The sequence below is a fragment of the Gallinula chloropus genome, assembly GCF_964237585.1.
Source record: "Gallinula chloropus genome assembly, chromosome: 24".
NCBI lineage: Eukaryota > Metazoa > Chordata > Aves > Gruiformes > Rallidae > Gallinula > Gallinula chloropus.
The window spans coordinates 5,452,571-5,523,783 of NC_140109.1; the positions used below are offsets into that span (position 1 = coordinate 5,452,571).

At 47.4% G+C, this 71,213-nt stretch overlaps 1 protein-coding gene across 1 annotated transcript; it reads left to right on the forward strand.

Moving 5' to 3' along the window:
- Positions 1–4,206: 4,206 nt before the first annotated feature.
- On the forward strand, positions 4,207–26,551 carry KCNJ5 (potassium inwardly rectifying channel subfamily J member 5; the record flags this gene model as incomplete). The annotated part of the gene is made up of 3 exons (XM_084275079.1): positions 4,207–4,246; positions 12,650–13,596; positions 26,202–26,551. The coding sequence occupies exons 2-3, from the start codon at positions 12,657–12,659 to the stop codon at positions 26,549–26,551; spliced, it is 1,290 nt and encodes a 429-aa protein (XP_084131205.1). The 5' UTR covers positions 4,207–4,246; positions 12,650–12,656.
- Positions 26,552–71,213: the final 44,662 nt, after the last annotated feature.

Below are 71,213 nucleotides of genomic sequence, written 5' to 3' on the forward strand. Positions count from 1 at the left end.
CTTCGCAGAGGCGGAGGAGTTTGGGTTTATTGCAGAAACTTTTCCTTTCCTTGTCTGCCTCTGCTCCTACTTCCCAAGTTTCCCAAGTCTGGGGTTTGAACAAGCCCCAAAACACAAAAGGAAGTCGAGACAGAGTGGGTGACTGTCACAGCTAGATTGTCCAAGCTTTACTTGAAAGCTCAGCTCCCGTTCAATTGAGTGCACCAAGGAGGAGTGGAGGTGGATGAGACGATCTTAGAAGCTGTTTCCAGCACTGGCTCTTACAACTCTGTTTCCTTTGAGTGGGATGGTAGGTTAATGCTTGACAAACAGGAAGAGACATCTCTTGTTCCAGAGATCACATTGCACAACAAATTAAAACGCTCCCTGAAGGCACTGATGCTCCCTCTGCTCGATACATGTCAAGCCCATGACAGCCTCCACCAATTTCAGAGCAAACTATGGATTCTGTCACTGATGTGCAGATTGAAGGGTGTCCCTTTGGGGAATGAACATCACAGGGTGGTCTGTGCTCATCTATGGGGATGGCTCATTTAGATGTGGTGGAACCTCAAGGAAAGGGGGGTTCTTCCACATTTGGCACATGATAGCTCAAAAACTGGACTGCCCCACTGCATTCACAGAGTCCCAGAATATTAGGAGTTGGAAGGGAATTTGAAAGATCATCTAGTCCAACCCCCATGCCAGAGCAGGATCACCTAGACTAAATCACACAGGAATGCATCCAGGCAGGTTTGAAGGAAAGAGACAGGACAAGGGGTGATGGCTTCAAGATGACAGAGGGCAGGGTTATATTAGACATTGGGAAGAAATTCTTCACTCTGAGGATGGTGAGGCCCTGGCACAGGGTGCCCAGAGAGGCTGTGGAAGCCCCATCCCTGGAGGTGTTCAAGGCCAGGTTGGATGGGGCTTTGGGTAACCTGGTCTAGTGAGGGTGTCCCTGTCCATGGCAGGGGGGGTGGCACTAGGTGATCTTTGAGGTCCCTCCCAACCCAAAGCCTTCTGTGATTTTGCAGGTGCCCTCTTCTCTGCAGGCTTTGTTGTGCTTTGTAACATGTCTTGTGCATCAGGTCCCGTGACACACAGATGCACTTGTGGTGTGTGCTGGGCAGCATCTGCAGGTGAGTGCTGCCATCCCACACCCCCCTCCAAGCTGACATCTGGGCAGGGGTGAGAGTGCAGCACCACGAGGCATCAGCAGAGCCATAGCAGAGTGAGGAGAGTGTCACAATTAGATGCCTGCTCGTGAACTCACAACTCTCCTTGGGGAGAGGGCTCTTTTATTCCCTCCTGAGCAATACCTGCGAGATGCTGGAGGAGGAACAGGGCTTTCTGCAGCCTCACAGGTGAGCAGGGGCTGTGGGGGACCTCACGGCACCCCAATTTTTGCCCGTTTGCAGGGAGCTGGGTGGAAAGCCGCGATGCCAGCAGATGGCACTGCCTGTTAGCGGAGTTTCCTCGGCCAGAAGACATGGGGGGGCTGCTCAAACGCCTTTATTTGAGCGGCACGAAACGGGGTGCTCCTTCTCCTATGTGAGCCATGCCATGGTGGGCCAGCGGCCGCCGTGCTGTGAGCCCGCTCCTCTGTGACACCCTTGTCTGCTCCGAGGATGTCCGATGGGTCCAGAGTTGTGCCTGTGGGAGGTGGGAAGGGAGGCTCATCCTCACCTCAACCGTGTCACAGTAGCTTTGCAGGCTTGCAGAGACTCTGTCTCTAGGGCTGCTGGCTGGGCAGCTTCTCCTAGCATAAAAAATTCATTCTAAATCTTATTAAAGGAGATTAAATAAAAGAAGAAGCAGGGCTGATGTCTTTATGAAGGTGACAATGTCCTTAGTGCTGGTGAAGCAGCATCCGGGGACCTGCTCTGAAAGGCAGTGTTATGATTTTTGGGGTGGGGGGACTGCCTCTCATGCTGTATGAATTACCATGTAGTACTTCCTAAGTATGCTTGAATCCTTATTAAAAACCAAACCAAAACCCTTAAAGTACTCCCCAAACAGCACTTTAATGAGGATGCTTCGTGTATCTTAGACATACTCCTAAAAAGTAAAATAAATATTGCTGAAAAGAACACTCCTAACAGTTATGTGCAGGCAGAAGATTAATGTGATTCTGTAGGGTTTAAGCAACAGTTCATTCCTTTGCCTTTTCCTTTCACTGAAGATAGTTTCACTGACGATTTGAATTCAATCCTCTGTGCTGTTTGCAATGGAGATTGGGGGTAGCACTGTTCTAATGCATGCAAAACAGGAGCCAAGCTGGCTAGTCTGATCTCATCGCCCTTACTGTGGTGAAGAGGGAAATATAAACTAACAACAAGTGGAAAAGCAAAATCACATTTGCAAAACTCGTTTTTTTTAATGGCCTAAGTGCTTGGTCTGGCTCCAGATTCCTATCCCAGTGGGCCACATCCAACCTGCATGTACAGATCAATGAGAACACTGGGAAAAAGTGGTATGCATGCAGGGAGATGCTTTCTTAACCCAGTCCCCTGTGCAATATGACTATTAATAATATTAAATTCTGTAGTTATTTCCTTCTCTTCAGCGTGGTTGTCTCTTCAGTGAAGGGTGAGGGCTTGGAGCATCCTCTGCTCCAGGAGCTTGAGGATACCTAGGGATAATTGTTTTTCCAGTCTAGCTTCTGTAACAAAGTGATACACATCCAAGATTTAAGATGGTTTAGGAATCCCATTTTCTGATCTTACAGCAAGTTCTACTAGTTCCTTCCCCCTCCCTCCCCCAGTTCCAAAACAAAAATGCAACTAAAAAATTGCAAAACATCCATATAGGAAAATAAAAATGTCATTCCTCTGCTGACTTTTTTATTTAGTGATGGTTTAACTTTAAAAAAAAAAAAAGAAATTAAAAACTGGAAGTCACTCAAAGCAGAACGTGGGAAAAAAAATTGCTTTCAGATCCCAGCAGTACTGACACATTCCTGTACAGTGCTTTGGCTTTGACGAGTTCTTCTTTTCCTGATCATAAAATCTTCTGTGGAAGTATTTCTGAAAGGGCTGCAATGTGTGTGTGGTCCTGGAATAATGAGATGGGGAGAACAGAGGGACCTGATTAGGGGAACAGGGTGACATAAGCCTGAAGGTAGCCTGTAGTCACTAGGCAGATCTTTTGTATCTATGTGGCTGGCCTGACATTTGTGGTTGAGAAGAGGAAATATTTAGCTATCTAGGGAGATAGTGTGGTATTATCAACGCTGAAAAAAACAAAAAAAGAAAGAGAAATATGAGGAATACATCAACCCACTGAAGGGCTTTGGGAGCGTTTCCACGGGTCACAGACAAACGCCACAGCTCAGCCAGCAAACACCATTTCAGCAGCTCGATGGTGGACAGGCAAGGGAAGAGCACCAGAGGAATTACTCTCTCCCTCCTCCTCCTCACTTTTCCCAAATTCCTTGGTCCAGCCTGGAAGAGCTCGGTGCCGATGAGCCCATATGCTCCCTGGTAAATACACACTTGCACTCCCTATATATTTTTTGGGGGGAGGGGAGAGGTTAGGAACTGTTTTCCGTTTGTCAGCCCCCCTTTTCCCCCCCAACCCACAATCCCCCCCCAACCCCCCTCCATCCCACGCAGCACCCCAGAAAGGAGCACCCAGGCAAAGGGAAGAGCTGCGGCGCTCGGGCAGCCGGCGAGGGGGGCGAAGAGCAAAGCGGTGCCAGTGCCTTCGGTTTTCCTAAAACCAGGAATCCGGCTCTCTTTCCCTCCTCCCCGGGCAGCCCTTTCCGTGCACAGCAGCGCCTTAAACCCCTCCCCTCCTCGTTTTCCCTCCCGCCACCTTCTCGGTGCTGCTCATTCAGAAAGGATGATGCTCCCCGGCACACGCAGCCCTCTCCTCTCCCTCCCCTCTGCCCCGGCCCTTTAAAAAGAGCTTGCCACCGCCAAGAATCCAGCCGTAGGGGAGAGAGAGCAGGGAAGAGGGGAAGCGAGCGTTTGACGGGCCAGCAGCGGAGGGGTGAGGGCTTGGAGCATCCTCTGAGCTCGGGGATACACCTAGGGACAGGGGCGTGTGCGCTGCAATCCTCGGTGCCACGTAAATGTTTTCTAACAACAGGCGGAGGGGAGAAGGAAGGAGACGACAGCCCGGGCGTCAGGAGGCGAGCCCAGCTCCCTGGTGATGGCATGGATCGGATGCTCCCCCAGCAGCTGCCTTACCTACCTCTCCGCCCCGTCCGGCGTCCCCGAAGTGCCGAGGCACAAGCCTGATGCACAGCCGCTCTTAGCAAGTAAGTTACCTGATGGTTTTTAATCGCTTCTCCCGCTTCGCTGCTTTCCTTTCTCTAGTCGCATCTCCGGGAGCCCAGAAGGCAGGAGGACAAGCGGTTGAAAGGGGGGTGAGGTCAGAGTAACACCAGGTTTCTATCCCCAAACCTGCCAGGGTGGCAGCTAGAGATGTGCTGCTGTCTAACCCTAGGGAGGGAGCTGCTCTCTCACCCTAGGGAGGGAACTCTCTGCGAAGCCGGGGATTAGATGTTGACCCAGGGTAAAAGCGCCGTCGGATCGAGTAAAGGTGTTAACGGAGGGGAAGACCTCAAAAACGCTGAACTCCGATCCCAGGTTAGTGGAGATCACTGGGATACACTGGGCAGGGGGGGACTGAGCAGTGAGCAGCCCTAAAATGCGTGGAGTGACTCCGCAATCCTCACCTAGAGACAGCGATTAAATTCCTTTATGATTAGGTTATTCACTAGTCAGTTTGGGGTTTAAGGAGCCCTTGCAGGGTTATAGTCTCCGTGTTCAGCCCTCGGAGGGGGACAAGTACTTTAATGCACCGGGAATCCCTCGGGGTGTTTATTTTTTGGGGGAAGTCGAAGTGTGACTCATTTATTTTTACCACTGTCCCACTGCATCAGTCAAAACAGGCACCCCAAGCCCCCCTCCTTGTGTTAGCACATGCTAGTGGGGAGTGATGTGCCAACTTTTATACAGCCTGTGTCTCAGTTGGGTTTGACCTGAGAGTTTCAGGAACCAATAGAGAATTGGCAGGTACTGTCCCTGTCCCAAAAAACTCACCCTCTGACTTTCTGGGATTTCCTAGTCCTCCTGCACCCTTTGAAGTTGGTATAACTACCTTAGATTTACAGGGGAGTAGCTCAGAAGGAAACAGAACTGGTGTCTCCCACAAGTTCTCTGACCAGTCCAAGGAAACAGCATCTTCTATAGGATGTGGGAAGTGTGTCTGGATCGGGGGAGTTACTTCACTTCTGGGGTTCAGTTCTTTACCCCACTGTTTCTACTCAGTGGGAGATGCAGGATAAGGATCATTTCTGGTTCCCAGGAGAGAAAATTCTCCGTGTCTGGAAAGTTCTATCCTGATTATTTACAGACCCAGAAAAAGGCAAACAGGCTTTTGGAGCCACGTTCTGACCCAAATCTCTGGGCTCTTTTGTAGAAGTCACCCACTTCCTATTCAGTTTGAGGTCAGGGAGAGCCACTTGGACATTTGGGGTGAGCACTGGCACCTAACTGGCAGTTTGGGATTAGGTAAATCACTTTGCCTCTCCCCTGACTCATCTTCTCTTGTCTGCACAGTGGGTACAGTAACACTTGGAACCTTTCTGGGTGAGCCTGTGTTTGGTCAGTTGAGCTTTGAACTGGTTGGATGCAAGTTACTGGAGAAGTGTGAAGTGGTACTGACATCCTTCAAATAGTCTTCCTTTATTTTTGTAAGCTGGCTGTGGGTCTGCATAGTGATTCCCAGTTGCTATAATGGTGAGATATCCAAACAATGGAGAACAGGAACCTGGTGCTCTCAGGGCAGGAATTTTCTTCATTGTGTGCTGTGTGTTAAAACCCAGTAGCAGGAGAAACAAGAGTATCTTCTCCGAACAAAAGTACCTCTCTTCCTTTGTTCCCTGGTGTTGGTTGAAAGGTAACAGTCAGGTTTTCAAATGACGCCATAAAGTCCCCCTAAAAATAGAGTCTGGGGTAAAAGGACAGAGACAGAGAGGCTGCAGAGTGCCTCAGGGCAGAGTCACTTCCTTGGCGCTGCAAGGATCAAACTGGTTTCTTTTCAGGCTTTTCTTTGCTGGCAAAGAAAATACCATTTTGATTGTTCAAAATGAAGAAAAAACACCTAAGAGCATAATTCTGTGACTGCATCCTTTGCACACAGACTTCTCCTGCTCAGCTTCTTTAATTCAATGAAGTATAAGGCAGTTGACTGAAAATTACGTGGATTGTATCCTCCCACCCACCCTATGGATTTGGACTGTGGTGTCTCAGGTGATAGATACCCCTCAGTCCTTGCTCTATAACAAGTTGTCACAGCCTGCACACTGGGGTCATTATGCTATGGCATTTTCTAATTTTTATCCTTTTTCTTTTCCTGGAAAAAAAATGAAACAAACCAACCCAACAGCAACAAAAAACCCCAAAAACCTCCCCACCCACCCCAAAAAAACCCCTCAACTAAACCCCAATCAAAAACTAAACCACCCCAAGTCTCTATTCACATTACAGTTTAGTTTCTGAGGTCAATATATTTAATGCAACTGCAAACTTGTGTTAGGTGTGGGATTGTTTTCTAGTTTAATCCACAGTTGGGAGGAACAAATCTGTTTGAAACCTGTACCTAGTTAGAACAGCAGCATTATTTCTTGGTGTTAGAAATAGCCTGGCTGGGTTATTCATGCTGTATGCTTTCAGAATAACCTATGGACACAGCTGAAATGGATAGGGACTGGTGGAAGGTAAGAACAGTGGCACAGTGATTACAGACACTCGTTTGGTTATTTCAGAAACTCTGTGATGAATTCCCTGCCGTGCCACAGACTCCCAGGGTGAGTGTGGAAGAAGCAAGTGCCTCTGTGACTCACTTCCCCATCCTGAGATAGGGGAAACAGAGGAAGCACCAGTTCCACAGATCTTAATAAATACCTCAAATTGCAAAGTGCCTGATAATAGTGTTGAACACCATGACACATGAACCTGGGAATGGGGGACCACATCCCTACCTCACATCTGACAATGCAGTGGCTCAGGGATGTTAGAACTGTGACCGTCCAGCACTGCTGGGGAGAAGGATAGGCTGGGATAACAGGGGAACACAAACATCCATAAGTTCTGTGCTTCTTTGTATCATTATCTTCCTACCCAGGGAGAGTTTTTTACAAGGTATCATCTTTTGAAAGACTGAACATCTTCTGTTTCAGTATTTCTGAGCCTAACAAACTCTAAGCAGGCAGGCGCTGTCGTCAGCCCAAGCACCAAGTCATCCCGCTTCCTTAGGAGCTGCCTAAGTAATCATCAGTCACCCAGATTGTGTTCTGGTGGGTGGGTGTCTCCTCTAGGCTCAGAGGAACTCCCTTGTAAAATCATGCCTGTCAGCATCCTGGAAAAAGCAGAGCTGCCACTTAGAGACATCTTCCTACTGCAGTGCTGAGTGAGGTTCCACTTGGGGAAGCAACGGTGTGGATGAGGGAGCTTTTGAGCCACGTGTTTATTAAGTGAAATGCCCCAGGTCTCCTTCCTTGGGCAGCTGCTTTAAAATGGTTTGCCCTGGTTTTGAAGAGCGGAACACTCCTGCAACTCTCTTGCCTCCTTCCCTCCACCCATGCAGCTCCACACGCTGTCCGAGGAGGCAGCCACCACGATCCCTACTCACAAGTCACAACATGACACGATCTGCACAACATCTACCCACCTTTCTTCTTCTCCCCTGCATGCACTTGCCTCCAAAGGTACTCTTGTGTGGGCATTGTTGACTGCTCTTTGGCAGTAAGTGAAAGGATGGTGGGAAAGATGCTTTTCTCAGGGAAATCAAAGCCTGTCTAATAGCCATCTAGCTCCAGATTGCCAAAGGCCATCTTTTCCTAATGCTTCTCCTTCCTCCATCTTTCCACTAGCACTCAGTGCTTCAGCCACCAATGCTTTACCTTGCTACTACTTTAGTTTGTTCTATTTTGGGGAGGGGGGGGGCAGGTTTACTAAAGAACAGTCGCTCATTTATTCTCATACTGTGAAGAAACATGGGCATCGAGTTTAAAACAAACAAAAATAAGTGGGGTTTTAGGCAAACTTGATGACAAGTTAATGTTTTCAAACTCCTGCCCGCCAGTTTAGACCTCTCCAGAAGCAAACCCCATCCCCATTGAAACCTGCACGTACTTAAGCAAGATCAGGAGTTATTTAAATTGAAAAAAGTCGCCATGGGAAGGAAGGGACAGTGTTTCTTGCAGCCTGTTCTGGTTTTACCTTCTGCGATGTCTTCAGCAAGTTTCTCTCTTGAAGACTTGGAGCTATCAGGAGGTACATCAGCTCTATCAGGCAGGGCTTGTAGACAGCTCTGCAAAACAATGCCTCCTGAAGATACTTAGCTAACCCCAGCTTGACTCCTCTTCAGCAAATCTAAGAGCCCTAAATGTCACTGCCTGCCCTGAGTCTGTCGCCTGGGCAAAAGCTGAGCAAGAGCAAGTCTGATAAAAAGCCTCTTTGCAAGGCTGACAGTACACTGACTCACAGCTCCTTTTGCAGTAGCCTGTCCAAAAGGCAAGCAGCTTTGTAGAGAAGTGACATTTTTATTATCCCAGCCTGGGTTAACCAAAGATGGTAAATGCCAATGGAGCAGGAGGGTGCATGTGGCTATAAGAGGCAGTTTCATCTCGCAGATCTCTTTGCTGGAGGGAACAGTGATTTACAAACTGGAGTCTAAATCTCTGTGAGATGCTTGCACTTAATTACCATTATCTGGCAGAGATGCACGTGCCTGATAGCAGTGGCAGTATATTATATGCTGAAGGAGTTAAACCAAATCCTTACAAAGGTGGAGTGCTCCTTTTATAGCATCTTGTCCTTTGTGCTAAAGTTTCCCAGAGCAGCTAAACTACTAAGGGGGTGATAGGAAATTTCCTACAGGGTTCTTGCACCTGGTATCTCACAGAGCAGTCAGACCCATACCAGAAGTTTTATGGTTGAGGAATTAAGGTGGGGACGGGGGGTTGGGACAGAGGAGCAGCCATTTGCTCAGAACTAGAGAGCCATCACTTGGAACAGAGCTGGCTAGTCTTCAGGCATCCAGACCTGTGCTCAAAACTGCTAACCAGTTATTCCTTCTTTTAAAGAGCCTCATGCAAAGATCCACCTGCTTAATTCTTTTCAAGAACCATGTGCTGAGGTTCTGCTTATACTACAATGGGAGAGCTTAAGCTTAAAAGTATTAAGGAGGAACTGTAACACCACGGAAGCTGTCAGTAAAGTTCACAGACAGCAGGAGTTTTGCTGCTTTAATGGACCCCCCCTAAGGCGTTCCTGAAGGTTTCCAGAAAGATTTCACTTGACCTATTGTTAAAGATCAGCTGCATTAGAGAAGTGATGCTGCTGGTCCCCTGAGTGTTTTAGTTAAAGCAGGTTTCCCTGCACTGTCATCAATGGGCAGTCCCTCTAGCCTGCTTCACCAGACTGATATTTCTAGGGATTCAGGCTTTTCCATTGGGGTTTTTTTATGCTGTTTTGTTCTTTTTAATATGTTCTGAGACCCTACTGCTGGTCTCTTTGGTGTGAACCTAAAATATGAAACCCTGCACTACTGATTAATGTCTTGAAATCGATTGCTCTCTCTTAAGTAGCATTGGCATAAGTGAAACTCAGCTGGAAATGTAAGTTTCACAACAGCATTGCCTTTAAAACGATTCCTTTTAAATTGAAAGCAGGCAACACTTGCCTGTGAGGACATTTCTACATGCAGGTTGCTCCAAAGCCTTTTAGTCCAAATGGAGTAATTTTAGCTCAAGCAAACGTTGCAAACAAAGGTCAGAAGTAATATCCATAAGAAGAAGGCAGAGAGGTTCTTCTCTGTGCCTAATTCTCTTTAAATCAGGGGGTAGGATGTGACTTTCCCTGTTAAAGAGGGGAAAAAAACCATGTGTGTGGTTGTTCTGACTTGCACTTGGCACATGCTTTCAAGTGCTGTGAAGTGAGAGTCAACATGTACCCTTATAATTTGATCTATACCTAGGTCTAATTATAGATAGGTCTTAATTTGACCTAATCTAGCAGGCACTTTGCACACATGTACATAGTCACACACTGTAAGACAGCAGAGAGCCAGACCAATGGCCCAGGAGACTTGAGTTTGCAACAAGTAGTAGAAAATGGCTGAAGATATATCCAGATATACTATGAGGCAGCTCTCAGGACTCCTCCCTTGAGAAGTGAAAGAAATAAAGGTAGGGACTTATATTCTGCTCTTGCAGATGAAATATAAGCCAGCCATGTGCCCAGGTAGCCAAGAAGGCCAATGACATCTTGGCTTGTATCAGAGACAGTATGGCTAGTAGGTCCAGGGCAGGGATTGTGCCCCTTTGGCATTGGTGAGGCTGCACCTCAAGTGCTGGGTTCAGGTTTGGGCCCCTCACTACAAGAAAGACATTGAAGTCCTGGAGTGAGACCAGAGAAGGGCAACCAGGCTGGGGAAGGGGCTGGAGGGCAAATCCTCTGAGGAGCGGCTGAGGGAGCTGGGGGTGTTGAGCCTGGAGAAGAGGAGGCTGAGGGGAGACCTTCTCCCCACCTCCCCTGCCCTGCCAGGAGGGTGCAGAGAGGTGGGGTTTGGTCTCTTCACCCAAGTGACAGGTGATGGGATGAGGGGGGTGGGCTCAAGCTGTGCCAGTGCAGGGTCAGAGCAGACATTAGGGAAAATGTCTTTCTTCACCAAAGGGGTTATTGGGCACTGGAACAGGCTGCCCAGGGAGGGGGCTGAGTCCCTGACCCTGGGTGTATGTAAAAGACAGGTAGATGAGGTGCTCAGGGATCTGGTTTAGTAGAGGACAGATACAGTTGGACTCTATGATCTCAAAGGCCTTTTCCAACCTGGTGATTCTGCTTTTTGAGGAAGGGAACAGCCCAGTGCTGGGGTTATCTCTCCCACACCCAGGATCATATGCAGTGGGGCTAGCAGACCTGATTCCTCCTAACTTCCCATCCCAGCATCATTAATCCCTATTTTTCACCCCTTCCTGTGCCTGCACTGCCTCAGCCCTGACCCAAACCCTTCAAGTGAGGCAATTTTGCCAGCACAAAGAAGCTTTGGGACTGTGGCATGGACAGATGGCTGCGCTCCCGAGTGAACAGAGCCAGCGGGTATGGTTCCAGCAACAGGCTCTGGCTGCTTCGTTGGAGTAATGATTGATGGTGACTTATACAAGGGCTAAGAGTAATTCTTTGCTGTTAACCAGACTTGGCTACAGCAGAATGGAAGTGGAAATTTGTTGCTTCATTTATTCATCCTGCCTCTGCTTCCTTCCCGCCCACCACCCTTCGTGCTTTTTAATACCGAAAAGATGAAGCTACTTCGCTCAATCTTCAAATTGTCTTTCCCAAGATACTCTTAATTGTATCTCTACACCTTTTCTCATTCACAGACGCGTAAGAAGATTAAAGATAGAGGGAGCAGTAATAGATTTAGTTAGGTTTTAATAGGATTTGCAGAGGACAATGCAGAGAACGAACGCCATGGAGAATATTGCTACTCTATCTTTGATATCCCTAAGGCTTCTTAGGTACTCTTCCACAGAGATGTCCTCTGTGCCTTGCATTCAGAGTCAAGACTCTCATTTTTCAATAGAGCACCTGTGGGGTTTGGTTTGTTGGGTTGGTTTTTTTTTTAAAGGGCTGTCTAATCATCTCAGTAAACAGGATGTTACGTTATAAACCACAAAACCCATTGCAGCCAGTGGTTTGTGTTATTTATTTGTGTCTTGTTAAGCATAACTTTGCCTGTCGACTGTGGGCTTTTGAATAGCTGTCTGGCATTTGCATGTCATGCAGTAAAGGGGTGAGCTCTGATATATCTCATTAACAGTGGGCCTGGATTCATCACCCTTTCAGACACGTAATTCCGGATTAAAAGCCCAGTTCACGTTTGGAGCTCAGGCTCCCAGAGTAATTTGTGGAGGGGAAGGGTACTTCCAGGGGTGATTCAGCATATCTGAAATCTGATTGATCCCTGGAGGTGCTTTCCTCTGCTGACTGTAAAGGAAACCTTCATGCATAATTTAGACTTTTGTGAGATAGGTAGACAGTGGTGCTCAGCATTTTCTACTAACTTTTCAGGTTTCTCTTGGTGTGCACCCATAACCTGAGGCATCAAAAAGCTTCAGTCCCTCTTCAAATATATGCTGCTTTATTTTTGCTTCTAGTTGGGATTTTGGGTGTAAAAAAAAAAATCCAAGGACCAAAAAAAAATCCCCAACCCCCCCCCCCCACACACACACCCCCAATGAGCAAGGTTTACCCATTTCATGACTCCCAGACCGTGCTCATCACCATGTTTTCTGAGGTTCCTGTAGTGCATTAAGCAAAGTGATGGGCAGCTGGTTCATGCTTGAAGAGACTGTGTATTATGAGTCGGTATTTAACATCCAGCTCAGTGCAGCATTAGATTTATTTGTTTAGGCTGCTGTGAGAGAAGTGCCTGAAGCCTTTCAAAGTGTTTCCCAAAACAACACTAGGAGGAAAGACTAGGAGAAGCTTGCCTGATGTAGAAGCCACCTGCATGGAGCAAAGTTTGTCAGTGTAGCATTAATATTTGCAGTGTTTGTTGTCCTGGTCTATCTGAATGGCTCAGTAAAATGAAGTGGCTTTGTCTCTGCTCTTTGCCTTCTGAGAAACTTCATTTCTTTGTCCTCTTGCAGCCCAGCCATGGCCGGAGATTCTAGGATCTTCATGAACCCGGACATGGACATCGGAGTCGCATCCAGAGAGCCAAAGAAAATTCCCAAGCAGGCTCGGGATGATGTCCCCATTGCCACGGATCGAACCCGCCTCATCTCAGCAGAAGGTAAGAAGCCACGTCAGCGTTACATGGAGAAAAGTGGCAAGTGCAATGTGCACCATGGAAACGTCCAAGAAACCTATCGGTACCTTAGTGACCTCTTCACTACGCTGGTGGACCTCAAGTGGCGGTTTAATCTCCTTGTCTTCACCATGGTCTATACCATCACTTGGTTGTTTTTTGGGTTCATATGGTGGCTCATTGCCTATATCCGAGGAGACCTGGACCATCTTGAAGATGAGAACTGGATCCCCTGTGTTGAAAATCTCAGTGGATTTGTTTCTGCGTTTCTGTTTTCTATCGAGACTGAAACAACCATCGGGTATGGCTACAGGGTCATAACGGAGAAGTGCCCAGAGGGCATCGTACTGCTCCTGATCCAGGCTATTCTGGGCTCCATTGTCAACGCATTCATGGTGGGGTGCATGTTTGTCAAGATCAGCCAACCAAAGAAGAGGGCTGAAACCCTCATGTTTTCTAACAACGCAGTGATTTCCATGAGGGATGAGAAGCTCTGTCTCATGTTCCGGGTTGGGGACCTTCGCAATTCCCACATTGTTGAGGCTTCCATTAGAGCCAAACTGATTAAGTCCAAACAGACCAAAGAAGGAGAGTTCATTCCCTTGAACCAAACAGACATCAACGTGGGATTTGACACTGGAGACGACAGATTGTTCCTGGTGTCACCTCTTATCATCTCGCACGAAATCAATGAGAAAAGCCCCTTCTGGGAGATGTCCCGCACCCAACTGGAGAAGGAAGAGTTTGAAATTGTGGTCATCCTGGAAGGAATGGTGGAAGCAACAGGTAAGGACTCTTCAAAAATCAGTCACAATTTTCAAAGGACTGTAGAATCATTTCAGCTGGAAAGGAGACCTTTAAGATCATCAAGTCCAATGGTAGAAGGGAGGGGAAAAATGGAGTATGGCATGAAGATTTTGCTGTCAGCGTCACCTGGACTGAGAACATGTTAGGATTTGTCCTTCTCTAGTGCCCAACTCAAGTGGGATATTGTGGTTTAAGGCAGCTAGGTCCTTGAGCTCATGTAAGGTTTCACACTCTTAAGTCAGGGATTCAGGCAAAGGGGTTAGTTGAGAAGTTATTCATAATCACTATCCAGAGGAAAAAAAGGAATGGGCTAAAAGAAATCATGAGGTCTCTTGTGGTCCTGTTTGCTGTGATCAAAATTCGTGGTGCAAATCTTTTTCCATTTCTCTTCTGTATTAAAAATTGGCTGTAACTGTGCTATTTTAGGTATTGCTGTGGTGCTGCTTTTTAATGGAGGCTATCAAAGAAGTGCTCGAGTATTACTGTATCCCATAAACCAGCATGTGCTGGGGCTGAATGACTTGCACGTGATGCAGGACATACATCATGGAGCTCAAAGGGGAAAAATACAGAAACCACTTTCGTGACTTTTGCAACCCAGCAGCTGTTTGCCAGCATAAAACAACGCTGTGTAATGGGTAGATTAGGAGATAGGCTCAGCTGACTCCCTGTTTCCTCCTCGGGGTGTATTTGTGGCAGTCGGTGAAAGAAACCTCCGTCTGTCTGGAATAAATCTGGAGCAGTTGTTTGCCTCAGCTTTCCAAAGTGGTGGTGTACCTCTCAGTCTGAGCAAGCAGATGGCCCCAAAGGTGTCCAGGCAGTGGGATGCAGTGTATCTCCACAGGGTGCAGCTAGTGAGGTAGATGCCTTTACTCTGGAGTCTCACCTACAAGGCATGGCTCTCTGGAGTCATTTTACCACTTGCAGCTAATTCCTTTATTCCAGGGTTTGAGGAGGAGCTGGCAGGCTCTGTCTGTTTAAGCACCCTGAGATGTTGATGCTTCCTTCAGGCAGGCTTTCAGCATCTGGAGTTGGCAGCATGCCTGGTTGTGTCAGACCCTTTGGGGGAACTGGGCTACAGGCAGCATGGAGGAGAGAATTGCTGTCTAGAGATGTGGAAACACAGGAAGGGTCAGAGATGCAAAAAAGCTACTCTGGCCTCATGAGGTTCCACCTGGAGTACTGTGAACACCTGGGGGTATTCAAGGCCAGGTTGGATGTGGTCCTGGGCAGCCTTGTGTAGCTCCAGGCCTGGAGGTTGGTGTCCCTGCCTGTGGTAAAGGGGTTGGAGCTCTGTGATCCTTGGGGTCCCTTCCAACCCGGAGCCTTCTATGATTCTATGATTCTCTCTTAAATGCCTCTGAGGGTTTTCATCTTGGTATCAGTACTCAGTGCTATGGGCAACCTGTCTCACAGAGTCCCTTGCTCACTATTAATATTGTCCCCTTCTTGAGATTTGTCCTTGTTAGGAGCTGGATGTAAGAATAAATAGTCTCTCAGAGTCCTGCATCCCAGACCTTCACTCTTAAAGACAGCTCTCTAGAGAGCTAATTCAGTTTCCCAGTGTCTCCCTTTGGTCATTAGGTGGATAGCAACAGCTGAGTTTTCCAGACAGAGCTAGTGGGAGGTTATGTAGAGGTTGCACTGTACCTGGGTTGGAGTACTGTATCATACAAATAGAATGTGCTCAGCATTATAAGGCAACTACTCTTTCCCAGCAGAGTATTGTAGAGATGTGGCAAAGGAAAGGGTGGGTGGAAAAGCCTGTCAAAGGCAAAGATTTGTAGCAGAAGCTTATGTTGTAGCCTAAACATTTACTAGATACTTGAACCTCTTAATCTGACCATGGAATGCTGCTCCCTGTTTGCCCAAAGCCTCTTTCTTCATCACGCAGTGACACCATCATACTCTGTTTGAACAGCTACTGCATTCCTGGTGTGAGAGCCCAGCCTCTGCTAGATACGTGTGAGAGGAAGTCATTATCAATAACAACCTCGAAATTAAAAGCATGGCATAGGAATAATATTGCTTTACAAATGGGCTCCTCTCCCAGAGGGATTGCACAGGCCAGTGTGTAATGATATTAAGGAGCATGCATCTGTGGAAATGAATTATTCTGGCCTCAGAAGACAGGCTGAGAAATTCCAAAATTGGAGCTAGAAGAGGCAGTTTGCATTGAACTTAGAGCAGAGTGGACCTCAGATGCTGTGGTTATCTGATTCAGGTGCTGGGATGCTTCTCTGAATGACATATGGCATTGGGGGGCAAAGGGGGTGGTGGTGATATTTTGCCACAGTGAGAGTGGTTTGCAGAAGCACAGTGTGCTTTCCTGCTTTGGCCTCACACATCCTAATGCTGATAAAGCACTTTTGGGGGGGGGGGATGTTAATGCCTCCCTCCATACCTTAAACTTTGCTCTGAGCAAAGTCTTTGGGTTCTTTCAATCCTATTCTATGGTTCAAGCTGCACCTGCTTTTGGGAGCAGTATCACTTACAGTGTGACTTCTGTTGAATCATGACACTGTTACAGCCTGGTCAGGTTCAGGGCAGCATGAAAATGGAACAGGCCGTTTGTTCCCTTAGTAACCCCTATGAGAAATTAGGAGGCACCATCACAGTGTTGAGAGGTGCAATGGGCCAGCATTCACAGCTCTGCTTACGGCACACGAGAGGCCAGCGAGTCCTGCACGTGCTGTCTCAGAGGTAGCTCGGCTCTGCAGTTGTCATCAGGAGCAAAACTGAATGGGAAATGATTCCATCTTTGCAGACAACAGCACATCATGCTGTGAATGCCTCCTGTGCTGGCTGGAAAAGATAGCTGTATTGAACTGTGGAATCGTCTTGGTTGGAAGGGACCTTTCAGATCATCAAGTCCAACTGTCACTTTTAACCCTCCCAAAACCACCACTTTTAAATCCCTCCAGGGATGGAGACTCTACCACCTCCCTGGGAAACCCATTCCAAGGCCTAACAATCCCCTCTGTGAAGAAGTTTTTCCTAACATCCACTCTAAACCTATCCCAGTGCAGCTTATGGCCATATGTCTTGTCCTATTGCTTGTCACTGGGGAGAAGAGGTCAGCTCCCACAACCTCCCTTCAGGTAGTGGCAGAGAGGGATTAGGTCTCCCTGCAGCCTCCTCCACTCCAGCCTAAAAAAACTCCAATTCCCTCAGATTCTCCTCATAACATTTGTCTTACAGTTCCCTCACCAGCCTCCTTGCCCTTCTCTGGACACACTCCAGCACCTCAATGTCTTTTCTTGTAGCGAGGAGCCCAAAACTGAAGGCAGCACCCAATGTGTTTTGAAAGCAGGTTGAAACAGCCATTATCAATGCAGAAATGACCAAAGAAATTTAAACATAATGCCTTGGCTAAAAAGCATGGATATTTTTCACTGAAGCATTTGGGAGAGCAGCTTTATAGCTATTTCCAATAGCTTTCCCCAACCACACACGTATGACGAACGTAATGTATTGTCTCCTTTCAAACAAGTAACTCTTCCTACTGACATTTAAGTTTAATTCTGATCCCCTGGAAGGCAAAGATGGTAAATAGTTTTAAATGAAAAGCGGAGGAGACATTCTGAAGAGCTGAAACACTGGGTATTTTACAAAATGTGGTTTAAAGGGATGGATTTGTTTTCAAGATGACTCGAATTTCCTAAACACTTCAAGGTGCTTTTTTTTTTTATCCAGTGAAACATTGAGCCAGCAGTGGCTCTTGCAGCTCAAAAGGCAAATAGTATCCTGGGCTCTATCAGCAGAGGGGTGGCAGCAGGGACAGGGAGGGGATTGTCTCTCTCTGCTCTGCCCTGGGGAGGCCCCAGCTGGAGTCCTGTGTCCAGAGCTGGGGCCCCAGGACAAGAAAGATGTGGGACTGGTGGAGAGGGGTCAGAGGAGCCACGGAGGGGATCAGAGGGCTAGCTCCCCTACGGAGAGAGGCTGAGGGAGCTGGGCTGGCTCAGCCTGGAGAAGAGAAGGCTGTGGGGGGACCTCACTGCAGCCTCCCAGTCCCTGAAGGGAGCAGAGAAACAGCTTTTTAAAAGGTTACACAATGGCAGGTCAAGGGGGATGGAGTGAAGCCAAAGGAGGGAAGATTTAAATGAGATATTAGGGGGAAGTTCTTTACAGAGAGAGTGGTGAGGGGCTGGAACAGGCTGCCCAGAGAGGGGGTGGGTGCCCCATCCCTGGGGGTGTTCAAGGCCAGGTTGGATGGAGCCCTGGGCAACCTTGTGTAGCTCCCAGCCTGGAGGTTGGTGTCCCTGCCTGTGGCAGGGGGGTTGGAGCTCTGTGATCCTCAGGGTCCATTCCAAGCCAGACCAGTCTGGGATTCTATGATTCTATGATTGTGTTTTAAACCCATGGTTTTCTTTTCAAGTTGACTTCAATTTTCCAAAGGTTGAACACCACCACACTTAAGAACAGCAAAACACAAGAAAGGTAGGAGCCAACCTAAAACCTGCATGCTGTTACTTGGCCAAAAAGAAAATAAACATTGTATTATTCTAGTGGGAGCTCTCCAGGGACCCACAGCTCTTCTGCTACCCCATGCATAGAGCCAGCCACAGCAGAAAGCCCACCAACACCCATCTTGCCAGTTGATGTTTTGGTTGAGGGACTGAGGCTCCGCCAGAGATTAAAAAACACCAAAATAGGAGAGAGGAAGTTTCTGGGCAGATCTGTTGTGATCATTGCTGAGTATAATGACCACTGTGAAGGCCAAAATCAATAGAGGTGACAAGTGGTGTGAGTTGCCGTGTTGCTTCATGGGCACTTCGGAGTGGCAGCATCACTCCCTGTGTCTGCTTGATGAATTGGCCCCTGAGATCACTTTAGGGAATGAATAGGGACTCTTGGCCCCAAATTTGACCTGCAGTGAAAGGGGAGAAAGCGAAGGTGGGAAAATCAGTTTATAAAGTGAATCCATTTTTGCTTTCACTACCTTTCTGCTTCCCCCAGTGGCAATAAAAAATGAGAGCCATCCTTTCAGCAGACCAGGTCTAGGCTGTTGTTGGCCAAGCCTCTTGTTTTTACCCTCCTAATCGTGCACTGAACTTTATGGATAAAGCCAAGCTGCTGGAACTGAGGAGAGCAGAGGAGATTCAGACCCCCCCCACCTTCACCTGAGTTATGACCACAGAATCACAGAATGCTTTGGGTTGAAAGGGACTTCAAAGATAATCTAGTTCCCAATCACTGCCATGGGCAGGGACACCCTCACTAGACCCGGCTGCTCGAGGCTCCATCCAGCCTGGTCTTGAAGCCTGCCAGGGATGGGGCTTCCACAGCCTCTCTGCGCACCCTGTGCCAGGGCCTCACCACCCTCAGAGTAAAGAATTTCTTTCTAACATCTAATCTGCCCTCTTTCAGCCTGAAGCCATTGCACCTTGTCCTCTCCCTGCCCTCCTTGGTGAGCATCCCCCCTCCCACATTTCTGCAGGTCCCCTTTAAGTACTGGTAGGCTGCAATTCAGTCACCCCACAGCCTTCTCTTCTCCAGGCTGAACAAGCCCAACTCTCTCAGCCTGGCTTCATAGGAGAGGTGCTCCAGCTCCCTGATCATATTTGTGGCCCCTTCCATGACAAAGAATTTGGCTGATTCAATTAGGGAACGTTGGAGATGTTCAATTTCTTCTTTTTTTTTGAGTTTTAATGTGAGCCATCACTCCATACCCACTGACGCAGCCTGCTTGTCTGACAAGACTTTCTGGGAGATAATTTGAAGAGCCTCTTCCAACTTTACCCTTCCCACTGCTATTTACAGACAATTAACCAAACCCTCACTTAATAGCTGTCCTGCAAACCTCATTCTGTACCTATTGTCTGGGCAGAGAGAGGATTACCCTTGCTCCTCGCTGGTTTTCATTGCCTCTTCTTCCCATCACCATTAAATGAGCCACAAGAGACAGATGCCTGATTAGTCCAGTCACTAAATGAAGTTTTAATAAACTTAGGAAAGGATAAGCATGTGGATTCCTGGCATAGTGTGATGCAAGGAGGTTTAATGTGTGATAGAAGAGGGTTTAATGATTTAACTTACCTACGCCTGTCCCTGCAAGAGTGTAGGCAGACAGGAGTTTTGTGCACCTCAATTTACCCACCTTTACAGAGGACATAGTGAAATAAGGACCAAAAGAAGCAGTCACAACGCAAGATATCCTGAAATTAATCACCATTTTCATGGGAGAACAAAGGAATGGTGGCACTACTGAATGGAGCTTTTGTACATTCATCATCTGGTTTGGGTCATCTTGTTTTGGTTTGCCTTTTGCATTTAAATAAGCTCTCTGCAAGAAGGACCTTGAGGAACTGTTACAGAAGCTGCTAATACAATTATAGGGAAGAGGGAGAGCCATCTCCAGTCATTTTTGTGAGCTGAATGAGTTGTCCTCTGAGGTAGAGGTCAGCAGGCTGGTCTTCTTGGGTGTCTCTGCCAACACTGGAAATACCTTTGTGAGGGGCCTGAAGTTACACGGTGTGCACTTGGTGCTCCAGCTCCACCTGGTAGTGACATGGCAATTGAATTAGAGATCTTTAAATCATAAAAGTCCTTTTTTTTTGGTCCTTTTTTTTTTTTCTCCTTTCATTTCCAGTGCCTAGGAGCTTTTGCATGCCTGGAGAACATTCAGATAAATTAAAATCCTATTACTCTCCTCTGGCATAAAAATCAAAGTGAATCAAGCCCAGTCATAGAGACAAGCACAAATAATTAGAGGACCATGCTCCTACCTTCTAATATTCCTTTTCAAGTTGGAGGAATATTGACTTTCTGGAAGTTACAGCGTTCTACGGTCTAATTAATATTAAGGGACTAATAAATTTTATAACTATCCAAATACTGATGCTAATCTGAAGACATGTATTGCTTAATTGGAGTGATATCACTTAAAATTTTTATAACTGCTCCTTGCCATCCTAAGTTATGTTGTTCTGTCACTATACCTCTGAGTCCATCAGTTCTTTCTCTGTACTCTTGTAGCTGGAGCTGAGCTCCAGGAGCCAAGCATGCATTATGCAGCTTCCCCACATCCAGTGCAAGGGGAAAACTCACCCTGCATTCAGTTGTATATGAAAACAAGGTCGGAGAAGTGAAATCACTTGCAGCAGCCTGAACTGCAGAGAGAGCCTAGCAAATACGGCAAACATACAGACAGCAGCCACATGACATTTTGCCAGCAGATAATCACTGAGCTCTGTGGCATTTAAATGAGGAGAGTTAATTTTAGGCTGATGAAAAATGTTGTCTTGACAGCCCCAGGGGCTGGGATATCTCCACCCGCTGAGAAAGTTCAGCTGTGCAGCAGTACCGAAAGAATCAGCTACGCTGTCGATGTGATGTTGGGTGACAAGCAATAGGACAAGAGGAAATGGCTTAAAATTGCACCAGGGTAGATTTAGGTTGGATATCAGGAAGAATTTCTTTAACTGAAAGGGTTGTCAGGCATTGGAACAGGCTGCCCAGGGACATGGTGGAGTCACCATCCCTGGAAGGATTTAAAAGGCGTGTGGATGAAGTGCTTAAGGACATGGTCTAGAGGTGGACCAGGCAGGGTTAGGCGGTGGTTGGACTTGATGATCTAAAGGGTCTCTTCCAACCCAGGTTATTCCATGACTATATGATTCTATGATCAGACTGAAGCCTGTGGCAGTTTCTTGGGCTGGTACATCACACTTTGTGGTCCCTTTGCCCTCTCCCATAAAACTGCCAGCAAAGGTACTGGTTTGATGGAAATATACAGCTGGAGAGAGACTGCCTGTTCACCTCTGGATAACCACAGAGCTGCAAATGCAGTTTAGATTTGGCTTGTGAGGATCCAGTTTGATTTTAATGGATAACTTAAAGGGCACAGGAGACCTGGACACCAGGAGCGATCACCACTCTTCCCAGCAGCGTGGCAGAGCCAGAACCACCTGCTCCAGTTGCGTAACCAGTAGTTCTGGAACCTGCAGCTCCCATTGAGCCCACTGGAGGAAGAAGCAAGCTCCTTACCCAGCAAGCCATCAAATAACTGCTCTTTGTCAGCATGCATTACCATTCCTTTGCCTCTGATAACATGTAAGCTGCTTGATCCCAACTGATTTTGATGACAGGAAAGTGCCTTATTGGTAGAGTTCCCCGACATCTATTTCACACACCAGCCTTTCCTCAGTGACTCTGGCCTGGAATGTAATGAAACACCCTGTTTAATACACATAGTGATATATTTTGCTTCTTTTCATCTACTGGAAACCAGAAACGAGCTGTTTAGGGAGGTATCTATGGCTGCTTTAAACAGGAACATGCACAAACTCTGTTATTGATCCAGGGATGTAGTGACTCCAGCTGACAGACACCTCTCCCCCCCCCCCCAAAAAAAGGGCACTTCTTAGGATTCTGCTATAACTAAATTATCATTAAAATTCTATGAAATGTTTATTGCAGAACTTGAAACCAGGAGACAGCCCTCTGGTCTCCAGCTTTCTAAAAAAGCCTAGAACTGATTCCAGCTTTATGGAAAGTTTGGTGCATCTGCTTGTGAGTTTGTACAAAGCTTTCTCTCCTGGTTTCAATTAAAACCCCCAGTTTTGTTTGCAACTGAAAGCTAAGCTGCTGAATTAAGGGACCAGAAAGCTGTAACTAAAACTCAGAAGCTGAAGATTTCACATATCACGTTTTCCACAACTGACAGATCGTACAAATTTATGTTAAACAGACCTTGCCATTTTTAAACTGGCTTGTTTAGGAGAAAATTCAGCTTCTAATGGTCTCACTCTCTGGCAAATGCGATAAGCTGAAAAGCAAAAATCTCAGTGGCTTTATTTTTAAAGAAGTCTTGAAGCACATCCACTTAAGACTGAGCAAGGTGAAAATGAGGATATTATTTTGGCATGAAGCTGATGTAAACGAAACACCCAAGTCACCAAAATACCACTTCTCTATACCAGATATCTGTATCATTTAAATCCAAAATGTGCAGTTGCATCTGCTTTAAGAAGAGGACCACAGAATTGTAGGGGCTGGAAAGGACCTCCAGAGCTCATGGGGTCCAACCCCCTGCCAAAGCAGGGTCCCTAGGACAGGTCACACAGCTCGGGGTCCAGACGAGGCTGGAATTTCTCCAGAGAAGGAGACTCCACACCCCCTGGGCAGCCTGTCCCAGGGCTCCCTCACCCTCACTGGGAAGAAGTTCTTCCACATGTTGGTGTGGAACTCCCTGTGCTCCAACTTGCAGCCATTGCCCCTTGTCCTGTCCCCACAGAGCATTGAAAAGGGACTGGCCATTTCCCCCTGCATCCCATACTTAAGATATTTATAAACATTAATAAGGTCCCCCCTTAGTCATATTTTCTCTAGCAAAGAAGGTGTTCAGTATCTCCACCTTCTCAGCATCCCCATCACTTGGACACCTGCCTCTTTCAGCAGGGGACCCACATTATCCCTAATCATCCAGGGACCGTAAATGCTGCGATTATTTTGTGCAAGAAATTCTCTCAATTTCTTGTGCTCCCCGAAATATCCATGCTTTGGGCAGCTGTAGTAAGGTTGTTGTAGTAAGGTTGTACACCACAGTGCTACTGCACATAAGTAGAACAGTGAAGGCAGGGTGATTCTTAATGGACACGAGCGTGGCACGGACTGATCCCGCTACACCCGGGATGTCCTGCAAGAAGCAGGGCTTAGGAGAACAACCTGCTGATTATTTGATTTCTTTCTCTTGTTTTTTTTGTTTGCTGAGAGCTCACAGCCTTGTAGGAGTGACAAAACAATTGCTAGCCTGACAATTTACTCCACGCCACCACGGGCTGAAACTTGGAGCGCAGAGGGCACGGCGCAGACATTGCATGCGAGAGGAAAGCGGATGCATCCATATGCTCTTAATATGAATAAGCTTTATTGTTTCCACACCTCTTCTGTCATCTTTTTACAGTTACAGAGGCAATAATTAGCTAGGGACATTACAGATGCATTAATTAACCAGGCTGGAGAGCACAGGGCGGCCTGCAAAGCGGGCACTTAATGGAATTTGAAGCGGAGACAATGCTGCTGTTTACTGGGTAATGTAGGAGTTGCAGAGCAGTATGTCCCCACGCAATTAAAACACCACTGCACATGTGCTAAAAAGGAATGTTTGAATGGGATTATGGAGCAATTACAAGTTGTCTTATTGTGCTGGCTCTGCGTACCCCTGGGGTTACAGAAAGCAGCTACTGCAGGAAGCTGGCAGCGTGCAATATTTGGTTGCTGAAAGCTTTCCATTGTTCCTTCCTTAATTGAATACTTACAGCAGGAGATAACTATGATTGTGTCTCTGGAGCTCGGGTTTGCTGTCAGGTACTCCCCTCAGGGAAGGAGCTATTTTGGGCACTGATTATAAGGCAGGAGTTCCTTTAGGATGCTGCAGACCCCCGTATTTAGCAGGGACACCCCTTCTTGGCCCACATGGCATGTTTGTGCTGCACTTGGAATGCCATAAGAATCAAGCAGAGCATTCATGGGACCTAACCCTGTGAGCCTGAGCGCTCTGAGAGAATCAAGGTTGGAAAAGACCTCCAACATCATCCAGTCCTTTATCCAAAGGGCTAGTTTACTTTATCTCCTTACCATGCACACCCATGGTCCTGGTTGCCTGGCCTCCCAGCACAAAGGAGGATCAGAACGTGGGATTAGCCCTGCAGCCCTGCATTACCAACCCTTGGAACAGTCTGTAGTAAAAGCCTAGGGAGGTCAACAGTATGGTAAGCTTCAGTGACGCAGCTCTCCTGAGAAAAACTGTGGTAGGACCCTGAAATGAGTAGGACTCTGAAGTGAGTAGGACTCCATGAGCCACCTGCACATGGAGCTGCTCTTCGCTGGCTGATATAAGGGAGTGAAAATGAACCGGTCTTCGCCTTGAGGACCGATGAGGCCAGGGCAGGTGATGCTGCACATTGCAGTATAGGCAAGAGTGGCCTCCACACTGGCTCTTACAAAGTGAAGGCTGGTGGTTTCCTGAGAAGACCCTGTACCAAAAACACTTGGGACAATTTTCTTCTTCCATTAGGGTATTTTTTAATAGCAGCCTCTGCACTTCCCAGTTCCTGCCGGTCCAGGAAGCAGGCACACTGGAACACTATGACTAACTCCGTACTTGTTGTTCCTGCCCAGAAGTAAATACTCCTGCAGATCTCCTTGGGGGGAGAAAAAAACCTGCCTTTTCAGCCTGTGATACAGAACTGGAAATTTCTCAGTGTTGCCTGTGTCACCATCCCTCTCTTCCCCTTTTAAGAACCCAAAGCAACTAATATACTCCTGGCCTGATAGCTTTAAACTAAGGAAAGCAATAAGAAACAAGCAAAGCTGTCCAACCAACTCGTTTGTGTGGGTGTCTTTTAATGGACTGCAGCAATTATGAGAATTATGAGAACAAAATATTCGTCTTTGCACAAAGGTGCCTTTTTTCCTTTACTTTTTCATGGTTTTAAGGAAAGGAGTTTTTGGTTTACTCTCAGATTTCAGTCACTTAGTAGAGCTCATGTGGTAAGAATACATGACACGCTCTTCCTTGAAGTATCTGTTTTGCCCCTATGCATTGCTTTGCGTTCCTGTTTGGGTGCTTTGGGAGTTGGAAGTGTTAGCCAGGAGCTGGATCAAGTGTATGTTTTGAGTGTATTGCAGGCAGGCCTACCTCTCACCCCTCAAAAGAGAATGATGGGAGGACTTCATGAGGTCAGGTTTTCCCGAATTAATTCAAAAAATCTTAACACAATTAGGACAAACAGAAGACAAATATTTGGGAGAGAAGTCAGCAGGTGATTCTGTGAGAGTTTGTTTGCTGTTACACCAATGCTGAAGGCTTATCCCTGCTCTGCAAAGCTTCTCTTTAATCTTTTTCAAAGTAAATAAATAAACTCTGATCCTTGGGGCTGAGAAGCAGCTTGACAAATCCCAGTTTCATATTACCCACTGTTCATTCAATCCCAAATCTGTTAATACAGGGAATTCACTGTGCTTACAAGCGTGGCCGTGTGCTGCTGTGGGTTTTGGTTCTGCCAACCCTGTACAACCGGATTGAACCCTCCAGAGGGATTTATAAGCCAGCTTGCTGGATCAAGCACCTGGAGTTGTGGCCCCTTTGGGCTATACATCTTGGTGTCTGGACCTAAGCACAGGAGGGGATAGTGAGAGTGCTGCAGCTGAGGAGGGCTGGGGTAGAGATTCCTGCTGCTGAGGGGATGTGTGGGTCAGGGTCTGGGGTCCACTGCCAGGGCTGGACATCATTCTAGTATGGTTCAGCAGAAGTGCTCTTAGTGTCAGCCACGCAGGCGACACCTCAGCAGAGTGCTGTGAGGACAGAGAGAAGCTGCTTTATGATACCAAACTTCAAAACCCATAAGCTCAAGGTTCAGAAAACAGCCTGAAGATGCAGCGATGATTCCATCCCCTTCCCTTTGAGGCCTCAGCTTTTTCATGATAGAGGCTTTTGTGAGGCTCATTAAGCGAAGACCTTTTCTGTGTCCCAGAGCAATCAGGTATGGAGATAACATGAAAGTGCTTTTAAGTGAGAGGAGTGGTTGGGTGAGCATGTAAGGAAGCTTTGCATTTAACATCCTCCTGTTTCTACCCAGGGATGACTTGCCAGGCTCGCAGCTCCTACATGGACACCGAAGTGCTGTGGGGACATCGCTTCACTCCCGTCCTCACCCTGGAGAAGGATTTTTATGAAGTCGACTACAACAGCTTCCACAGCACGTACGAGACCAACACTCCTGTGTGCTGTGCCAAAGAGCTGGCCGAGTCCCGCCGGGAAGGCCAGCTCCTCAGCCACCTCTCCAGTGCCACCCTCCTGAGCGGAGGCAGAGAAGCAGAGAGAGCAAAAGAGGAAGAAGAAGAAGAAGAGGAAGAAGAGAGGGAGCCAGCTGGATTGAGTGGAGCCAATGGGACAGCAGGAGAGGTGAAAGAAGAGATACCTGTATAACGCGTGAACTGCTGGACAGTAGATACCCACACGTGCTTACTGGGAGACTGACAAGTTGGGAACTGACTGGGAGTCAGAGAGCTGGGATTTACGTCCTGGCGAGTCACTACATAGCACTGTGCCTCAGTTTCCCTCCCCCTTTAGCTGTACAGTAAGGTTCTGAGCTTTGCACTCGTTTGCAAAGCATCTTGATCTCTATGGACAAGGCTCACTAAATATAATCGCTGTTAAAGTTGAAATTCCCACCACTGGTTGTTTCAAAAGATGTTCATTGGACATTGGCAACTCTTCCCCCTTGAGAGGGTATTTAAAAAGTACAAGGCCAGAATGTCCCTTCTCAGTATGAAGAATGTGGTTTCCTACCTTCACTTAATTTGTGAGTCAATGTATTGTAGACATTGTTACTGCTAAATTAAAAGAAGAGGAGAAAAAAACCAAATCCTCTCTGCTATCTAGTGAAGTGCTTTGCCTTCATGATTTTTATGAATAGATTTTAGCACTTTCCTCCAGAATCACGGTCACTGTGAGTTATTTCTGTCAAAATACCTGGTATTAAGGGGACAGCTTTCCCTGCAGACCTGTAGCACGTTCATCCAGTGGGTTTGCCTGCCCTTGCAAACTGAAGGGCTGTCTTTGTGTATTGTTTTCATGGCATCTCTGACACGTTTCATAAGCTCTCCATGAGTAGAAAAAGTTTAGACCTTGCCAGTCATCTGTGAATGTTTTGGGGTTTGGGTTTTTTTTCCCTGGCCTGGATGTCCCAGTTTCAGTTCCAGATGATGATTTAAAGCAAAGTAAGTAGCTGCTTGGGAGTTTGAAATGTGCTGGATTTTCAGAAGAGTCCCTGGAGTAGGTAGACTGGGTAAGTAACAGTTTGCAAAACTCTGTAAAGTGCATATTTAAAATAAAGGCTCGGATGCTGCTGTTCCTGTAGCTAATGGGAACGTACCCTGACATAACTGGAGCCATCTGGTTAGGTGCCAGTTGGTGTCAAGAGTCAGGATCAGTCCCCTGCTTCTGCCAGTGGCAAGAAATAGCATCCCTGGGGGGCTCATGTTGACTTACCAGTCACTTCTTGAGTGATAACCCCAAAGGTGTGCTTTGTCCTGCAGCTCCATTCAGATCACTATTCCACCAGAACACTAAACAGCTAACAGGTTTGGTCTTTACAAAGAACTGGGCACAGAACCAAGCTTCCCCAAAGAAGATCTTGTGACATCCAGAGAAGGGGTGAAGAGAACTAGTCTGAGAGATGCAAAGTGTGCAGAGATTTCAACAATGCAGAAAAAAACCCTGGTCTTTTTATTCAGTAGCTGATGTGAACTCCTAATGTAGGGGATGGTGATGGAGGGGAAAGGCTGAGGCGATTTCAGCCCCTCAGAGAGATGTTGTTTATATAAGCTCTACCCAACAGGCTGACTTACACAGCTCCACTCATTGTGAGAGTGGGCTTGCATGGTCCTTGATGTGACCCCAGAGGTAAGGAGGCACTGGACTGCATCCACACCTTTCTCCTCCTCCATGGTCGTTACTCTCTGGAGGAGAGTAGCCATCTTCAGTTACCCATCCCTAATATCTAATTTAAACCTTCCTTCCTTTAGCTTTAATCCATTCCCCCTTGTCCTGCCATTGTCTATCCTTTTAACAAGCTGATTCCCCTCCTGTTCCTCTGCTCCCTTCAGGGACTGGAAGGCTGCAATGAGGTCCCCCCACAGCCTTCTCTTCTCCAGGCTGACCCAGCCCAGCTCCCTCAGCCTCTCTCCTCATAGGGGAGCTGCTCCAGCCCTCTAATCATGCCACAGGTATGTGCAGGACAACAAACCATTGGAAGAAAAGCACACTAGAGCCACTCTGCCCTAATGAACATTTAAATCCAAGTCTGTGTCCTTCTGTGAGTTGAAATAGCTCATGTCGGTGTGTCCACCCACATAAATATCCAATACATACTACACACTCATCAGCCTCTGTGCTTTCAAAAATATTAATTAATACTCCACAAGAAACATTTATAACCTGTAAACACACTATTCACACATAAATAACCATTCACATTTATATAATGAGCCCAGTAAACAAGCTAAAAATACATATTCAAAACACTGAATAATTACATCTGCCTTATCAATGTATCACTGAGATGCCAAGTTCACAGCAGTACCCATCCACAGCAGGTACACCTGTGTGTGTGTACCTAAAACAGCCTGCTCTCCTGCTCTTCAGAGCTACACCTGGGGTGTAGCACAGCTACTCACAAGCACACCTCTGCATGTACAGGCATACCCCAACCCTGTTTCTTAAAAGCCTGCATTGTACAGATGTGCCACAGGTCTTTTGGCAGCCAAACCTACACCTTCAAGTGATTGAACATGAGCCAGCAGCGTGCCCAGGTAGCCAAGAAGGGCAACAGCATCCTGGCTTGTGTCAAGAATGGCGTGGCCAGCAGGACCAGGGAGGTGATGATCCCCTGTACTCGGCCCTGGTGAGTCTGCACCTTGCATACTGTGTTCAGTTTTGGGCCCCTCACTTCAAGAAGGACATTGAGACCCTGGAGTGTGTCCAGAGAAGGGCAACCAGGCTGGGGAGGGGGCTGGAGAGCAAACCTTCCTAGGAGCGGCTGAGGGAACAGGGACTGTTCAGTCTGGAGAAGAGGAGGCTCAGGGGAGACTTTATTGCTCTCTACAACTACCTCAAAGGAGGTTGTGGTAAGCTGGGGGTTGGCCTCTTGTTGCAGATAACTAGTGGTAAGATGAGGGGGAATGGCTGCAAGTTGCACCATTAGAAATGAGGAGAAATTTCTTCTCTGAAAGAGCGGTTGGGCATTGGAACGTGCTGCCCAGGAGGTGGTGGAGTCACTGTCCCTTGGGGTGTTGAGGGAAAGGCTGGATGAGGTACTCAGGGATGTGCTTTAGTGAGTAATATAGGTGGTAGGATGATGGTTGGACTGGATGATCTTGGAGGTCTTTCCCAACCTTTATGATTCTGTGATTTTCCAGCACCACAGGGCGAGCTCCCCCGTACACAACAACATGGACACAGCGTGTCGCCCTCAGCGGTGCAGAGCCATGAAAGCAACTTCATTTAAGGTATGCCTTTCCATCCTGCCATCGTTAATGAGGGGTTTTGAGCAATCAGAAGCTACATATCTTGTTCTTCATTTGCCTCCTTGTGCCAGGCTAGTTGGGAACCACCTTCTTAATGCAGGCTGTGAGTGGAGGCAGAGCAGGAGAATTGCGTACGTAAAGACTACGTCCTTCTGCTTAACCTAGGTTGGGGACTGGAGTGGGAGGGAGCCCTGCAAGTCCTGTTATGATTTGTTATCCTGTGGGGCAGCTGGAACACCTTTAATATCTTTTAACTGTTGTGCTGTTGTGTGGTGTCACCATGTGTGGCCGGATGAGCCTGTGTGCCTTGTGTCAGTGTTCTGGGCGAGCTTCCATGCTCACACTTAATAACTCTCTTCCCCTAAATAAAGGTTGTTTCTCGGACTGATCTGAAGCTATCTAGAAGTGGAAAACCCAGCTTTTTCCTTGGCACTTGGTTCCAGGGGTTAATGGATGTGACTGTTAGAAATGTATCTTCATTTTTCATTTTACTTTTCATTTTACTTTGCCTGGCTTCCCCTTTCACTCATTTCAAGACCTGTCACTCTTTTTTTTTTTTTTTTCCAGCTTGAATTTGCCCCCTCATTGTTTTCTCTCACTTGTCATTATGAATGTATTTCCATCAGCAATAGTGGATTATGAAGCTGAGATAAGAGGGAACGTTATTGATGCTCAAGTAATTAATACCCCGTGATAAGCTCCGTGCGTTGCCAGCTGTATCTGCTGCAGTATATGAGGCACGTTGCCAGAGCGTGTTAAGCGGCAGTTGGGTGGATGATGGAGAGGAGGCTTAATGAAGTTACAGGGAACCTCAGGAAGCTTTCAGTCCCTGCATAAAAGTGGCAGCACTTTCCATTTCAAAGCTGTGATAATTACCAGAAGTCTGACTCTGATATTTTGACTGACACTAGTCAGGGCTCCCTTTCCAGGGGTGCACAGTCACTCAGATGGGTGGGAGAAGCAGGAGAATCTATCCATTGGCATTTATTAAAGGAAGAAGCTCAAGGCCAAATCTGGCTCTCATTTAGGATGATGGCTGGCTCTCAGGGATGTGGGAAGGTGCTCCCAGTGCATCCCACACAGCAGACCAGAGCTGGGTTCTTATGTACTATTGGTTGTAGGGAATGAAGGGGGAAGTTGTATTTGCAGTGAGAGAATTATTTGCCTTCCTAGACATCCTGCTGAAGGTAGAACCAGGTAACACAGATGTTTAGCTGCTTTCCCAGGAATGTTAGAGGATAACTGAAGTCTCACTGAAGTCATGGAATTACAGAATGCTTTGGGCTGGAAGAGATATCAAAGGTCACCTAGTTCTAACCCCCCTGCCATGGGCAGGGACACCCTCACTAGACCAGGCTGCCCATATCCCTATCCACCCTGGCCTTGAACCCTGCCAGGGATGGGGCTTCCACAGCCTCTCTGGACACCCTGTGCCAGGGCCTTACCACCCTCAGAGTAAAGAATTTCTTCCTAATGTCTCACCTAACCCTGCCCTCTGTCAGCTTGAAGCCATTGCCCCTTGTCCTCTCCTTGCCCTCCCTAGTGAGCAGCCCCTCTCCCACTTTCCTGTAGGACCTCTTTCAGTATTGGTAGGCTTCAATTAGGTCTCCCTGGAGCCTTTTTCTTCTCCAGGCTGAACAAACCTCAGGCTCTCTCAGCCTGGCTTCATAGGAGAGGTGTTCCATCCCCTTGATCATCTTCATGGCCTCCTCTGGACCAGCTCCAACAGCTCTAAGTCAGTGTTTCACATGCCAATATGAACCCAATTCTAGAGCTACTGCAGTGTGACCACACTGGTTCAGCATGCAGTGAAGGGCACCAGGATCAGCCAATACAGTGGGGTGGGAAAAAAAGCAACAGCCAGGTGTAATTAATTCCATTAAAAACAGGAGCAGCTCCTCAGAAATCGTGCTAAATTCTGGTTGGTTTAGTGAGATCAGAATCAGGACCTGATGTAAAAAAGGTTGTAAAGCTTTGAGTTAGTTGAATCATGGTGCATCTCTGAGTAAGGACAGAGAAGAAAAACAACGACTTTTCCTTGCCTGGAAGTAGAAATGAGATGATCAGTGCAGAGTGGTGTTATTTCCTGCTCCCTAGGTATCTCTTCAACCCTGCAAGAACAAAACTAGCTTGTGTGTGTCTGATATAGAGCCACTAATACCGCTTCTGATACAGAGTGGGGGCAAACTCCTTTAGCACTGCACAGCAAAAAGCCAAGCCTTTAAATTAAGGCTCAAACACTGTAAATAACACTGGGCAAGGAGGAGAGGGGATATGTTTTCTAAAGAGGATGTCAAGAGCTCAGTATCTCCCTTTCGAAACCACAGTTGGTCCATTCAAAGGGACAGTGAGGTGGTTCCAGCTCAGGAGATGCCATCATTGCCCCACGTGTGTGGAGTGGCTGTTGGATTTAATGGGGTCTCATTTAATACCAAACAGGGCAAGTTATTTAAGGAAGGGTGATTCAAAATTGAAACAACTCTTTTATTTCAAGCCTTGCAATTGAAATATTCATAAAGCTCCTCACTCAGCATGAGGCCATGGCAGGAATATTTGAAGGATTTTGTGCTTTTTGCAGTGACTGTGTGCAAATCCAGCCACACTAACCTGCATTTTCTGAGTGCAATTGCATCATATTTTTGACCCTCTCACCCTTACAATATATTTTCCCTTAAGGGACCTTTCATCAGTTTGAATGAAATTGTGTTTTTGTATGACCCCAAACAGCAGCTATGGGCTAGGCTGAGAAACCACCAAAGCCACCATCCTGGTCAGTGAAGGCTTTTTGGAGTTCAACATCAGAAAAAACTAAGCTTCCAAGCCATTCTTTTTTTAATTTTACTCTGCTCCTTAAATCCTACGTGGGTTTAGAGCTCATAAAACCAAATGCAGGCAAAGGCAAAGGTTAGCAAAAAGTTCTGTGAGTCTGGAAGGAAATGCTTCCTCCTTGTACCTTACCCAGCTATCCAGCAGCATGTACGTGTGCAGCTAGCTAAGCAGTGAAACCAAAATGTCTGTTCCCCTTGCCCAAAAGTGAAAGAAATGAACTGTAGGAGATCACAGAAATAAAACAGCCTGTTGGATAAAATACCTGATGGGAACCGGTGACAACTTTAACCCTCCGTGTTTCTGCAGCTTTATCACTGAATGAGAAGAAAAGTTCACAGTACCAGGAGAAATTAATGATGGCAAAAGCTATTCAGTATTCATGCCCCCCCTCCCATGTTTGTTCCGGGTTGTTCTATCACGTGTCTGTCATTTTTATGCCAAACAAATGAGCAGTACAATCACTACTGAATTCACGCCCCATCTGCCTCCCGCGCATACGGCAGCGGAGCTCAGCTGTTTCTCTCCCTCCCAGAATAGAAAGAGGAAAGACAGATGCCAGGTGCAGGCAGAGAGTGGCTGCCTGATGGACCCTTGAAGGAAGGCCATGAGGGGTTTGCCCTCCCTAGAACGAAACCTCTCTCCGCTGCCAAGCTGAACAAAGGGACAGACCGCGGGGATGAACAGGGACTGCAGACAGAGGGGGAGCAGGACCAGGACCCCAGATCCCAAGGGGGTGGCTGGAACAACTCTCTAAGTACCTTTCAACAGCAGGGAAAAGAATGTTTTCCCTACATTTAATGTCACAATGCCAGGTTTTACTGAACCATGGGTGTCTTCACAGAATCACAAGGTTGGAAAAGACCTTTGAGATCGAGTCCAACCGTATCTGTCCTCTTCTAAACCACATCCCTGAGCACCTCCCGTCTTTTATATGCACCCTGTGCAGTCCCTACAGGGAAGGTGATCAGCTTATGCCTTGTTCTGACGGCTGGCATGTGGTGTATGTAGTGTTCAGAGTAAGGACAGTGTCTCTACCTGGAATAGTAATTGTTCCATTTACATAAAACATTCATTAAATTGCCTGAGTGGTTGTACTCTTCTGATGAGCTTTCTGCCTCCCTAGATCTTGTCGGTGGCAAGCTTTATTTATAGGCTCCCCTGACCTTTTCATTACTCCAAGTCTCTCATGGATCCTGTCCTCTGTGTGTTATCACATCAGTTTTTCTTGTCCCACTTGACATTTAATTTTTATTAACTGTAGTGTAGGTAAAGCTGTTTTTTCTTTGTTTTCCACACTGTGTTCTTCTCCTGCTCTCTAGGCAGTAGAAACTGACACTCCAGAAACACAAGGGAGAATTTTATTTCCTGACATTTTCCTATTTCCCAGCAGGACCTGGGAAATCAAACCCGGGTTTAAGGTTCATAATGTCTCCTGGAGCTGATGGGAATGATGGGGTGGGGTGGGGCTATGAAGATGAGCCTCATTGCTGGCCCATAGGGTGGTGTCTACGTGTGTTCCCCCAGAACCTTGTGGCATACCACTGGGTATCTACTGGTGTTGTGGTTTAACCCCAGCTGGCAACTACACACCACGCAGCTACTCGCCCATGGCCTCCTTGGAGTTTGTCACTGGAAAAGCCTTCCTGCACCTCCCATTTCTCCCATGGCCAGCACCCTTTGGGCTTTGCACAAACACCAGGAGCACACGATTAACCTTTGGGTGTGACGGAGAGACATGTATGTCAAAGCTTTCCAGCCGTGCTTCACATAGTCATCACACCCTGAGATGAGGAATCTCTTGTTGTTACTCATTTAACTGCAAAATCACATTAACTCAAACTATTTTAAGCAGAAAAAGCAAGTAAAGGGACTATTCATGAGGACATCCAAACCAGCCAGGAATATTTGTGAGAGACAGATGAAGAAACACTTCCGCTAGCTCCTCTTTATCTGGGAGGTTCCTTCCTTCCCACAGATGATGTGCTGTCTCCTGGCTAATTAACAAATCTTTGCCTCAGAAAGATAAAATTCTCTCAATTTTTTTTTTTGGTGACTCGCTGTGCCACTGGGAAGTGTCTCACATTGAATTTATAGTCTATATTCATCTGTATACAAGAGTGTTTACACAAACACTTATTGGAAATAAAGCTGCAGCTCATTTCTGATGCTAACAGGAGGTAGAAAAGCAAAAGCTAATGCCAAATCTCACTAAAATGCTTCCAATTCTTATTGCTAAGGGCAACTTAATTGCCAAATGCCAGGAGAAAGCATCACAAATAAGGAAGTTTTCTATACGAGCCTGAAGATGGATATAATCTGTATCCCAAGGCAATGGAATATGTCACATTCCTTTTAGGTGAAAAGTTGAAAACAGATCTCTGAATTTCATGGGACGGTGGTATTATTTACTGAGCAAATTTTGCAACCCTCTGTACAAGGGGATGTCAGATCTCTGGAAGAATTCATGAATATTCAAGGAGTACTGCTTTGCTGTCATCTTCAGCTGATAGCTGTGCTCGTTCACCCACATTGAAGTAAAGCTCAGATTCCCCCATTTTTCAGGAGCCATCCTTAGAAGGGAGGAAAACAATCAGGCCGTGCTTTCAGAGAGTGAATTTGAAATTAAAATCTGACGTTTTGGTGTCATTTCAGTTTTAAAAGTGGTCCTTAGTTGTGAGGGTGGGAACAGGGATCCCAATTATGGTTAATTTGTATGCGTGAGGCTTGGTTAGACAAAGTATTCAGGATTCTTAGTGGTTCATAATACTTCTGTAGTGCACAGGGCTTTTCAACACCGTCGCTAAATTAGTTCTTGGAAGCAGTTGTTCACTTTATTAATGTAATATATCCCACACATAGTAAAACAAACTGGTCGGCCTTTCAAATGAGAGGACCCCAATCTTAATAAATATTGAATTATAAAATCCCTGCATAGGGAATACAAGCTAGCTCTTTTCTTTTTCACCAGCTGTGAACTGCTACGTGTGATGTATGGCACAAGCTCTCCAGGAAAGAGGAGCAAATTGAAAACACTACCCCTGTGGGTTCCCTTATTAGACTTGAAGTGACTGTGAAATTCACAGGACACAGCTCATTAAAACAAGGCTGGCAATCTGTGACCTCTTGAGTAGGAAGATAAGATCCATGCTGAAAAACAGGCTGTTGCTTTGATGGTGGGGTAACTCAGCTACGGGGGAGAAAAATGGGTAGAGCTGCTTATTAACCCACTCGGCACCAGAGCACCTTATAAGATGCATCTTCAGGAGAAGAGGTGAACAGCAGCCAATTCACTCAGGCCCAGCTAAAAATGAAGTGGTGGGACCCATGGAGAGCTGCTGTCATTCCCATCGCCCTCGGAAGGGTGTTGTGCTTCTTGGAGAGGTTACTGATCTAGTCTGCAAGACGTAATGTCATGAAAATTTCAGTGGCAGGGTAGTTCATCCAGTCAAGTGGAAAGCCAGGGCCATGAGCTAAGTAGCTGCCTTTATTATTCTTTATATTTTTTTCCTCATTGAGATGTTTAAGTGGTATTTGAGGATATGGCTTGCACTGGGCTCTCTGACCAAGATGAGGAGAGCTTTGTTGATATCCTAGGCTTTGCCATGAAATAGCCATCTCCCTGGAGTATATGGTGTTGAGTTCTGTCCTTTTGGTGCCTGAGCTTTAAGAACAACATGCTCTGTGTGTGGAGAATAAGTGGCAGGAGGAGATGTCCCAGCTCTTGTAAATCAGTATAGCTTTATAGAACTGTCTGAAGCCAGACAAGACGGTAGTCTGCAGCAGACAATCTGACTTGCCCTCAGGCATAAGTCCTTAAAATTCCTGTGCCAGTATAAGCTATCTAGGGTGCTTTCTCATATCTTACAGTACAGTTTTTGCTGAAGAAAAGAACAGGGTAATGTTTCCACAAATTTATTCCAGGTTCTAATAAATCCCGTTCCCATGTTACTAGAACCCAGGGAAAAAAATAAGGCAAGAATGTTAACATTTTCTGCCTGAGAAAAGCAGCTAGCTGAGTAGTTAGGTTCAATCCCTAAAGTGATCATCTAATTCTAGTCTGACATTTTCTGTAAGCGAATAAACCTGCATCTTAATTCTATGCCTGTCAAAGATTAAATAATGCAACATCAGCTTTTAACGTGATTGATCCAAATAAAGAGCATGAAAAATGAAGCCTGGTTGGAAACATTCAATGAAAGAATACATTTCCAAGAGGGGGTTTCCCCCCCATCACTGCTAATGTGAAAGAATTGAATTGTGGGAGAAGGAAAAAAAAATGAGATGAGAACCCTTAAGCTGATGTCTCTCTGCATGAGGGAGAGCAGAAGCTGAATACAAAATGGGCTTAATAATTATGAGTGAGATTCATGCTCTAGTGAACGAGGAAAGACTGCTCTGATGTTTCAGGAAAATCCAGTTCTCTTGGGGCATGCTGAATTGGATTTCCAAAATGACCAGTCAGCCACAGATGAAAATTTTTGGCCCCACTCTCCATAGTGGAGGAAAGAAGTAGCAAGTCTTATTTTTGAGAGGTGAAGGACTGGAACGCTAATTGGAACTTTCCCTTTGGAGGGATGGGAAGTGGGAGTTCAAGAAACCAAAGCCTTACATGTTTCTCATGCCTTTTATGCCCATCTTACTATTCTTTTCAGGGAAAGTGAGGGAATTAGAGATGTCTGATTTGATGAAAGAATAAGGAAAGCACTTTATGATGTCAGACTTCACGTTATTATGGTACCTGAAAGCACCCTGCAGGCTCTGAGCCATCAGGGTTTTTTTATTTGGGGCTTTTTTTTTCAATTGAAAATAGGTTCTAAATTCATCCAGTTGTAATTCTGACATAAAGATTGAGCCTTTTCCTGGTCCAGCTCATTCTGATGATTCACTTCTTACATAGTCTCCTGATGTCTCAAGGATGAAATGATAGTCTTTGTAAAGTGGTTGTAAAACATGGTCCTGGCTACTACATCCGTTATTGATCTATTAGTGTTTTTAGGAAGTGAACTTAACCATTGGTAATCTTGTGTGCTGGGAAGCACCTTGCTTGGTAATGCTGAAAAGGAGAGGTCTTTGGGAATATTTAACCCACACAATGTGCAGAAAAGAAGATAGCTAGATGGGTTGGTGGAAGGGAGGAGAGAAAGACAACAAACAGAAGGAAAACAAAGAAAGGAAGAAAGCCAGGAACCTTTGGGTTTATTTTTAGAAAGTGTTTATTATTTAGGGTTTATTCTTAGCAGTGGTAAGTTGCAGCCAGGCTGGATTCAGTGAAGCATTTGTACACAGTGTTCTGCTATGCAGGCACCCAGATACCCTTCAAGGGCCAAACACACAGGTTGGCCAACCCTCTGTTAGCTTGGTTCATCCCAGGAAAAGGGTCTGATGACTTTTGTGCCTACGCTATTAATAACTGAGGTGGAAGGGGGAAAGTTTCAAACACTAGGATCATTCTGTAAAGTCAAATTCCATTTGGTACATACATCTATTTCCATCCCAATCAAATTTGTGGTCCTCTTTCTATAAGTAGTGTACAGTCCAAAGATGAAGTAGGAAGTTACTGGAAAAATGCTAAACTGGTATCAAGGCAATCTGTAATTCTTACCTTAATTTCACTGAGGTGGATGCTTTGGGAACATTCCCAAGACTACAGTTGGGTTAGTCATCCCGCTTTGAACACATCTCACTGAATTCCCAGTGAATGGTGAAGGTTGGGAGTGATATAAGGGCAATCCTGAAGTCTCCAGGGTGAGCTGGCACAGCCTGGCTCTCCGTGCTCCTGGTGATGGCACAGTGCATCTTCAGCATACCTGGTAATGCAGGAAGGTTTGCTCAGTAATTAGATTACTAATTTGGGACTGTGAGCCTTACGCTTTGTTCCTCGGATGGTCAGTCATGTATCAGTGGCCCCATTGAGCCCTTGCTGGAAGGTTGCTGGAAGGTTGTCACACAGGGGAAGTTGCAGGAAAGTTACAGCTTGGATGAAATAAGCCCAAAGGTTGAGGCCCTGGCTGAGAGGATGCTGTTGATTATATGGCTTCGATTCCAAATGGCTTTCATAAAGAGACAGGACAAACTGGACAGTGAATGCATGACGATAGTGAATGATACACTCCCTTGCCCCTTGCCTCTCCTGTCCCCCCCTGTAACCCTGAGTGCTGACAGCATCTCTGGTTCCTATTTGTTTCCCCCCTTCCTATCAGAGCACATGGCTGTCCAAAGGAGAAATCCTTTCTCACCTCTCTGCAAGGTTCTTGAGAGGTGTTAAGAGTAAACTAGGTGTGAACAACGCATGAAGTGGGCACACACATGGGAACTTAGGTGTGAAAGCATTTGCACAGTAAAAATAGAACTAGGCTGTTGGCAAAAAGAGGTGTCTCTAACAGATAAACCCAGCAGTGATTGACAGGAGTTGGGGTTTTCTTTTATTAATGTAGCAGTTGGAGTTTCTTGACCTTATGAGGAAGGAGAGAGTTTGGCAGGACAGGTGAGCTTGTAATTTGTTCTTTAATGCTGAAAGAAATGCTTTCCTGAATCTGTACTGAGCAACCAATAGCAGTTTTTAATCCCTGTGTATCCCTTAACGTGCATCATTGGAGTAGGGAATAAATGAAGGATAACTGGCTATTAACAATCCCATGATAAAGCATGAGCTCTATTCCTGTTTGATTGTGGTGGGCTTTATCATGGAGGAGCCGCAGCTCTTGAGTCCCCAGCATCCATCCAGATGATGCCCTTTGATCATCCTTTGGCACTGGGAAGCTTGTCTGTGTGCTTGGCTTTAAAGAGCCAAGGTTCTTCCCAGGTGAAATATTTATAAACCAAAGCAGGCTTTTTCGACTAAACAATAAATTGCACATCCATCATGTGTAACTGTCATGCTACAGGTTGCAATACTGCCTTCAATCCACACATCTCATACATTCCCATCCCACAGAGATCAGCTTTTTACAAGCAGAACCCTCTTTACCAGACAAGTCACGGTTCCTGTCTGCATATTATGTGATGTATGGCACATCTGATGTAAAAGTGGCTGAAGTGCCATGGAGGAACCTGCTTTAAAACACAGACAAGGACTATTCACCTAACAGATCTGATATTTAAAGGATAGATAACTCTCAGAATCACAGAATCACAGGTTGGGAAAGACCTTACCTGTCCTCTACTAACCCATATACCTGAGCACCTCATCCACCCACCTGTTAAACACACACAGGGTCGGTGACTCAGCCCCCTCCCTGGGCAGCCTGGGCCAGTGCCCAATAACCCTTTTGGTCAAGAACTTCTCCCTCACATCTGATCTGACCCTGCCCTGGTGCAGCTTGAGCCCATTGCCCCTTGTCCCATCTCCTGTCCCCTGGCTGAAGAGACCAGCGCCCACCTCTCTGCACCCTCCTGGCAGGGCAGGGGAGGTGGGGAGAAGGGCTCCCCTCAGCCTCCTCTTCTCCAGGCTCAACACCCCCAGCTCCCTCAGCCGCTCCTCAGAGGATTTGCCCTCCAGCCCCTTCCCCAGCCTGGTTGCCCTTCTCTGGACACGCTCCAGGACCTCAATGTCTTTCTTGTAGTGAGGTGCCCAAAATCTCCTTGCGATTTGGCCTGCTGTTTATTTTGCTGTCTCACTCAACCAGGCACTATGCATGCTCTAACCTTTCTTCTGCCAGACAGGCTGAAGCATAAAATGACATTACAGGTATCGACAACTGCAGACTGTCCCGTTTAGCCATCTACTGAATGGCCCTGTTCAGCCACACATAGTGATTTACTGAACGGGCCACTGAAGATGGAGAGGGACAAGGAAAAGTGAGCAGAGCACTGGGCCTCTGGAAATCAACGGGATTCTCACTGCTGGCTTCAGTGGGACTCGGATTTGGCCTGATGTGAGTGAAACTTGAGGCACTCCGTGGCTACAGATGCTTTTAAAAGCATTAATGGTGCGTCTAAATTTAGAGCTCTGCACTTCTCTTTCATTAAGAATTCTGCTTTAGATGGACTCCACCGAATCTGTCCCCAGAACAGCCCCACATACCTGCTGCACAGCCCAGCAGGGCCTTTCAGTGTTAAAATAGCCTCATCTAACCCGCAGCTGAACTTGGTGTCTTTTCATTCTCATTCTTGGAACTCAAACCTCTGCTGCCCTCATTTATATGTCACAGGGCAAATGTTATTCAGCTGAAACTGCTAAAAAGAGAGCTGATTTTAGCCTAAAGCAGAATTATGGAGCCTCAAACAGATGTCTACGCAGACAAGGAATGCATGCTAGTTTGCAAACATGGCTTGTGTTTGAATTCCCCTTCCCTGTCATTTTTGAGCAAGCAGTTAGATGTGTTCGCATCTTTCTCATGGATGGGGAAGCTGAGAGGCCAAGATGCTGAAAAAAATCACAGCCTTCCAATAAATAGTCCTGCTAAGAATGCAAAATGGGCATCCTACTTCTGAGCCACCCAGCGTCGAAGTTCTCGGACTTTGGATGCTCTCAAGTGTCAGTCTGTCTGGTGGATCATATGCTATTTGAGAGTGGGCAGAAACCCCTGGGGAGATGAGGTTAGGCATGGGAAAAGGCAGGGACTAGTGTAACTGGAGGGACCCTGGCCCAAACCTTGGAAATAATGGAAATAGAGGATGGTGTCACTCCAGGGAAAAGCGAGATCAAGGGCTTTAAATCACAATATCACAGAATCACAGAACTGTAGGGGTTGGAAGGGACCTCCAGAGCTCATGGGGTCCAACCCCCTGCCAAAGCAGGGTCCCTAGGACAGGTCACACAGGCCGGTGTCCAGACGGGGCTGGAATCTCTCCAGAGAAGGAGACTCCACACCCCCTGGGCAGCCTGTCCCAGGGCTCCCTCACAGTGACTGGGAAGCTCTTCTGCATATTGGTGTGGAACTCCCTGTGCTCCAACTTTCAGCCATTGCCCCATGTCCTGTCCCCACAGACACTGAGAAGAGATTGGCCATTTCCCCCTGTGTCCCACACTTGGGATATTGATAACCATTGATCAGATCCCGTCTCAGGCTTCTTTTCTCATGGCTGAACAGCCCCAAATACATTACACTATATATTGTACTGGTAATGTGCAGTCTTAATGCCCCTTTTTGCCTTGTTTTTGTAAAAGTATACCTCAGCATGGACCTACCTGAACACCCAGGAGATTTTTTTAGTACTATTCTTATTTTCAAAGGCTGAGAGGGACTTGAAATCCCTGTTTTGCATCTCGATAATTTTTCTTTCTGGCCTCATTTGTTAAGGGTAAGTAGGACTGTTAGACCAGAGGCACTTTTGTCATCTCTTGGGAGATGGTGCATGTGATTTTCTGTTTTCCATGGAAACCGGAGGAGGAAATAGTTAATGAAAAGCTCCCCAGCTCTGCAGTGTGAGAGAGTAGGTTAAGAGGTTTGGGGGAACAAAGAAAACTGAACCAGTAAGAGCATCATTCTCAGAAGCAGACAAGGACAGTGCTCTCCAAACCTTCTGGCAGAGGATGTTCCTGGGCCATCAGTTTTACCATTTTCTGTCTAGAGCCTCATACCAGTACTGAGGGCTTCATGGACCTTTCTCCTGCTCACAATCAGGCTGAAAATCCTTGACTAAGGAGGTGTGACCATTTTTGGGAGATAATTTGGCCTAAAGCTTGCAAAAGAGCCCATCTGCCTGGAGTGCTCAAAGCATGTTTTTAAAGAGATTGATTCCAGGACTGCTTGGAGCCCAGGAACCCCCATTTAATCTGAGATTCCTGCAAAATCAGGGGCTTTCCTTGCTTTGGACATCACCATGGGGCTGAAAAGTAACAGAGAGGCCACAGGCCTGCACGGCAGCCAGAAAGATGTCACTTATAAACTAACAGAGCACTGCTTCATAGCAGATAAGTGTCCACTTGTGATGTTTGCTGGGAAACATTTTCAGGCATGGGGACCTTTGCCCTCTCGTGCCTCGGTTTCTCCTCTGCTATGGAATGGGATATCTCCCCCTGGACTATCCCATGACTTTGCTGATGCTGGTAAAATGCTCATGAGGGAGTTGTTAATGGAGCTTTGTTACTGGGTAGGCTTTCTCCTCCTGTATCTAAACTGTGGAGAAAAAAATATCCCTCCCTGCTGCTCTCCCTTGGTATTTTTTCATAGCTGGTCACGTCCCCTCAGCTCGACAGCTTCTCCTTGGGGAACTACCAGCGCCTGCTTTTCCCCTGGCAGGCCAGGCAGGCAAGAAGGGCCACGATCTAACAGCAGAGCAAAGCACTGAAAGCTGCACAAAACACCCAGAGATTAAATGCCTCCCCCCACCTGGATTCCCAAGTAGCTTGCAGCGTCTCAGCACGCTGTTTCTGAAACACAATCGCACCTGGGAAGAACCCATCTTGAGTATTATCCAGCACAGGGCATATTTCAAAGTCCCTTTTTCTTCCTTTTGTCCCCCTTTTCAAGGTCTTTCTCTCTTTGATTTATGGATTTGGAGACCATCTTTAATTATCTCCCTCCAACAGCTGCCTGAAGCGACGCTGCCTTGGAGTGAGACAGATGCGGCGTGCAGCCCTCCTGGGTTTTGCATAGCAACATGCTGTGCAGAATGACCATTAATACACGGTGTGAAGGGCAGAGCTTCCCTTTGCCAGGCTAGCTGGGGTATGAACACGTTCAGATCTGCTCGTGCACAGGCTCCATCATGCACACATGGTTGTGCACGTTCCCTCCGCGCTCTCCCCACACCAGAGTGACTATTACAAGGGGCACATCAGAGGCAAAAATTCTTCCGGTGAGGGAAATGGCTCTGGATGTGATGCCTAAAGGCATTTTCAGTGCTGGGAAATAAGGGCTCACTTATTTCCTTTAAAATTTGTGCTGGGAGATGAATAGTAACGATGAAAATCTGCCACATTGCAGACAGGTCACAGAATCCCAGAGCGTTAGGAGTTGGGAGGGACCTCCAAAAATCATCTAGTCCAACCCCTCCTCTGCCAGAGCAGGATCACCTAGACTAAGTCACACAGGAACGCATCCAGATGGGGTTTGAATGTCTCCAGAGAAGGAGACTCCCCAACCTTTCTGGGCAGCCTGTCCCAGGGCTTCATCACCTTCACAGTGACAAAGTTCCTCCTTCTATTCCCATGAAACCTCCTCTGCTCCAGCTGCACCCACTGCCCCTTGTCCTATTACTGCCATCCCTGAGCAGAGCCTGGCTCCAGCCTCCTGACTCTTGCCCTTCACATATTTATGAACAATAATAAGGTCACATTAATAAGGTCTGCACGTGCTCACCCTTGGTACTGTTTTGCAGTCTGGTTTGTGCCTAGGCATCCAGCTTTCCCCCATCTCAAGCTGCTTCACAAGGCTCTGATTGACTTGCAATAATCAAAGGAGGGATTGCCCTGGGTGTGGGTGAGGCTGAGGAGCACATGTCGAGCTGGCTCTGGCTTTGAGGAGGTGCAGCAGCATCTCACTCAGGGTGTGGAGAAACATTAGCCACACCACAGCACGAGCTGCCATAGCTTCCCACCAGTAGCTCCAGTATATTTACACACAGCACAGCTTAACCTCTCACTGAAGTGTTGGTAGAGGTTCCATCTGCATCACCATCCTGATGTGGCATCTTCTGAGAGCCAGTCCTTCAGGCTGAAGGTGCTGACTTGTGCAGGCCTCCTCTCCCCCCTTGACTATAGGGATGCTCTTCTGCTCTGCGTGGTGGGAAGCAAAACTGGAGCTTCTTCCATCTATTTCAGCTCCCTGAAATAATTTAATAGAAATAAAAACCCAACCCAAAAATGCTTGCAACAGCTTTCCCTTGGAAGCAGGGAGATTGTTGTCAAAGCCTCAGGAAAACCCTTTGATATGGGGCAGACGCCTGGGAGAGATGGTAATGAGGTGCTGGGAGAAGTTCAGTCCCTAGTGAAGGAGGGAGATCAGGGTTTCTGAAGCTGCCCAGGCAGCACACTGCCAGGATGAACATGCTGTCAGTCCTCTGCTGCCAAACCAAAGGGGTAAGGAAACGGCTGATTAAAAGCTTAGGGATGCTCCTGACATGAGTGCTTTAGGGACATGGCTCTGAAGGATGTTCTGGATTTGCAAATTTATGGAACCATTTTTTTTCTGGTCAGCAGCTGAGGGAGCAAACATGCCTTCACTTAGTGGGCTGTGTTCTTCTGCCCACCTGACCCCCCCAGGCCTCACAGGGTGCCTTTCTCCCCAGCCTGTTTCACTTGTCAGTTCCTTGGGGCAGGAACTCTGCCTTTCTCTTCTTGCACAGCTCTAAATAGAAAGGGATTTCAGCCTTGGGAGGAGCATGTTGATATCAGGGTTATAAATACAGCACTAGTGACAGAACTCTCTGGTAAAATGGCTTTGTGCCCAACTGCACTAAGTAAGGCCCTTAATTTGGGCTAAAGTAGTAACGAACTAGATCTGCAGATGGCAGATGGAGATTTTTTTCCAAGTCCTGCTTATTAGCAATCACCTTTACCTCCCTTGTGTGCTGATCCTGGGCCACATCTGTGACTGTTGCTGCCAGAACCCTGTCTGAGGGATGTGGTCTAATGGATTTCACAGTGGAGACGTGCAGGGGCAGGCAGTGCTTGTCCCCATGGATGTGTCACCCATTGCAGCTGGAGAACAGATGCATTAGCCCCTTCCTGATAGTTAACCTGACCCTTCCCATCCTTCATCTTACCCATAAATGCTCCCACTGCCATTTGTTTCTGGGCCTAATGGGTACAGTAAAATATCCTTGCTGCTTTCAGATCCAGAGGCGCTGTGACCGAGCTGCAATGGCACGAGCTTGTCATTGGAATTCTGTTAAGTTACGTGGTGGTGTGTGGTTTACTTACTGTCTCCTAGCATCCCTCTAGACAAAGAGCTTTCCCTGATAGTGGCTACCTTCTGTGGAGCTACCATGAGAATAGAAGCATGATAAATACATTCCCTGAGCCAGAATTCCTGCTGGAATGGTGAGGGGCAGGGCCACAGTTCAGTGCCCTTTGCTGAATAAGGCAGGAAGACAGAGCTGAGTTCTGACCTAGGCTGAGTCTTGAAAGTTTGACAGTAAATCAGAAATGCAAATTACATGTCAGGCAGATTTATCTTTTAATTTTTTTCCCCCTTTTTCATAACCAAGGTACTGCTGGTAGTTCAAAACCACTGCTGCAGTGTTGCCTGTTGCAAAGAGTGGGAGAATGACAAAGAAATTATGTTTGTGTGGCTGGGGTAGTTACTCAAGAAATTAAGGGGAGGGTCTGGCTTCTCATTAAAAGTAGCATTTTACTTTTTTTTCTCCCTTTTTTTTTCTTTAATTAAATCATTTCTTCCTGAAAGAGAGGAGAATTGGACATTTTGGTGAAAAAATAAATTCCCAAGTTCTCGTTATGTTTTGGAACAAGAATTTGAAAGTACACTATGCTTGTTTCCTCCCCTGGCATCCTGCAAAAGGGGAAACAAAAATCAGGAGGAAAGGAGAGAAAAGATGAATTCTGAACACATATTTTTGTGGCCAGACAGGAGATGTGTAAATGCTGACTCATTTTTGAGCTACTAGGAATGGAGTTGGTATTCTCCAAAACCTCACTGAATTCTTGCCATGGATTTCAGCTGTAACCCCCCCACCAACACGATCTGACCAATGAGCAAGGTGTGGGAGTGATGTGGCTTTGTTCACAGGTGGCCCCTGTTACCTATCCCAAGCACCTGGGAAGACTAAAGCTGGGAGCTGGTGTTGGGGGGTGTGGTTGAGTTGTGGCCTTTTTAAGCTGAAGGGTTTGGGCTGAGTTTCATTTTACTGGAGCTTTGATGAAGTTTACTGATGTGTATGGCGTGCTGCTTGAGTTCTCTGCTGCTTTGAGCTTTTTGTGTGCTTGGAAGGAGGGGTTGGTGCTGCCTTCTACCTTGCTTCCTTGAGAAAATGGAACAGCAGTGATGGAAGAAGAAGGAGGTAAGGAAATTTGGGGGGAATTGTGGTATGCAGAAAGTAAATAGGCTTCTTTCTGAGGTCTAATTCATTTGTCCTTAGGGTGCCCAGCAATGATACCCTTCCAGAGCCTGTGCCCTATGCTATGGGTACACCACCAGGAGGTTATGGGCTTAGAGTGGCAGCTTGGGCTTGCTTGCTGTGTTTGGGGGCCTGGGTGTGCTGCCTACTGTTGGTGTGAATGATGTCTGTGTTAGCACCAGCAGTGATCAAAAGCACGTGCTTCTTGCTTTGCTATGTGATTCCTGGTGCTCGTGCTGAAATACTTGGGGAGCTAAAGCAGGTTACGTTCTGCTCTATGTTGGATGAAAAAAATCCCTTTTGCCCCTTCCCTACTTTTAACAGTCTGTGTATTCTTTGGAGTATGTTTGAGCTATGTGGAGGTATGGGAGTGTGTTTGGAGTATGTTGTGAGTATCTTGTGTTTCCTGGCTTGGCGTTTCACCTGAGTGGCTGGTGGTGCTACCCCCACTTGTGAAGAGGGGGGGAAACCCAAGCACAGTGCAGGTGTCATGTGAATAAAGTTTCAAAACAAGTCGGTAAGGGGACTTGCTCTGAGTCCTGTGCCCCCTCTGTAAAGCTCTGTCCTCAGCTGCTGACCTGGGCTGGGGTGGCACAAAGGACCACACAGTTACTTGGTTTTATTGGGTAGGCAAGTGCTGATCCAGAGTGATGAGCAGCTCTCACCCATACCTGCTGGAAGGCTGCACAGGGTGGGCTTATCCTGGGTGCCCCCAGGAGCCCCCCGAGAGGGAAACTGAGGCATTGAGCTTGCAAAATCCCAGCCTGTGCAAGCACCAGGGAGATAGATTCTCTCTGGAAGTTGCACAGGGCTCTTCTAGCCACTTAATCTGCTGGGGGCAGAGTAGGTCCTTGCACGTGTCTTGCCATGACTGGCCTTAAAGTGACTTGTGGGGGTTTTGTCTCCTCTTTTTTTCATACCACACATCTCAAAGCTCTGAGTCCTGTCTGCATCTGTCCCATTGCCCTCCTGTAAGGGCCCCCAGTGGGTCAGCTCTTCTTCCTTTCTTGGTGCTTGAAATCCCTGAGGCAGACTAATTCCCACCCTGCTGGGATCATTAACCTTTCACTTCTCCAGTTAATAGGCAGCTTCTTTGTTGTTTGGGGGTTTTTTTAATCGTCTTTTTGTTGTTGTTTATTGAGGCTCTGTCACCATTCTGCCACACAGCCTCAGCAGGGGTCTGATGGTGTCACCAAGCTGCAGCCACAACAGTGGCGACTGCTCTTTGTGACTTGCCATTAAAGCACGATGGTCTGAATTCAGGGCAAGGGTTTGTAGACCTTCCCACCTCCTTTTGTTGGAGGATGCTGCTAGGTGCTGGCTAGTGGGATACTTCTTCAACCCAGGTGTAGGGATGCTTGGGATTTAGGAGGGTTTACCCAAGATCACTGGTATGCAGTACCACAAAGTGATTTCTAAACAGGTCAAACACAGGCCTTTATTTTTTGAAAGTGCCAGAAATATACCTGTGAGAGGCAAAGGAAGAGCTGCTTTGCTTGTGTGGACAATGTGCTTTCTCCTCCCCGTTACATTGGGCTGATGTGCCTTTAGGTGCCTCTCCTTCAGGCCCCAGTGTAAGATGATTTATGTACATCCAGGAAGCTCCAAACCCCTCAGCAATGCTCCAGATCACCCAGAACAGGCAATCTAAGCCCTGTCCAGCTCTTTGATCTCTCACAAAGTGAGACTAGACTGGTCTGGGTTGGAAGGGATCACAGAGCTCCAACCCCCTGCCACAGGCAGGGCCACCTGAGCAGTGGTTGGCTCTGCTGTGAGGTTGTGCCTTTGAAATGACTTCACGTTGATCCCAGTGCATTGTGGAGGGTCTCCAGTCATTAACAGGAGCTGAGTTCCTGCTGGATGAAGATTAATTTGCTGTGTGAGCCATCTGTTGGGTGAAAAAGCCTGTGAGGAAGCAGGCAGTCCAGATACTAGTGTGTTTATCAGGACAAGTAGTGTGCTGGGAACCTGTGTAGAGTGGCAGCTTCTATTTCTTTGTGGCTGGTACAACACATGTGAGCAGGATTTGAGGAGAGGAAGTGTCTTGCCAGAAGCTAAACTGAAGAACAGGCTCTCCCAAACAGTGTCTTGGGGCTGCACAGCAAGGTGTGAGCTTCTGTTGGGTCCTCTATTTCCAGCCTTCAGAATTCCCATTGCTGACCAGGTTTTTCCCTCCAGACTTGTCTATGCTTCTTTTATAGGGGAGGGAACTGGACTGCTCCATCTCCCTAGTTGCTCATCTTGCCTAAATTTCTCCCTAGTGAGTCTCCACTCTGACTCTCTGTAGCCTCCTGCTTGCTGTTATCTTTCAAAGGGAGTTGCTGGCTGAGGGAGGAAGGTGTGTTGGCATTGCTGTACCCAAGGGGAGGAATTTGATGCTATTTTGGAAGCTAAGGAAAACTTAAAAGGCAAATCCTGCTTTGTGTAGGTGCAGCAGACGTGTAGGCATGTCTGGATGCAAATTGGAAGCTGGTGGTTGTTGTTTCATTGCCCCAGAGATGCAATTGAATTATGTATTTCTTTGGCTAAGGGCTGAGGCTTTGTCAGGGAACCCTGTGGTACTTTTGGGATGGGCTAGGTAGTATTTTCTGCATCTCTGTGGTTTTTATGGGAGCCTCGTTCTGTTTAATGTAGCTGTAGTTGAGCTATAAATTAATAATCCCTGCTGCTGGGACTGCTGTGTAGCAAGATGGCTTTTCTGAATGTATGTGTAAATAATTCATGCTATTAAATTAGTTGCATTCCCTGTCCTGAGCTCGTTTACCTGCTGTGACTACAAATATTCCTCTATACGGTGAGGGTAGGTGTCAGAATATGCCAAGGGGGAGAGGCTCCTGTCTATTGGAAAGAGCCTTTGTCCCTTGTTAAACGGGTCAGAAACTCTTCTGACAGGGAGCACCAGAAAAGCCTGGCTTGGTAAATGTGATGTTCCTTACAGGGCTGTACCTGCTGAAGCAAAATTTCCATGTTGGGTTTTGGGATTGAGGGGATTTGGGGTTGTGTGAGGTTGGCCTTTCCTTGCAAACCACAGCCCCGGGTGCTTTTCAAGGTAGAGGGCTGGAGCAGCTCTCCTATGGAGAGAGGTTGAGGGAGCTGGGCTGCTTCAGCCTGGAGAAGAGAAGGCTGTGGGGGGACCTCATTGCAGCCTCCCAGTCCCTGAAGGGAGCAGAGGAACAGGAGGGGAATCAGCTTGTTCAAGGGCAGAGACTGACAGGACAAGGGGGATGGAGTGAAGCTGGGGGAGGGAAGGGTGAGAGGAGAGATTAGGGGGAAGTTCTTTGCAGAGAGAGTGGTGAGGGGCTGGAAGGGGCTGCCCAGAGAGGGGGTGGGTGCCCCATCCCTGGGGGTGTTCAAGGCCAGGTTGGATGGGGCCCTGGGCAACCTTGTGTAGCTCCAGGCCTGGAGGTTGGTGTCCCTGCCTGTGGCAGGGGGGTTGGAGCTCTGTGACCCTTGGGGTCCCTCCCAACCCAGACCATTCAATGATTTAGTAGAACTCTTTGGAATATTTCGGCGGTCTGTGCCTCAGTTTCCCTACATGGGAACGATGGGAATTCTCCCCTGCTCCACCTGCAAATTCCACAGGTTTTCCACTTGACTATTTTTATTAAAATTGCCCCCTCTGCTTCTCCTACAGCAATAGTAAACAGGCCTTTTCAATCTCAGGTTTGGGTCAGCTACAAGGGCATCCGCCTGTGCTGCAGCCAGCAGAGTATGCCAGGGACGCAATTCCTCCATAGAGAAAGCAAAAGAAGGAGTACAAAGGAAAGCAGGAGTTGGCAAAAAGTATAATCTTGAGTCTAAAAGCTATTTGGGGAGGGGTTCTAGCACACAGAGTCTAAAACACTTGCATCTTTTTGGCACTGCCTGAGGTTCCTGAGAGCTTTGGTGCTGCTGCATTGCGTCTGTGGCAGCAGATTATTTCCCACCACACCAGGAATGGTTTTTGCTGGTCTAACATTGTCAATTCTTGTTTGTTTTTCCTCAGCTTTGCTGCTGCTCTTCATGTGCTTGTGATCATCCAGAGCAAGACTTGAGGGAATCCAGGCAAGACTGCCCTGTATTATCTTCCATCTTCACCCGACAGCCCAGAAACTTGATCACCTGACAGTAAGTAATATTTATATGCTTTTCTACATCATACAGAACCTGTAGGATTGTTTTATTGCTAAGTTACCATCATATATTATCTAGAAGCAGCTTGGAAAATGTGGGTTTAGCTTTATATATAAATATTGATGAGAAATCTGAAGCGTGGCTTTCTGCAGAAAATACTTATGTTTATATCAGAGTCAAATAGATCTGGAAAAGATGTTATTCCTTATGCTCCTGCTGAAGTCTATTTAGCAGACATCCCAAGCAAGGATGCCTGTGCATAAATAACATGTACAGTTAGTTTGGGACCAATTTATTCACTGGAAAGGCTTCTGAAGAAACATACCAGCATGTTGGAAGTCACTAATGGGAGATATAAATGTTTCTGCTAATGTTTATTGTGATGTAAATATTTGCAGTGGAAGGAAAATGAGAAAGAAGTTGTGTAGTTGCATGAGCTGAAGAAAATGAGATGGATGCTCAGTAACTCTGATGTAATTTTGAGCTCTTAAAGTTTGTTAGGAGGGAAGTTTTATTGCTCTCTTCTCTTTTTTTGGTTCAAAGCCAGGCTTCTGTTAGCCTGGGAAAAGTATTTCTAAATACTGAAGTCCTGGGTAATGCTGTGACTCGATTTGAAGTTTGGCACCTATCTAGCTTTGCTGTCCTAGCATAAATTCATCCCAGTTAAGCTTTACACTGGGATTTGCAAATGATGTCTAGCAAGTGCCTGATCTGCCTTGCAAATCACAGAATCACCAGGTTGGAAAAGACCTTTGAGATTAGGTCCAACCCTATCTGTCCTCTACTAAACCAGATCCCTGAGCACCTCATCTACCTGTCTTTTACATACACCCAGGGTCAGGGACTCAGCCCCCTCCCTGGGCAGCCTGTGCCAGTGCCCAATAACCCTTTCTATGAAGAAAGACATTTTCCCTAGTGTCTCATCTGATCCTGCCCTGGCACAGCTTGAGCCCATCTCCCTCATCCCATCTCCTGTCCCCTGGCTGAAGAGACCAGCGCCCACCTCTCTGCACCCTCCTGGCAGGGCAGGGGAGGTGGGGAGAAGGTCTCCCCTCAGCCTCCTCTTCTCCAGGCTCAACACCCCCAGCTCCCTCAGCCGCTCCTCAGAGGATTTGCCCTCCAGCCCCTTCCCCAGCCTGGTTGCCCTTCTCTGGACTCACTCCAGTACCTTGATGTCTTTCTTGTAGTGAGGGGCCCAAACCTGAACCCAGCACTAGAGGTGCAGCCTCCCTAGTGCCAAGTACAGGGGCACAATCCCTTCCTTGGACCTGCTGACCACACTGTCTCTGATACAAGCCAAGATGTTGTTGACCACCTTGGCTACCTGGGCACACTGCTGGCTCATATTCACTCAGCAGTCACCCAACACCCCCAGGTCCTTCTGTGCCAAGTAGCACTCTCAGCCCCAAGCCTGTGGTGCTGCATGGGGTCATTAAGTCCCAAGTGCAGGACTCTGCACTTGGTCTTGTTGAACTTCAACCTGTTGTTGTCCCAGTTGATCAGAGGGTGCAAATGGATGGGGGAATCACTCTTAAGAAAGATAAGGGCTTATACTATCTCCTTTTAAATGTGTTGCAACCAAGCTGAAGAATGCTTTTATTGAGGCACTGTAGCCAGATGTAAGTAACTTCTTAAACAGTGTATGGGGTGTCTCACCCCCCTTTTGCAAGGCAGATAGTTGTGTTTCTTTAGTTTTGGTGCTGTGTTTTTGGAGCTTTCCTCTTGCTATGGTTCTGGCAGTTTGCGTGATGCTGCTTTGACAAAACATGGGGTATAAAATGAAACTTGAAGTCTTCTGCTCTTCCCTAACCTATTTAAATGACTTAATTAACATTGAATTTTACTGAGCATGTCAGTCAGGATTGGAGATGCACTGTAAGAGAGAGATATAATCTAATAGGAAGGAATACACCTCTCCAGGGTAGTCAAGCTGTGAGATGAAAAAATGTCATTTAGGACAGAGAAACAAAGGGATGCATTGGGGAAGGATATTATCATGCTCTCCTTCCCCTCAAAAGTTAAAATTCCTCCCACAGCTTGAGATGTTGTGGCAATAATCAAATGTCATAACCAGCATGTGTCTCTTGCAAAGAGTAAAAAGGAATAGTGATATGAAAGGTGGTGGAGATAGATGGAGGACGCAGTGTGGAGGGGGACTCGGTTGGGATTGAGATGTACATAACCCTCTAACATCTTGATCAAATGCACCCATGTGTCTCGGGGCTGTGGGTGTTCCCAGACTGTTTGCCTTGAAATGGAAGCAATTTAATCTTTAAAAATAATAATGAAAGAGCAAACTGTAAATGAGACCTTCTAGCAGACTGACGGGGCTGCGGTCCCAGAGGTAGACGCACATGCTGGGATGACAAATGAGGTCATTAAAGTAAATAGTGTAAATTGAGTTTTGGCAGTGGGTAGGAATCCTTAGTATGATGGAGGGCATTAATATGGGAAGAAAGAAGGGGGTGGAAGAATGCACTGGTGACAAGCTTATCTGGGGCAGAGCAGCGGTGTAATTTTGTAGCCGTTCCAGCTCTCTACTTCATTGGAAGGCAATGAGCCAGTTTAATTTAGGAGGGACTTCAGCAGGGCATGTTTTAGAAGTGTATTAAAGATTATAAAGTGTCACCTCACTAAATAGCATCCAGGATGCTACTTAAGTCTGCTCTTTGCTCACACAGGTTGTTCTGTGGCTTTTTACATTTGTAGCACAGCAGGGCTTTGCATACAGATGTTCTCTCCTTTTTATTTTATTATGGGTGTTTTGAACCAGAGCTCTTGATTTCTTTGTTGTTTCTGGGTATGGGAAGCACAAAAAATAGCATGAAGTGGCTGTGGTAGCTGGTTCTCACTAGCAAGTGACCCCATAGGGAATGTGAACTTCATGAGGTTCAAGAAGGCCAAGTGCAAGGTGCTGCACCTGGGTCAGGGCGATTCTCATCATGTGATCCAAAGCAGCCCTGCAGAGAAGGACTTGGGGGTGCTGGTGGACAAGAAGCTTGACACAAGCTCACAATGCACTCTAGCAGCCCAGAAGGCCAACTGTGTCCTGGGCTGCATCAAAAGGAGTGTGGCCAGCAGGTCGAGGCAGGTGATTCTCCCCCTCTTCTGGTCTTGAGACCCCCACCTGGAGTATTGTGTCCAGTTCTGGAGTCCCCAACACAAGAACAACATGGAACTGTTGGAGCAGGTCCAGAAGAGGCCACGATGATGGTCAGAGGGCTGGAGCACCTCTCCTATGAATTCAGGCTGAGAGAGTTGGGGTTATTCTGCCTGGAGAGGAGAAGGCTCCAGGGAGGTCTTGTAGCAGCCTTCCAGTCCCTGAAGGAGCAGATGAGAAAGCTGAGGAGGGATTTTTTAGGCAGACATGAGGGGGAATGGTTTTAAATTGGAAGGGGAGAGATTCAGGTTGGGTATTAGGAGGAAATTCTTCACTGTGAGGATGGTGAGGCACTGGCACAGGGTGCCCAGGGAGGTTGTGGCTGCCCCCTCCCTGGAGGTGTTCACGGTCAGGTTGGATGGGCCTTTGAGCAGCCTGGGCTAGTGAGAGGTGTCCCTGCCCATGGCAGGGGGGTTGGAACTTGATGTTCTTTAAGGTTCCTTCCAGCCCTGATCATTCTGTGATTCTGCTGTGCTCCTTTGGATGCTGGTGAGGGACAGTGTGAGAGCTTCTACCAGGTACCTGCCAGAGTGCTAAAGGACAACATGATTTTTTAAAAAGTTTTTTTAAAGACTTTTCTACACCCATGGTGAGAATCAGTGAGTAATTCTACACAAAGTGTTGGGGTTTTTCCTTAATCAACTGATACTGAAATAAAGTGTTCATCTTGTAAGAGCAGATGTAGCTTGCAAGTTGGAGCATTGCCCTGGCAATCTTGAGCCTTGGGTATTACTGTCTTCTGCTGCTGGCCTTTTAGTGGCCTTAGGGACATCTGTGTCCCAGTTTCCACTCCTGTATAATGGATGTAGGGGTACTTGTGGAAAGGCACCGTATGAGGTCTTAGAAATTATATGGAAGTTCCTGTGTCGCTATTAATACACTAGTTTTGTATTTCCAGTTTTCTGAAGTCACTTTCATCCTAATGTGAGGATAAATTACGTGTGAAATGCAGTTTGTGAGGCGCCCATTTCAGCCTCATCCTATCTGCTCTCAAAGTCTGCGTGAGTCGGGTTTTATCTGCCCACTCCTGAATCTCCCAGTGTGTCTTGGCATTGGGTTAGGCATGATGAATCCTTTAAATGGCCATCTATACCTGGGCAGCTACGGGTACAAAGATGAGACTTGGCCAAGAGTAACCAGCATAGAATCATATCATAGAATGGTCTGGGTTGGAAGGGACCCCAAGGATCACAGAGCTCCAACCCCCCTGCCACAGGCAGGGACACCAACCTCCAGGCCTGGAGCTACACAAGGTTGCCCAGGGCCCCATCCAACCTGGCCTTGAACACCCCCAGGGATGGGGCACCCATCCGCTCTCTGGGCAGCCTGTTCCAACCCCTCAACACTCTCTCTGTAAAAAACTTCCCCCTAATATCCAATTTAAACCTTCCCTCCTTTAGCTTTAATCCATCCCCCTTGTCCTGCCATTATTTTACCCTTCCTGTTTGGCTTGTGAAGATGTTCCCTTAAAGGCCTACTTATCTCTCCCCTCTCCAAAAGCAACTCTTGCTTCTCACAACGTGCCTCAAACACTCCCCAGCCAAGCAGACGTTTACTCCCTTCATCCAGGAGATGCAGCTTTCTGTTGAGCCCATCATGGTGTGGCAATAGTGATTTGTGTGGCCTGCTACCAGGAACAGGCAGTAAAGCTGCTCTTGGTGCTGGGAAAGGCGTCGCGCTGGCGGGAAGGAGGGAGGTTGAAGGCTTAAGGACAGTTCAAGGTATTTGCATTAACAGATACTGCTGGGTATGGGCGTGATGATTCCCAAAAGTACATTTCACGCTGGCATTTCTTGTGATTGCAGCAGGGTGAAGTCATGCTTTTAGGGGTGGTGGTTGCATACAATCTGAACAATTGCTGTGGTGTAGATGGGGGTTGGGGGCGGGAATATGAGCAGGGAAATGGGATGTGAAGGAGCTCAAGTAGCACTTGAAATCATCTGAGCCCAGACAGACAGGAGTGGGCTGTACCCAGGAGCTCTGCAAGATCTCTAAAAGCCCCAATCACCTGAAGCTTGCTTTGGATTCTCCCTTTAGAACTCAAATCTGCCTGTTAGCTTTGTGTTGGGCTGCCGGTGCCCCTGCTTGGGGCAGATCTTTCTGTTTTGGTGTTAGCAACGATGTCAGTCCCAGTTGGTTTCCTTGGCTACTGCCTTACATCTGTACCCAAGTGTGCTTGGCCACGGTGTAAGCGCTGCCAGTCTCCATGTGTGCACAGGGATGTGGTGAGCAGCCTTGGCATGGCACTGCATCAGGGGCTGCTTCACCCCCATACACACATCTTCACAGCTTTTACAGGGAAAAGGAAAGAAAAAGACTATCAGGCACTGACAGCTTGTTCTGACAAAGCCCAGGGAAGCATGAAGCAGAGGTGTTGGGAGTCTGATAGCTAATTTGCTTAGTTCTTGCTTCTCTTTAATTGCCGCAGACGGAGAGTCTGCTCTGCTTTTCTGGGAGTGGCTAAACACAAGCTGAACCCAAATCAGAGGGCAGTAAGTGCTTCTGGAAAATGAGGAGAGGATAAAAGTGCGAATTAATGTATCTCTGGGGAAAAGGGACCTGAGGCTGAGAGGAATCACTGGCACAGGTTGCCCAGAGAGGTGATGGAACCCCCATTTCTGAAGACGTTCTAGGTCAGGCTCAATGGGGCTCTGAGCGACCTGCTCTAGTGAAGATGTCCCTGCTCACTGCAGGGGGTGGGAGTAGATGGGCTTTGAAGGTCCTTTCCAGCCCAATGCATTCAATGATTCTATGAAAGAGTTTGTGGTGGAAACCTTGGCAGGATTGCTTGACTTTTTGTTACTCTGGGTTGAGAAATAACAGAATTGTAGGGGTTGGAAGGGACCTCCAGAGCTTGTTGGGTCCAACCCCCTGCCAAAGCAGGGTCCCTAGGACAGGGCACACAGGTCGGTGTCTAGATGGGTCTGGAATCTCTCCAGAGAAGGAGACTCTACACCCCCTGGGCAGCCTGTCCCAGGGCTCCCTCACCCTCACTGTGTAAAAGTTCTTACACATATTGGTGTGGAACTTCCTATGCTCCAAAATCCCAGTGACATGTAGCACATGGGGTCCCTGACACTGGGGAAGAGATTGTACTATGTGAAATCCCTGTGCTTTAGGAAGAAGAGTGAGATGGGTAAGTGTTAGGGGGTGATCAGAGCTTTGCCCATTGTGATAAGAAGCAGGAAGGTTAAGCAGAAATTAAACATCTCCCCAGTTGTGTGCATATGAAGTTGGCCTTGTGCACTGCAGGCTCAGGAGGAACTCAAGCTCTTGCTTCATGCTGTTGTTATTAGTTAGAAATATCTAAATGCTGGGAAAATGTGCCTAGAATATGAATAAAATAGCTGTATTTTGGCCAAGAAACATTCAAAACCTTTTAAGCAAATACTGTTATAAAAAAAAGCATTTATTGGAAGAAGGAGAAAACCAAGTTTGACTCTGGGGGGGAAAAAAATGGGACTTCAAATGCCTCCCCCTGCTTCCCCTGAAAAAACCCAAAGTTGTGCTTAGTCAGTAGCTGGCCAAAAGTGTGGCTTCAGTGACAAATTCCCAAACAGCAAATGTCACTTGAATAATAGATTGGTTTGCTTACCAGTGCATTTCCCTAAGCCAACTTGGAGATCAATAAGTAATTATTTGCAGGAATAATCTTGCAAATTTCCCATCATAAACAGATTCAGGAAAACTGAAGTTGTTCCAACCTGTTTCTGACCAGAAAGGGGTAAAACTAATTATCCTCTTAGATACTAATAGGTGCTTCCCCCCTCCTCCATCCTGCCTCATGGAATAGCTGCACTTAACCCATGGCCTTGTTTATGCTAGGAGAAAAAAACCCTCATCTAAATCAGTTCAAAAGTTGAACTAGTTCATTAACTGTAAGTTTCTAGTGTAGCTTCAAACTTAATTACTGTTTATAAAGCAGCTGCATCTGTAGTAAGGATCTGCACATGACTGATGCTAACTTCCAGTCCAGCTACTCTGTGAGTGGTGAAGCTCTGCTTCTTGTGGTTTTCTGCTTCAGGGTCTCTGAAGCTTCAAGGTTTGACTCCTGTAAAAGCCTTTCATGCAACAGGGATTCTTCCCTCTGCCCAGCTGAATTTTCCACAATACTAGTCAGAACTTAATTATCTTGAGGGTTTCTACCCTCCAAAATGATGGCCTCTGACTCTTAGATCTGGCTTTCTAGTTAAACTTGGCTGTTCAGGGACTCTTTTTGTGAGTGTACAGGGGAATTCACTGAAGCTTAAGACTCATTAACTGCTAATCAAATGAAGTGTGGCCAGCACAGCAAGGAAGGGGGTTCTGCCCCTCTGCTCTGCTCTGGTGAGACCCCACCTTCCAGTTCCTGAAAGGAAGCTAGGGAAAACCTGTTCCTGAGGGCATGGAGCAATAGGATGAGGGGTGATGGTTTTAAACTGGAAAAGGGGAGCTTTAGGTTGGTTATTAGGAAAAAGCTCTTCCCTCTGAGGGTGGTGGGTCACTGGCACAGGTTGCCCAGAGAGATGGTGGAGGCCCCATCCCTGAAGACATTCAAGGTCAGGCTGGATGGGGCTCTGAGCAACCTGCTCTAGTGAAGATGTCCCTGCTCACTGCAGGGGGTTGGACTAGATGACAGCTAAAGGTCCCTTCCAACCTTACACATTCTATGACACTAATGTTTCTGGGAGGTGTATTTTTTCCTTTCAGAAGATAGGACAGCATCTGTCTTGGATATTTATGTGTGTTTGTATTTGTTCTTTTACCAAATATAAATTAGCTCAAAGGGGCAAAACAAATCACCCATTCTGACAGAGATGCTCTCCCTGTAGCCAAGTGGCTGCTTGTCTTATCTTGATAAAATTCCCTCCATAACATCCCTTTCCAGCTCAACAAATTGCTTCATAGTATGTTCAGTATTTGCTATTGTTGCTGCACTGGCCTTGTATTGAAAATGGATCTGGGGAAATAAGCTTCCATGTGAAATGATGAGAAGGGGGGGGGCTCCAAGCATGCACAGGGAAAGAGATAATACCCATCATCTGTTAGTTCTGGAGCTGCTCTCTGATCACCCCTGAGCTGTATTCCAGCCACAAGCTGCCTGTCTAGCCGTGTACAAGCCCTCTCCTCCTCCCTGCTTGTGTGCTTCTGCTCTTCCATTCATCGCTTTCCTAGCCCAGCACACTCTATTCAGCCCTTTCATTTTTCAAGCATAAGCCAAAAAAACCCCATCCAGGTTTGCTCCTGCGATGCCAATAACACAATTCCTACAGTTAGTCTCTTGTCAAGCACTTTCTCTCCAGGGTATTTTATTTTGCTCGTTGTCAGCAGCTTCCTCTGGAGAAACTAAATCTTTCCTTCCCTCCCCCTTCTCCTCTGTCCTTCTGTTAAATAATCTGTCTGCAGAGCTGAGCCAAAAACAGCTCTTGGAGGAAAAAAATGGGCTGAAAGCCCAAGTGGTCACGAACTTGGAGCAGCAAATCCAAAGCAACTGTTTTACCAGCTTGGCTCTGCTGTGGCTTCAGTTCACCTCCCAAGACCAGGGCAGCTCACTGACATTTCATCATAGAAGGAGTTCAGATTTTTCCCCAGCTTGCCCAACCCCATTCCCTGGTGGTGTTGGCTCTGTACCAGCTGCCTCCAAATCATCTAGTGGAGCTCGATCAAGGAGGCTGTTCTGTAGCCTCGATTAAATGGGGATACTTGGGTGAAAATCAGTGCAAATTAACAGTGTGAATTTGAAGTGGATTGCTTAAACTACACTGGCCTGTAGCCTGGCTGCTCTTAGTCTGAAGAAAAGTGGCCCTAATATGTTTACTTCAAAACTAAATTAACTGAAGCCTGCTTCTAATTCTGGATAAATGAGCCCACCCAGGGGGTTAATCCAGTTTACCTATGCAAATTTTGTTCAGATTAACTGCCTTGATCATCCTCATGTCAACAGACCTCTGGAGAGCAGGGTATTCCAGGGAATGTGGAAGCTGGGTATGCAAATAGCTGGTCATCAGTGTTGGGTTATGGTTGCACCCAGGCTCATTTTCCTTGTCTGACCTCATGATTGGTGATGGGTTTGCTACCTGTGACCTGCATCTGAGCATTCCTGTCTTGGGATCTTTGCCCAAAACCTTGCAGTGGTTGGATAAGTGCCAGAAAAGCTGAAGGAGGGAAGGAAATAAAGCTTGTTTGTGTAAGTATAGGGGGAAACAAAGCACTGCTGGTGCCAGTGTTGCTTCTTAATGTACAAGCCTCTGAGAAATCCCTGTTTTTTTTTTCTCTGGTCTAAAAATACTCCTCCTGGTTGGCACTGGGTTGCAGTCATGATAATGGAAGTGTAGCATCATGTGCATGCCCCAGCTCCTGCCTTTTCCTCCTTGGATGGGCAGCAGCTCTGCAATTTTCTAAGGAAAGAGTAGAGGGCATACTTTGAGATGCCAGAAAGCTAGTCAGGACTCCTACCTTCTGGAAGGCCACAACCTGGAAATGATCTCCACTTCCCTGGAGCCAAGTGTATTATGGAAATGTCGTGTCCCTGAGCCAGCAAGAGTGGTAGGATATAAAAGGAACCCAGGGATGGCACAAAATGTAAAAGCAAAGTTAAAAATTGAATTGCTCAGAGGGTTTTTGTGGGTTTATTTTGTATATATTTAACCCCAAAGTTTGTGGGCCTCCCCACTAGAAGGAATTACAGAGCAGAAGAAAGCACTCTGCTTGCCTTTAGACCTGTGAACGTGTGGTGTGATGGCCAGAAGGGCCAAGACCTCTTGTTATTGGTGCTGTACCTTTGTTATGAAAACTTAGTCTAAACTGGTGCTTGACCAACTGATGCTGCAGTTCCTGCTTTTAGTATCTGCCTTTTGATGAGCTGACACTGGAGAAGATGATCTTTCTGCTGTTTTATGGTATGTCCTGTGCTTGAACAGTATTTTTTGAGGGTAGCTCTGAAAGCCATGAGCTTTCTTTGACCAAGGAATAACTTCTGGGGGTCTGGGTTTGGGGAAAACACATGCTGCAATGGAAATCTTGGCTGCAGGCTTTGGCAGGCAGGAAGGATTACTTGGTCTGCATTTAGGTATCTGTTAGTGATGTGCTTGTCCTGACTGTGTGTATCTTCTGTTTCCATGGTGCATGTGTGACGTGAGGAGTCTTAGACTCATGTAGCAAACTGGCTTGACCAGAGACTTGCTCCCTCTTGTGCTATATCAAAGGGATCTTTAATCTCTGAGTGTCCTCCTTTGTGTGAAGCTTAGGAAAAATGATGTGCTGCAGAGCAAAGGGATAAAGATGTGATGGATGTTCTATGGGATACAGCAGCAAGGACCTGCAAAGGTGTCAGTGGAGGTATCCAACTGGTCCTTCTCAACTCCTAAGCTGTTGTTGCCTGAGCTGAGGCTTTGAGCTGCACCAGTCCTTGCTTGGATCCTCCATAAGGGGCTCGTTGCATTCCCACCTGCTGGAAAGCTGGCAGCTGGAGCCAAGGCTCTGTTACTGAGGCAGTGTTCTCATCCTGCAGGCCTCCTGCTCTCTTCCTCTCCTGTTTTGGGGACTGTCTGAAGAAACCAGGCTATCCTGTTGTTTGTACAGCTCTGTGATGGTCAGGCTATCTGAAGCTGACAGTGTAATCTGCCGAGTTACTCATATGCTCTCAGTAGCCCCTGTTAGGAAAGGGGGGGTGGAAATGTGACTCCCTTCACCTGTCTTGCCCTAGAAGCCAGCCATAGCCCATTCATGGGCTATTAGTCGTTAATAGCCCATCCACTCTGGCCTAAAGGCAGTGTGGAATGATCCTGGAAGACAGATGAAGGGCTTACTGCTGCTTAGAGAAGCCTGGCAAGAAATGTCCTTTTCTTGCAGTCTTTCCTTGAAGCTGCAGTGGTGGATTGAAAGCTCATTGTGTGTGTAATGCACAGCATGCTTCATCCTAGCCCAGTTTCAGAAGGCTGTTTAGGGCTTGCAAGGATGCTGTCAGGCTTGGCAGAAAGAGTCAGAGCAGAGGTCATGGCACTGGGTGGAATTTGGTGTGGCTGGAGCAGCTGGGGTGAAGGAAACCTGAATGGCTGCAAAAGCATCAAAGAACATCAGCCGTGTCCTCACGCAGCCTCTCCTGGTCCTTTCCACAAGGATGCTGAGTTGCCTTGCACTGCTTGGATTCTGGGAAGTAGCTATGATAGATTTCCCTCTGCAGAAAACACCTACCACTGACCTGATCTGCTCTGCTCTTTCAAGGATCATAAAATCACAGAAGGCTTTGGGTTGGGAGCGACCTCAAAGATCATCTAGTTCTAATCCCCTGCCATGGGCAGTGACAATCTCACTAGATCAGGTTGTCCAAAGCCCCATCCAACCTGGCCTTGAACACCTCCAGGGATGGGGCTTCCACAGCCTCTCTGGGCACCCTGTGCCAGGGCCTCCCCACCCTCTGAGTAAAGAATTTCTTCCTAAGGTCTAACTCTTTCAGCTTGAAGCCATTACCCCAGGTCCACTCCCTGCCCTCTCTGGTGAGCAGCCCCCCTCCCACTCTCCTGTAGGACCCCCTGAAGTATTGGTAGGCTGCAATTAGGTCTCCCTGGTGCCTTTCTTCTCCAGGCTGAACAAGCCCAACTCTCTCAGCCTGGCTTCATAGGAGATGTGCTCCAGCTCCTTGATCATCTTTGTTGCCCTCAAGGAACATCTGAGTGAACCAGTGAGTCGCTAACAGCTTGGTCTAAGACTCCACAGTTGGGAATCTGGAGTTGTTTTCCAGCATGGCTGGTGGCCCTGGGCCAAAGGACTTAAGTTAAGAGCTTGCTTGCTGAAGCTTTGGAGCTCAGTAATCTGCCTCCTTCCCACTTGTTCCAGGCCATACATGAGGTGTACCCGCAGCGGCACCCGGGTGGTTTCCAGGCACCTCAGAGAAGTCTGTTTGCAGGAGGGGAGGGTGCTGCCTCATCCGTTGATTATGGCTCAGAGAAAACACTTTAATGATTGTTTAAATGGAAAATGCTTTGTGTACACAGGAGACAATTCCCAGCTGTCAGGGGAGCCCGTTGCTGAACCGCAAACAGGGTCTGGCACAGTCCTCCTCACCGCAGGTTTTTGTTCCCTATACTGGGCAGAACTGGGGTGCCAGCACGTAAAGTGATCAGCTGTAGTGGCTCTGCAGCTGTTCTTAAATGTTGGGGAGTTTTAGAAAAGAAAAACTTGTGTCATTCCCTTGGGAAATGGCAGAAGAAACAAGCCTGGGTGTTACGAAAAGGGTGATACTTGGATTTGGGGTGGGAAATGGGGCAGGTTTAGGGGAGCATCTTCTGTCTCATCTCTCTGACTCTTTAGTTTCAGATGTTCATTTTCCCCCCTACCCCTGCTCTTTAAGGGAGTTTTCCCCTGTTTTTTAAGGGAAAAATCAGGTGCTTCTATTGACTTTTTTTTTCCCCCGGAAAAGCTTAGAGTTGGGAAACATTCCACAGAATTTGAATAGATAGAAAAAGAACCTCTTCAGACTTAATTGCTTTGACATTTTCTCTTCCTGGAGTGCTGATACAATTGTTCAGGGTGCTTTAGTCCTGGGAGTGCACAAAAGCAAACCTCCAAAATGGGGAAGGCTGGGCAGGCATCCGTCTCTGGTCATTACAGCTCCCCACCCCACTCTTCTGCCTGCCTAACCAAACAAGAAATAAGCCTACCTCATGTTTCCAGCCAGTGATTAGAGGCTCAGCTTCTCAAAATTGATTAGCTGCTTAATTACCTCTGAAGATACTGCCTTAGTTACTTGTGCTGTTTGAGCTAAACTCACAGTCATTCCCCTGAATCGGGCTTTGCTGAGTGCAGGGGAACTTGTGGGGGGTCCATGGGTTTGACTGGTGTAATGTGAGGCCAGTTTGAAGCCAGGAATATAAAATCAGTTGCTGATGGTGTGGTACCCCAGGGAATGTTGATGTCTTGGGTAGCAGCTGTGGTGTGGAGTCCTTGTTGTCATGTCTGTCTCACAGCTTGGCCCTGGCAAGAGCACTGAGCTTGGTGCTCTGTCTGCCTTCAGTAGAAGGGGGATCACAGAATCACCAGGTTGGTGAGACCTTTGAGATCAAGTCCAACTGTATCTGTCCTCTACTAAACCAGATCCCTGAGCACCTCATCTACCTGTCTTTTACACACACCCAGGGTCAGGGGCTCAGCCCCCTCCCTGGGCAGCCTGTGCCAGTGCCCTATAACCCTTTTGGTGAAAAAAGACATTTTCCCTAATGTCTGCTCTGACCCTGCCCTGGCACAGCTTGAGCCCACCCCCCTCACCCCATCACCTGTCACTTGGGTGAAGAGACCAAACCCCACCTCTCTACACCCTCCTGTCAGATAGTTGTAGGCAGTGATAAGGTCTCCCCTCAGCCTCCTCTTCTCCAGGCTCAACACCCCCAGCTCCCTCAGCTGCTTCTCAGAGGATTTGCCCTCCAGCCCCTTCCCCAGCCTGGTTGCCCTTCTCTAGACATGTTCCAGGACTTCAGTGTCTTATGATACCTGCTTCCTGAGAAGGTCTGGTTAACCAGGCAGGAGTGTTGTGAAATGCATCATCACTAATGCTGTGGTGAATGGTGGGTTTGATACATTTCCTGTTGGCAGTGGGGCATTTGTATGAAGGAATTGCTGGAACACTTCTGCTTGTAAATTATGGATGCTGTGAGTATGGTCCTCTGTAATTAGCCTGTGGTAAAGCATGTCCTGATGGGGGAAGTCACAGCACTCCTCTGTGACTTTCAGAGGTGAGCATAGTTCCATCTCCAGCCTGTTTTGGGGATGCCCCAATGTTCTGTGCCTGGCTGGAGGGCTCCTTACAGCTGTGGCACTTGCTGGATGACTGCCCCATGCTGTGCAAGGCAACTGTCAAGCTTCCCAGAGGCACAGGCTGAGGTTAGAGCACTAAGCTGGCTCTCTTGGCACAAAGGCTTCACCTGTGCTTGGCTTTTCTCCAGCTTCATGTGTAAATACAGCTTGGGTCTGACCTTTTCCAAACATGCAGAGCTTTGTCCCAAGCTCTGGATCTGAGAGAGACACCCAGGAAACCACAATATCTGTAGGGAAAAGGAAAATGTAGTCCTAATTCCTTGTTTTCTTTCTTCCCCACTGTGATGGGGGCTTTAAATCAGCCTTTGACAGAGCTTCTTTCCCTGTGGTGTTATTGTGGGTAGATGCAAATCACCAGAGCTTCTTTCTATTTTGGTCAGTTTGGGTTTTAAGCTTCTTGTTGTCTGGTCTGAAACTCCAAACAGACATGTCTGCTCCCTTCTTTCCCTTACCACTGCTCCATTATTCATCCTCCAGGAGATGAGATGCAAGAAAGCTGGAACAAGGTCACTTAGGCTGTTATATTTGAGGGTGGGAGCAGAGCCACGCTCTGTGGAGAAATGCTAATGTGTGTGCAGGAGCAGAGAGCAGAGGTTGCATCTCTAATACAAACCCACAAAAAAGGTTGCAAAGTGGTGTGCTTAGAAGCTAGGAATTGCCAGAAAAAAGAGGTTTCTGGGGAAATCTCAATTCCCACCTTCATGTGTATGCTTTATGATGGTCTTGAACTGGGCAGCTACGTTCTCCTTTTCCACAGCTCCCTACCTATCTCACTTGGCCTGTGGAATGGGTGGTGTTGACAGGCTCAGACCCTCTTCAGAAATGTTTCTTCTGTGGCTTCATGTCTGTCCCTGTATTGTTTATTCAAATCCTGCCCTGGGGAGAAGAAAGGATGGCTCACTGAGAACCTCCTGGGCTTTTGCAGCATCGGTTGCTATTGTATCTATAGGCTTCTCAAACAGTAAATATCCCTCTGGCTCTTAGGAAGGGCGTGTCCTCCTTTTGCTGATGACCTGCCTGTCCCTTAAAACCCAATGTGAAAAATCCTAATCCTATTCCTAAACCCAAACCCTCTAAATACTCCCACAGAACTATACCCACCAGTCCTAGCCACAAAACCCCCTCTTATTTCTATCCTCAGGCTTTCTATTTTTATCTACCAGTGTTAAAAATCCCTGTTAAGTTGCATTTCCAACTCTGGGACCTGATGCAATTGAGTATGCAGCCTCAGCCTTTCAGGGCTTCTAACTGTGGCTCTTGCAGCCCTGGGTGGCACTTCCAAGTGCTCTGTGGTTCTGCAGACCAGACCACAAAGCCTCCTGTCAAGCACCCAAAAAAATGCATCTGAACAGAAGGTCAGAGTGGTTTCTAGTGGCTCAGAGTAGTGTTGGTTTGAGGCTGTGCCCAGCTCTGGTGGAAGGTGGCTTGGTCAACCAGGAGAGAGACCTCTGCCTCCCTCCTGAGCAGAGAGCTCCCTGCTTGCCACTGTGCCTCCCAGAGAGTAAAGAATCCCTGAGGTGGGTCAGGGTGGGGGGGTTTAGGGGTTTGGTTTTGCTTTTGCAGCTGTGTTGCTGTTGAGGAAAGTACTTTCCACTTTCAAAGCAGGTCTTGCTTGGCACTGTTTTACTCTCCAAAAGTGTCTTGCACGTGTGTGTGTGTGGGGGGGGGGGGAAATGGGAGAGTTCAGCTTCTGTTGCAGCAATCAGTGACTGCTCTGTAGCATGTTAATGTACCTTCTGTACTCAACTGTACAGCTCTGCAAGTGTTGGATGGAAAGCTCTTGCATTATACATTATCATCAACAAACCTCCACTTTCTCTGTGTCAGTGAAACGTTAAGGGCTGGCACAGTGTGTGTATCTCTTGTGCAGCCCCAACATCCCTGTCTTGTGTTGTAGATAAGGAGATGAGATGATAATAGCAATCTGAGTGGTGAGGTTAATGTGCCAGAGGGATGGGATGCCATCCAGAGGGACCTGGACAGGTTGGAGAAGTGGGCACAGGTGAACCTCATGAGGTTCAATAAAGCCAAGTGCAGGGCCTTGTACCTGGATCAGGACAATCCCCATAGTCCATACAGGTTTGGAGGTGATGTGCTTAAAAGCAGCCCTGACTTGGGGGTACTTGTGGATGAGAAGCTGGACATGAGCCACCAATGTGCATCTCCAGCCCACAAGGCCAACCCCATCCTGGGCTGCATCCCCAGGAGTGTGGCCATCAGATGCAAAGAGGGGATTCTGCCCCTCTGCTCTGCTCTTGGGAGCCCTCACCTGGATACTGCATCCAGCTCTGGAGCCCTCAGCACAAGAAGGACATGGAGCTGTTGGAGCACATCCAGAGGAGGCCCCAAAAATGATCAGGGGGCTGGAGCACCTCTCCTGTGAAGCCAGGCTGAGAGAGTTGGGGTTTTTCAGCCTGGAGAAGAGAAGGCTGAAGGGGAACCTTATAGTGCCTTTCCAGTCAGGTGCTGAAAGCTGGAGAAGAACTGTTCCTGAGGGCATGGAGCAATAGGATGAGGGGTGATGGTTTGAAACCTGAAAAGGGGGGATTTAGGTTGGGTATTAGGAAAAAGCTCTTCCCTCTGAGGGTGGTGGGTCACTGGCACAGAGTGCCCAGAGAGGTGGTGGAGGCCCCATCCCTGGAAACATCCAAGGTCAGGCTGGATGGGGCTCTGAGCGACCTGCTCTAGTGAAGATGTCCCTGCTCACTGCAGGGGGTGAGACTAGATGACAACTAAAGGTCCTTTCCAACCTTACACATCATATGATTCTAGGAATCACACTTCAGTTCCCATCCTCTTGGGGCAAAAGGCTCCCAGAGCTTTGACTGGAGTTGGAGAAACAAGTGAATCAAAGATGCTAATGAAGTCAGGAGGTAGGAAGCATGGGTAGGAAGGAGGGGCTGAGGCAGATGTCTTCCCACCCTCACAAGCCAAGCCTGATCTGTGTTTCTGTTTCCACTGGCTGCCTGCCTGTCTGACAACCTCACCCTGTCTGGCACCTTGTGTGTGTGTGTTTGAATTCATAACTCAAGTGCAGCAGAATGAGGTTCTCCTGGAATATTACCAGTAGAGAGTGTCTGTCTGCCCTAGAAGGGTGAGTGTTGATTTGGACAGGGGAGGGGGAGCCTTGGTTTTCCCTGGTATTACCCTTCTTACTGTGCTTCCTTCTCTGGGGTTTCAGCTTTTCTCCAGCATTGCTGTGTATCAGTTTGGTGTTGGTTATGTCTGGCACCTGGGGATCAGGAACAGCTTCTCCCTAGACACATCCTGAGTGCATCTCACTGGTTTTTCTGGGTTAGCCTAGGAGTAGAGAGGAAACAGAGGACAGACAGAAGCCCTGAAAACTACCCTGCCATCCCCTGTGCCAGGATGACACAGATCACCCACACCTCCTCCCTGGGAACGTGCCAGGCAACTTCTTCTCATTGGAGTTTTCCAGGTCTCTGGTCTTCCACTGTTCAGGTAGTTTGAATAATGCATACAGTTCCTGCACTTGCTAGAGTCAAATATTCTTCTCAAGTATCTTAGATCTTTAAAAAATGGATGAATACTTTTTTTTTTACTTAAAAACCTTCCCCTTGCCCTTCCTACAGCCTGTTTCCCCTTTCTGAGCTGTCATGCTTTCTGCAAACGTTGCATCCATCTTCTGAATACCCCCTTGTCACTAGGGCTGACTGTCCTTTTGTACCAGGATCTCATTCTTCCCTGTTGCCTTTGGTATTTAGGAGGGCAACTTTCCTTTGTCCAGAAGGGCAGCAGCCTTGCTGACTAGATCTGGCTGTAATTAATAAATTCAGTCGAGCTGTAACAGGATGTTACAGGATGTGCTTCTGGGGAGACTTGTCCCCTATTAATCAGCCTGGCAAAGTTTCTTCCATGATGCTGGAGAGTTGTGGGGTGGCACAATAGAGTGTTTGCACTGGGGTCTGTGGCAGCTTGGGAATCTCTTCCCCTCTGTGCAAATGTGGGTTGTCTCTGCTCTGGGACTTGAGGGCAGCAGCACTAGGGCAGAACAGATGGGAACTGGGCTGTGGGGCCATGCAAATATCAGAGAAACATTGTGGTGGGGCATGGTAAAGCAGGAGTCTCTCCTATGTGATTATGGTGCTTGTGGCTGAGGGGGCTGTGTCTCTTCAGCCTGGAGAAGAGGAGACTGAGGGGTGACCTCATTAATGTCTATAAATTAGTAAAGGGTGAGAGTCAGGAGGATGGAGCCAGGTTCTTCTCAGGGATGGCAGTGATAGGATGAGGGGCAGCAGGTGCAAGCAGGAGCAGAGGGAGTTCATGTGGGAATATAAGGAGGAACTTTGTCATTGTCAGGGTGATGAAGCCCTGGGACAGGCTGCCCAGAGAGGTTGGGGAGTCTCCTTCTCTGGAGACATTCAAACCTGTATGGATGCATTTCTGTGTGACTTAGTCTGGGTGATCCTGCTCTGGCAGAGGAGGTTGGACTAGATAATCTTTTGAGATCCCTTTCAACCCCTAACATTGTGGTGGGCTTCTCTTGTCCTAGGCTGGGAAGAACTGTCCCTTTGAGGCCCATTGCCTTCCCTGGGCTGAGAGCTGAGGTCACTGTTGCTGGCAGCTCCCTGGTGAATCTTGCAGGCAGGGAAATCCACAGTGGGAGATGTAAGAGTCTGGACAAGGCCTGTGTAGGGTGGAGACCTCCCTGGACAGGTGAGGAGGCAGATACTGTGTGAGAAGCCTGTCTTGTCTGCCACTGTGAACTGAAGCGAAGGCAGAATGTCTCACATCAAGGGTGTCTGCCTGCCTGGAGGCTGAGGATTTACTTTGACCCACAGGAGTAGAAGGATCAGTGGCTCTGAACTCCAAAGGTCAAGATGCTCATGACAGGGTTGAGGGAATTTTAATTTACTGTGTGTGGAGTTCAGCCTTCCCTTTCTCACCCCAGGACAGCCTGTACCTTAGTGATACTGTGTGTGCTCAGGAGTGATGCTCAAAGCTTTTGCACAGGTAATGCTAAAGGCAGGACCTCTCTTCCCACAGTAGGTAGACCATGATGTAGCAGGGAGTTATGTTCCTGGGGACAGCAGGAGCAGAGAGGAGCAGAGGATTGCTTTTTCCCATCCATGTTGCTTGTTACTGTTGGCCTGTGCTTCACAAATGCTCCCTCAGAAGTGGCCAGTCTGCCTTTCCTGGGCTGTGGGCAGGATGCTTTGCCATCCGTGACAGCCTGCTCGAGGTGATGGCAGGCTGTTCTCACACTGAGCATGGCTTTTGTGCCAGGAATGCTAATGCAGGGGATCTGTGTGACCTCCCCACACCCCTCCCAGGTTCTTGTGACACCCTGCCAAACTTCTGTCAAGCCCTGCCTGGAGAAGGGCACCAGAAGCCTCCCAGTTTGGACCTTCATGCCTGTAGGTCCCTTCCTTGGGGGTGGAAAGCTCTCAGCAGTCCTGCTGCCCTGCTTGGACCCAGGGGGAAGGAGTCTGCCTGAAGCAGATGCTCAGCTCCCAATTAATGTGAAGGAGAGAAGCCAAATCCAGGCTCCTGCCCAGTTCCCATGCTGGGAAGTGAGGAAGAGCAAGTTGCACCCCACGTGCTGCCGTTGTGTGTGTGTGTGTGTGACTCAAGATGCTTGTGTTTCTGTAAGTCATCTGGCTCTGCCAGATGCTGGGCTTGGTGCCTGTGACAGGGAAGGCAGGGGGTGTCCTGTAGGTATGTGACCTGATAATTAACCTTCATCCTCACTTTTTGGGGGGAGTCAAGTGAGGGGCTGGATCTTCCTGGCTTTTCCAGTATCAGCTGCTGCTTCTGGATGATTTTTCCAACGTTGAAGCACTGTAGTGCCTTTCTAGGGATGGAGTCCTCCTCTGAAAAGCAGCAGTGATCTTCCAAGGGCTGCAGTTTGCTTCTCAGTTTGGATGCTTCAGTGTTAGTGAGACCTCAGCTGGGCTCTGCCCGCTGCTGGTGTGGCTGGAGGGACACAAGCAGAGCTCCTTAGGACACTGTGTGCACGCTGCACCCAGGGCTTGATGTACCTTCCTAATGAGAAAGAATCCCAGCCCTAGATACCCGAGAGATGGAAACCTGAACAGAAACTACTAGAAAGGAACAGAGTCCTTTGAAACCGTCTATAGTTGGCCTTTGGAGGCAGATGTGGTTTAACAGCGCTACCTGGTGGAAACTCGTCTGGAAACACCCGATTTTGAACACCCTGCCGTTTAAATCTGTCCTCCCCACTCCCCTCTCTGCTCCGTATTTAACTCTCAGCCGCGAGGATGCTGCTGGGGACGGGCTGGCAGGGGAGAGCTGTGTGTGTTCAGCTTGTTTCTGAAGTGATGGCAGGAGCAACAGGGGGCTGTGATTGAGAGATGCTGGTGCTCACTGAGTCTGCTCTTGATGTGAAGTAAAAAGCCCAGCTGATAACTTGTTGGGACCTTGGTGTCAGAGGGAATGGCTGTGGGAGGGCACAGCACTGCTGCTGAAGGACTATCAGAACCAAAGCAAGCATGGAAGGGGACATGTCCATTTTGGGGATGCTCCTTGTGGCAGTGGGTGTGTACAACTGCTATTCCCTCACCAAACCCAGACTTTTGGGGTACATTGAGTCAGCGTGCTGTGCAGAGGAGCTGTTGAGCTGCCACAGAGGCTTTTGAGATGGGGATTTGTCTGCAGGACTTGAAAAGAGTCAGAGACTTTGGTTTGCTAAGTCATAGTAATGTGCCCTGCCATTGCCTTCAAGGAC